Genomic DNA, 72,089 nt, shown 5'->3' on the forward strand with positions numbered 1-72,089 from the left:
TGTTTATTGTATGGTCGGAAAGGGGTGGTTCTATAAAACATGTAAGGATTGTGAAATCGAGCTCTCTTTTGTTCCGGACCGCCAGACAGTAACTACTGATGAGCTCCGCTCAGTCAGTGGCCTGTGGAAGCGTGTCCCGGGCTATTGAGCCACAGCTGTGAAGCTTTTGTAAAACCTACCGCTGCATCCTTTTATTAAACACTCCTTTTATAATTTTTAAGGGAGTTTTGCTTTCTTTATTTTAAACCGTCTCCTGGGCTTCAAATAAACGAACATTTCTTACAATAACTAATTATAAATATGCCCTACATTTTTCGGCGACAAATGAAACATGAAACATGAACAGCTTTGTACTCCAGCATGCAGCTACTTTGCAAAAATCTGATCAGTTTATTCCCCTCAAGAACTTTTAACGCCTCGCAAATTGTCTAAGCGCATCTGCACCCCATCGCATGACAAAAACTGTTATTTCCAGTTTCCCTCGCTGTTCTCTGAGTGCAACAGTATGATGCAGCCTTGTGAGTAAGTGACTTCATGAGCTTCACACCATTAAATCACATCTTCTGGCTTGCAGCTCACTCCACTCATCTCTTGGAGTTCAGCCATTTTAAATATGAAATCCTTATCTTGGTTAGTGGAGCCCATCAGGAAAAGCTGCCTGTTTTAGGCCATGGAGTCAAATGAACATTCCTTATTCACAAATCTAGAACATCTTAGCGCCAAAAAGTGTATTCTATATTATTTTTATTATTTTGAATGCTCTACAAAATACTTCTTCTCCAATGTGGGCCTTGTCCCTTCAGCTCTTTTTTCCCTCAGCTCTCATGAGTTCAGTAATAAGCTGTTCCAATATGGTGTCAGCATGTGTCCCCGCATTGCATGAAAGCCCAGAATTTGACTGACAAAAAAACTACTAGGAGAGAGATTCAATGCAGTGAAGCTACAGACTTTATATAATTTATAAATGGCAATGTCATAATTGTTTTACTTTAATAGAACGAAGCAAAATGCAGCAGGCTTTGCTTTCTCCCTGAGGGAACGTCAAATGGAAGGTTCTGTTGTCATCCCAGATATTAAAATGATTGTCCTCCTGCCATTGTGGGTGGTGCTGCATTTGCAGTGCGTTGGAAGGACAGACATTAATATCTTCATAAAGACTTTAAGACCACAAATCAAAATGTTACCTGTTACCCAGCAGAGAGTTGTATCTTCAAAGGTATTTTTTAATCCCACATCGTGTCTTTTGCCTGCCAAGGACGATAAGATGTCTGCCTTTGGGCAAAAATAACATTTAAATCCAATGTTTCCACAAACTGGGCCAGCTTCTGCCGCTGCTTGCGTAGACACTTTAATATATATAAGTATGCTGTCTGTGAATATGTAGACTTAAGATATTGGGTTCACCTCACAAATGGAACGAGAAAGAGTGTAATGAGTAACACTATTTTCAGAGCCACAACACAAGTTGAAACAATAAAAGAAAATATAATATTTGGAGTTTAAGTTTGTGTCTCTTTTAAAGTTTACTCTATGTAATTAATCATTCTGTAAATCCATTCCAAGCTGACGTTTTGTTGATGACCCCTGGAGGCTTTTAATGGCGAAGCATTAAGAAAGGAACATGGAGAAATTGGCACAGAATCACACAGCGTTTGTACAGAAGATATTCTGATGGCAGGAATGCCAGCATTACTGTAATTAGAGTGCCGCAGCACAGCAGGTATGTCTGTCTGTTTCAAACCACAGCTGCTCCTTCTGCTGGCCTGTAAATGTGTGTTAAATCACATATCCACTGCGTCTCATCTACTTGTGGGGCATTTGGAACTGTTAACACCAGATTAGTTTTTTTTTCTAAATCTGAAAGGACTCTAACCACAATTAGTGTTTATTGTGTTACCTCAAACATGTTTAATTAAAGAACAGATGGAAGTTTCAGCAATTAACATATATATGTATATATATATATATTTAATTGGGTTATCTCATTAAGATCAAGGTCTTCTTTGGAAGAAGGTACACAGTAGGAAACAAGCACAGAGAGAAAACATTCTGAAAAAAAACCAAACCCGGCTTACAGACATCTATAAATAAGTCAGTTTAGTCTAGTTCAGTATTTACCCAGTGTGTATTTAGAGTTAGACCAGTCTTGACGTTTAGTCTGCTGAATGGTAGCTATAAAAGATAAGGCTTGCAATGTACAGTGTTTCAGTTTCTTATTGCCAACAAATCACAAAATTCAGTAAAGCATATTCCTCTGTGCCGAAGACCTCCATTTATTATGAACGCATAAATGAGCACTGGATGACATTCTTCTTCATTATGAGTCTATGCTACTGTGCCATCCTGTTGCTCTAAATACAACACATGCAGTATTTACCCCTATACAGTTTGAGTAACATTTGCTAAAAGCTAAAGATCCCAGCTGTTATTTACATCATAAGTCGGAAAGAATGGGTGCTGATCCGTGCTGCACATAGAAACGTCTATAAGTATTGAGAGAGGGACTAACACAGTTTGTTTTAGACTTTTTAGTTCCTTTTGTTGACAAGAAGTGAAATATCCCCAGCCTACTTTACATTTATGACAAACAACCAGGCGCTATGAGACCTAAAAGTTAAATGATGTATTCTTTGTTTGTGACTTGTAGGGACCAGATTACATGTTATATGATACGATTAATGATTGTGACATTTACCTCAGGTGATAAGTTAAAATACATTGAGCAATATAATAACGGGATCACTTTATAGCCTTGGATTTGTTCAGAGAAATCTTACAACAGTAGAATTAAACGCTTTTCACATTTTGGACAAAGCTAATATCATTGATTCAAGTGCTTCTTTGATACTCAGATCAGATTTTTTTTGAATGTTGAATGTTTAGAATGGGTCCGGCAGATATGTAGATCCTATTAGGCTAAAGCATTTTATACATTACCAGGTCTGCATGTATGAGAGAGTCTGCTGTTAATGATGTCATGTGCCAGTGTCAGTCAGGATGTGCATGGCCCCTATGTGGAATATATCAAATGAGTGAGTGCATGGTCTGTACGCAAAGCAAGTGGGAGGACTGTGCACACCCCATGTAGTCTCTTGTTCTACACTCCAGTTGGTGGTTTATGCAGCTCTTGCTGATTTGCAAAGAAGAACATGACAATACAAAATGGATGCTTTATGTTTAACCGGTTGTGCTAGGAGGTTACAGGCCCTATTCTGCCCATATTAAGGTTTGATAATTACATTGTATACTCTACTGTAACATGTCTCCATGCTTCAATGTTCCAAAAGGTCTTTATTTCTCTCAGACTGTCTCTGCTGCAGCACCTATTTTCCCCCTCTGTCTGAAACCAGAGCTCAGTCTGCTCTGAATTAGCAAGCAGGCTCTGTTGTGATTGGTTAACCGCTTATAGATATCCCGCTCCTTAGCCTAATGTTGTGCACAACCTTATTTGCCACAAGAAAGCAGAGCTTAGAAGTAGCAGGACATCAAATTCTGAAAAGGCAGGAGGGATCATCCTGTTCAGTGCATAGTCATATGACTCCCTGCTTCAAACCCTGCTGAATTGCAGAATACAATTTATCAGACTTTATTTCTAGGTCTCGTAAAGAAAACTCCCTTCCTGGTTTTACCTTGAAGATCAAACCATGACAGGGAGTTTTAGTTAGAGCAGTGTGTGTGTGTGTGTGTGTGTGTGTGTGTGTGTGTGTGCTCACAGTAGTGTCCTCAATTTAGTTTTCACCTTCAGCTTGAGTCTAGCCTTGGGAGGACATTGTTCATCTCTAATAAGTAATGTATAATATTTCATCCTCTTCAAGGTGCCTGTTAAACAAATTGTTGGCACGCACCACTCGCTTTTGCATCTTTAATAAACAATCTTATTTAAAATTCTCCCCATTTCTGACTTTGTGCAAACACGGGCTGTTTTCTTTCCGAGAAAACCAGCTTATTAATCATTCCAAAGAAAGTTTCCCATTCACACTCTATGTTCCCATCCTCCTACGTAGATGTCAACATACGCAGCCTGTACTTCTGCTCAGGGAGTGAAGAACAGAGCAAGGGTGCGCAACTATGAAAATACATTTGCATTATTTGCTATCTTTAAATAAAGCACATAGTGTTGCTTCCATCATAGATTTCGGTTTTAAGTGCCTGATTTGTCATGCTTTTATTCTTCGTTTTTAATTGAAAGGCTGAAAATATATTAATTATGACTTTGTTTGCCTTTTTATGAGTTTCCAGAACAAGTTAAAAACAATCAGTCAAGATTTCCCCCACATGCTCTGACATGCTCTGAAGCTTTGTTTATTTTCAGTGGAGAGAGGAGTCACACTTTTCCATTCTCATAATGATGCACTGCAGTTTGCTCTCAGATTTGGCAGGAGCAGTAGGGGGAACCGGGCAGTTATAAAGGAGGTTGTGATTGATTGTATTATATTGGCCGTGTAGAATTACACTGCTGTAATATCCCTGAGGAGGGGGGGGGGGGGGGGGGCAAACTTCTGTAGGAGGAAAGTGCAATCTATCCACTGCAGGATCTTCCTTTTACCAGAGGTGATAGTTACACTTGAGGAGGAAGACATGTTATTGTGGAAATTCCACGCTCAATTCCAAGTTTCTATCTAACTTGTACCTATAACTGACTACTTTCCAATTACACTTGATCTGTATCATTGGTAAGTTGCAGGTGTGACAGATTTAAACTAGGGAATTGAATGCTGATACAATCCTGGCTTAAGATGAGTTTGATGCCCATGCTGATGGACTGCAAGGTCTGTTTCTCCCCCTCGATTCATTATATTTCCAGTGCAAGTCAGGCTGTTAAATGATAGAGATAAAGCTGTGAGGAGCACTTCTTTCTGGACATTGCATCATAAAACTGTTGACTATATCTACACATATTCATTGGGTGTCCTGCAAGTTAAGAAGGTAGTTAAAATGTTTTAAAACTTTTTTCTCTCATCATTATCTAACAGTGCAGGGAAAGCCAACTTCATTTATGTAGCTCGAGGATTCATAAATTAATCCAAAACAAGAAATTGAGAAAAAAAAAACACTTAAAGAAAACACAAATATGGCAAAAAAATAAATCTAAATATAATTTACAGATCTAATTTGAATAAGAATATCTTTTTTTGGCATTTTTACACTATTAATGTAATCATTGAACTTGTGATTTTGCATTTACTTTGTATGTCCACAGGTTATCAGACGATATGTTTCCAACTTTGATTAGAAAGTGATACATGTTTGATAAAAGGTAATATGTTTGTCCAGATGTGCACAGCACAGCTACACTCTGAAACCAATTGTTTTGCTGCAATTCTTTAAACAATCAGCCCCACGGTGGATTAAACTCAAGAACTCATGACTTTCAGCTTTGACATCACTCCACTGCACCAAGCGAGATGTGGTGCAGTTGAGGGCCACTTCAGCTTTGATATAATAAACAGTAAATACTGGCAAATGGCTATTGTCGCTTATAAACGAAAACCAAAATCATTTTGGACCTTATTTGAAATTCAAGCCTTACTACTGCTACTACTGCAATGACTAGAAACAGTAATATTCTACAACCTTTAAGAAGGAGAAAAGATTGTCTCTATTCTGAAACGCTTCACTGCGAAGCCTCTTTTCTCTTGTTCTATTTCGGCTTAATAGTCTGCATAACAGCATGCTAATGATCAGCTCAAGTACAGTCTGCACACGTGTTTGAAGTAGACTGTACTTGTTAGTGTCGTGCAGGTGTTGCCACTTGAGAAGTCCAGCTTAAATCAACAGGAGTCACCTTACTACACAAAGACAGCATCTTTTGTGAAACACCTGAAGGGGCGTGTATTTTTAATTGCTGTGTTCTGCATAAATCCAAGCTTGTGGAAGTACTTTTTTTAAAAAGCTTTTCATCACAAGGTTTGTTTAACTTTGTTGCCTTCCTTGTCGGATGTTAATTATGTTCCCGCTTCTGGCGTACATTGGCAGCTGCAGCATTTCCGAGTGAAAATCAGGGAACTGCAGGTGATGGAGACCTTTCCGGCCTCTCATGGCAATTGTCACAGATGTTGCTCCTGTTTCAGAGCAGGCTGCACATTCAGCAGCGTGTCAAGTGCAGTGAAGTGTTTGTTAACTGGTTGAAACTGGCTGTGTTATTTGCATATGGGTTCTTTGGGAAACTGCAACATGACATTTAATTAATTCTATAGAGAAATCTTTCATATCCTGCACTTCAAGCGTGTAACTTTCATATGCACGAGAAAAACAAAAAATTCAGTAATTCTGGAAACTAACTGGTCGCAAGCAGTATCGTGACTGAAAACATTGTTACTTTTGGATAGGATTTATTACATCGTGCAAGAAAATGGTGTCAAAATATGAAAGAAATGCATGACTTCCAACCACTTAACTGGTTTGGCTGCCATAAAATACAAAACATAATAATTATTGTCTTGATTTAAATCATCTCATTGCTTTGCACATCAGCAGTGAAAGCAGCGTGTCAGGTTGTTTTACTTTCACTCACTATGTGCCCCCCTGATGTGTTCTCCATGCACTGATAGTCAACAACTGGTGAAGGATAATTATCTCACCAGCAATGCTTCTCAACCCCAGGGTATAGAAATATAGTCAAAGTACTTTAGAAAAAAAAGCTGTAGGAGATGTCTCTCTCTGATACAGATATGGATAAGGGCTCAATCAAGAACTGCAGAAACTGACCTTTCAAAGCGTAGAGGAATTGTATATTCAGTCAGTTCTTACTGCATGCTACCCACCATGGCTTCTCAACGGCCACATTTCTCCTCTCTGCATGTCCGACAGATGATGAAAATTGGTTTTCACAAAGATCTGTAGCGGTTGGGGGTGGGGGGTGGTGGGCAGGCTCTAAAATCATTCTAGCAGTTTCAGAAAGTGATTGAGCATGTTCCCCCCATTTTCTTTGCTGCACTATATGTTTGATTAATAATTCCTTCATTGTGCTTTCTTATTATAATCCAGTGTTGTTGTTTTTTTTATCTGCATACAGTACAGTAAATACAGTAGCCTCATTAACAGCAAACATATAGTACCCCCCCAGTGGGAAAAATGATGAAAATAGCAATTGCTTTTAATTACAATGTTTTTTGTCTTCTCGTTTAATGCGAAAAAATAACACTCACACTTATTATGTAACGTGATCCTTGTCCACGTGTGTGTGACCCCATCTCCATCTGCGTGGACTCAGCTTTATTTAACGGTTTTACATCGTCCCAACAATAATTAACTGATGCATCCCAACCATTCATCATGGCCGAGCTCCACCCTTAAGAGGAAACGGGGAACACACAAACACTTACAAGCGCACACATTAACACACAGAAGCAGAGCAAAGGTCCCATAAATTAAAGCGCTCTTGTGTGTTTGGACCAGTGGAGATGAACAAGGCACGCCTTTCAATTATGCTTCCTCCCCCTTCCCCCACCCTGCACACAAACTTCCCCTGGATCAGCAAGACTGGTTACCAGGAGCTGAAGGATCCACACAGCCAGGACGAGATCTCTGCAGGCCACTCATCTTACTTCCCCTCAGTGCTGCATCAAATCAAAAGGTTGTTGTAGATGTTCTACAACCTGAATCAGAGAAATGGACATGGAATATGGTTATAATTCAACATATAAAAATGGGAAAATGGTATATACTGTATACCTCCAGAAAAAATGAAGAGACCACTCCAAATGTTACTTAAATCTTTATCTCTACATGTGTGGCAGCCATTCCAGTGTCTGTTGAATTAAAAATGTCAGTAGTTTATAGAATACAATACAATAATAATAATACTAATACTAATAATAATAATTATAATTTAACTCAAAAACTAGTAATAATAAAACAAGATAAAATGATAGAGTGGTCTCTTCATTTTTTCCGCTGCTGTATCTTGATACTTGTCTATTTGTGGGACTGCACAGGATGCACAAATCTGTCTAATTTGCCCACCCAATCATTTTACGAAACTGGGATGTCTTATAAAAAAACTCAAACTGATTATTGTCTTATTCAAATATTATCTGTGCCAAATGTTGTTAAAATTAGGCAATTTGTTGCAAAAATTGTGGAAGAGTTATTTCAAATTCACCCATTGTCTTGAACCAAGAAATACAAAACCTTGTTTTCTGCTTTGTTCAGGAGTTTTAGCATCATTTTAAGGGCTTTATTATGCCCCCCACCCCCACCCCACCACACACACACACACACACACACACACACACACACACACACACACACACACACACACACACACACACACACACACACACACACACACACACACACACACACACACACACACACACACACACAGTCCTCTTCCTTGGCCCATGGCCTACATTTCCAACCAATCTCATTAAGAATGTTTTGCAAACAAAACATTTGAAACTGAATGTTTTTGTGGGTAAGGGAAGTGATATCAGTACAGCTCTCTTCAAGGTGATCACTGGAGCTCTGCTCTGCATGTACACTTGGCAGGAACCAAAACCACTAAGAAAGAAAGGGAGATGTAATTTGTATGTATACAAATGTCAAAATGTCAAGGCATGTAATCCTTTCAAGAGGTGATAAGGTCCTTGGTTAGAGCTTGGCACCTCTCCAGACCTAAACACAAGAAAAAACTGCTTACTCCAAGTTCTGGAGGGGAACTATGAGTTCTGATCCCACTCTCCTCTCACTCCTCTGTGCACTCACTTCCCTCTCTGGCTTTAAAGGGATTATTTTGGTATCGGTACATATGGATTTACAGTAGCTATGCACAGTATATCCTGAGTGGCATGTTGCATTTTATTTAATGCCAGCATACTTGAAATGGTCTTTTTCAACGATGCATGTGGACTAAGGTTGGTGTATGGGAAAACTGGGTTGGTATTAAACCATTCAGTGAAAATCATATCACTCCAAATCCTTCCCCCATTTCCCAAACGATGCATTTCCTCCTCGATAAGAGCCACATCATTCACAGTGACAGTGTCAAAACATTTTAAAAGCGTGGAGCTGTCAGACAAAAACACATCAGGATAGATAACCCAGTTAAATAGGAGCTGAGTGTTTGCAATGTGAAACAGCGTATGTACAGTATACAGAGCACCTAACAATCAGTAACAATTAGTGTTATGATTGAACTATATTTCTCAATGAAGACACTCAAGTGAATTGTCAATTATGTGATTGACTTGAGGCTTTGAAAATACAAAGAAATAAAACTAACTGTTTCAATTAACCGAATAAGGCACAAGGGTAATGTCAAACAACATCAGATTGTATTTGTTTATGTATTCTTTAAAGTGCCTTTTCCAATGCCCAATTCTTAGTAGGCAGAATATGTATACAGATGAGTCAAAATGGCCCATTTTTATGTTTCCTGACATTTTCCTTGTGGTTCTGAAGCTGTTAAATCAGCTCTGAGTATTTTCCTTTGGGTTTTTAACCCCAGTTGGTCTCCCTTTGCAGAATATTCCTGATAAAAACTGCACACTTTATTTGATATTCTATGTATTCCTCCACTACTTTTTTAAAATTCTGTCCTGCGTCTGGCCTCCTACACTCGTCTGTCTTCTTCCACTTACAGCAGCTGTTGCTAGGCAACGGTTCATGGCTGCATTTGAATATTAATATTTACATAAAAACAATGTTCAATCGTTGGAGAACAGACTATAAAATGAACGTTGGATCATGGAGTAATTGAATTAAATTTCAACGTTTAGTGCAGGCGGGGACATCTCCACCAGTTCAGTTACTGTAATCTGATAAGCAGAATTTAAACTGTAATCTGGTACACTGCTTTAACCGGGTAAATGTTGTGTGTTTACACAGTAGTGTGGCACTCTGAGTACTGGTCATGCTAAAAATGATTACTATGCAGGGTTAGCCCTGGTTATTATTACAGGGAAATCTTAAACTTTATAACATATTATTCCCACTGCCACCACCATCATAAGCAAATCCCTGTTGAGTCGTGAGGTTGCCCCCACTCTCAAGCAGGCAGCCATCAGACCAGTCCTGAAGAAACACAACCTAGATCCTGAGGTACTCTCAAACTATCGTCCCATCTCAAACTTGCCTTTCTTGGCTAAGGTTCTGGAAAAAGTTGTGGCCCGCCAGCTTCATGAACATCTCCACTCTCACTATGAAACCTTCCAATCTGGTTTTAGACCATCTCACAGCACTGATGAGGGTCCTAAATGACCTGCTGATGGCGGCTGACTCTGGCTCCCCAAGCCTTCTCATCTTGCTGGATTTAAGTGCAGCATTTGACACTGTTCACATCACATCATGTGTCAGCGTCTCAAGGAGGTGGGAATCACTGGCAAGGCTCTGGACTTTTTCAGATCATACCTCTCAGGAAGACAGGAATATGTCCGTCTTGGAAAAAACACCTCCAACACACACTGTGTTACCTCTGGTGTCCCCCAAGGGTCAGTCCTGGGGCCACTTCTCTTTTTAATTTACATGCTGCCTCTGGGACAAATACTGAGGAGCCATAACATACTCTTCCACACATATGCTGATGACACACAAATGTACCTCCAAACTGCCCCCGATAAACATCTAGTACAATCTCAAGATGCCTGGAACACATACATCACTGGATGAGCAATAACTCCCTCCAACTAAATAGCAGCAAATCAGAGGCCATTCTCATTGGAACACCCCATCAATTGCTCAAAGCAGACATCCCTCAAATCATCATCAATGGCCAGTCCATTCCTCTCTCCCCTCTTGTGAAACTGGACTCATCCCTTTCTTTGCAAGCACACATCAAGACTGTCTGCAAAGCTTCCTACTACCACCTGAGGAACATCTCCAAAATGCGACAGTCACTCAGCAAACTGGATGCAGAAAAACTGGTCCATGCCTTTGTCACCTCCCGCATTGACTACTGCAATTCTCTGCTTACTGGCCTACCAACACAAACAACTCAGAGACTGCAATATGTACAAAACAATGCCGCCTGGATACTCACTAAAACACTCAAATCAGAACACATCACCCCCATCCTTCACTCACTCCACTGGCTACCTGTAACCCACCGGATCAACTACACTGTCCTCACCATGGTCTATAAAGCCATTAATCACACAGGCCCCACCTACCTACAGGACATGCTTAGTACTCAACACTCACAAACATCACACAGTCTCAGGTCATCCAGCACCAATCTCCTAGCTGTTCCCGGGAAAAACTTGCCAGCATGAGAGACCGTGCTTTCTCCTCCCTCGGCCCTCGTCTGTGGAATCAGCTACCAGAAGATTTAAGGACCTCTGCATCCCTCTCAGTCTTCAAGGAAAGCCTGAAGACCCACCTGTTTCTCACCACATTTCCCTGACTGTGTTTCATTTTATATTTAAACCTTTTATGCTCTTAACCTTTCTCTTTTTTCTTTTTTGACACTCAGCTCACTAGTTGAATTTATTTTATTTTTCTTTTATTTCATTTTAGTTTATTTCTTTCTCCCCATAGCTGTCATGATCCTTGTTTCGTGTCTGTCATGTCTTTGTGTTGTGTTTTTTATTTTGAAATGTTTTCCCTCTTGTTTCATGTTTAGCTTCACTTCCTGTCTGCGTTTCCCTCCTGTGCCTGATTGCATTATTGTGTTCACCTGTTGCCCCTGTGTTTCTCCTCCCCCTTCCAGCTGTCTCTCGTCTTGTGATTACCCTTGTGTATTTAGTCCCTGTTTCCCTTTTGTCTGTTGTTTGGTCGTCGTCATGCAGCCAAGCCTCCTGCAGCCAAGCCTTCTGCAGCCACACTTCCTGCTCAAGTTTTGGCCCTAGCAGCCACGTTTCCAGGCCAAGCCCTGGCCGCCATGCTCCCAGCTGCAGTCCGGCCCACTCCAGCCCCTGCTGTCCTGTCGGCGGCCCGGCAGACTCCAGCCCCGCCTGTCCAGTCGATTCCAGCACCGCCTGTCCTGTCGGCCCCCCTGGCGGACTCCAGCCCCTGCTGTCCTGTCGGCGGCCCAGCCGACTCCAGCTCCTGCTGTCCTGTCGGCGACCCGGCGGACACCAGCCTCGCCTTTCCTCTCGACTCCGGCCTCGCCTGTCCAGTCGACTCCAGCCTTGACTCCGGCCTCCATTCCAGCCTCGCCTGTCCAGTCGACTCCAGCCTCGCCTGTCCAGTCAACTCCAGCCTCGCCTGTCCAGTCGACTCCAGCCTCGCCTGTCCAGTCGACTCCAGCCTCGCCTGTCCAGTTGCCTGTCCAGTCGACCCCAGCCTTGACTCCGGCCTCCATTCCAGCCTCGCCTGTCCAGTCGACTCCAGCCTCGCCTGTCCAGTCGACTCCAGCCTCGCCTGTCCAGTCGACTCCAGCCTTGACTCCGGCCTCCATTCCAGCCTCGCCTGTCCAGTCGACTCCAGCCTCGCCTGTCCAGTCAACTCCAGCCTCGCCTGTCCAGTCGACTCCAGCCTCGCCTGTCCAGTCGACCCCAGCCTTGACTCCGGCCTTGACTCCGGCCTTGACTCCGGCCTTGACTCCGGCCTTGACTCCGGCCTCACCTGTCCAGTCGACTCCAGCCTCGCCTGTCCAGTCGACTGCAGTCTTGCCTGTCCAGTTGGGAGTCCCACCGACATCTATTCCGATGGGGGTCCTGCAAACACCTGCTCCGTTTGGGGTCCCGCCGTCACCTGTACCGCCGGGGGTCCTGCCAACTCTTCACCCCATCAAGTCGGTGGTCCCTCCAACACCTGTTCCGTTGGTAGTCCCACCAATCCATGTCCCCGTCGACTCAAGCTCATGTCCCGCTGACTCTATTTCATGTTCCGTCGGTGATGCTGTCAGCCCCTGCACCTGCCTCTTCGGGGATCCCGCCGACGCCAGTACCACCCGGGTTCTCGCCAAAGCCATCTCCTGCCTCTTCGGGGGTCCCGCAGACGTCAGTACCAACTGGGGTCCCGCCGACAACAGCTCATGTCCCGCCGACTGGTGCTCCTGTCTCCTCTGTGGCCCTGCCGCCTCCTGCTCCAGGTGCTCCTTACTTTCCTCCAGAGGCGTCTCTCCGTCTTCCAGCTCCAGCCCGTCGTCCGAGGCGTTTCGCTGTCCTCCAGCTCCAGCCCGTCGTCCAGAGGCGTCTCGCTGTCCTACAGCCCGTCGTCCAGAGGCGTCTCACCGTCCTCCAGCCTGTCCTACAGCCCGTCGTCCAGAAGCGTCTCGCCGTCCTCCAGCCCGTCCTCCAGAGCTTTCTTGTTGCCTTCCAGGCTGTCCTCCGCAGCTGTCTCGCTGCCTTCCAGGCCGTCCTCCGGAGGTTTCTCGCTGCCCTCCGGAGCTATTCCGCTGTCCTCCAGGCCGCCCTCCGGAGCTGTCTCGCCGCCCTCTGGAGCTGTCTCGCCACCTTCCAGGCCGTCCTCCAGAACTGTCTCGCCGCCCTCCGGAGCTATTCCACTGTCCTCCAGGTCGTCCTCCAGAGTTCCCTCGCCATGGTCTACGCCCTTGCCTCTGCCCCTGTCTCCGCCCATGTCTCCGGCCTCCGGAGTTCCCTTGCCACAAGCCCTGTCCATGCTCTGTCTCATGCTCTGCCTTGTTGTGGGCCGTCCGCCCGAGACACCCTCCTCGTCCTCTGTCTTGCCCTCGTCCTGTGTCTCGAGCTCCTCAACAACTCCACATTTTAGTGTTTTTATTGTTTTACTTTGTGCACCATGTATGTTGAGTTGTTGGAGGAGCACGCGACATAAGATTTTCATTGCCAACATATACGCTGTATCTGCTGTGCATATGACAAATAAAACCTTGAAACCTTGAAACCTTGAAACCTTGCCCCCGGGCCGCCTGCCCGAATCCCACCTCTGGACCCCCTCCACCCACCCTTTTGGCCTTGGTCATGCATTTCTTCCCTGATCTTGTCCAAGATACCTGCCTGTTCCTGTCGCCCTTCATGTCTGAAGCCAAGTGTTTTTCATGTCCCGTGTTCCCCTTGCTTCGTGTTTTTGTCAACAGCTTTTGAATAAAGCTCGCTTTTTGTTTGGACCCTTACCTGCTTCCCCTTGATTTACTGCACTTGGGTCCTGTTTCCCCAACCCTGACAATAGCATTGTGAAGTACCTCGAGAAAACGTTGTTTTTAAAGTTTGCTACACAAATATAATTTATTATTATTATTATTATTATTATTATTATTAATAATAATATATGTGCGTTTCTCCGCAGTTAACTATTTTATAAACATACAAGCAAAAACTCTTGAAAGTTCTCCTACTACCCTCCCCATCTTTGTCTTCGTTGCTAGAATGTCTTGGATGTGCTTGAACAGATGCAAACCTGCCCCTTAGGACCCACTTTCTGATGATGTTTGGCAGTGCGTACACTTGCAAGCCTAATCATGCATTGCAGCCTCAAAATTCAAATTGTCTAATATAACTGATATACACTGGTAAAGAGGTGAGCGTTCTTCCACATCACAGATGTTCCTATAAAAATAAAAACATTTTTAATGCCCTTTAATCAGTCAGTAAACCTCAATGTGAAGCCGGATTAACCTGCTAAAAAGCTGATCAGCCATGTTTCTTTTAACAACCCCGGATCATTGCAAAGACATTTTTTATCTGACATCCGATGTGGCTTTATGTCATCTTGTCTCAACGTGTATAATCCTCTGTTCTCCACCCTACCTGCTGATGCATAGCAGTAGATTATGCTGCGTTAGAGAATGTATTTTCATCCTTTTACTTTCCTTTGGGTCATTTCAGTTTAGTTGAACTATTCTGCATTTTTTATTTCAATCTGAATACTAATAAAGCATTTTCACAGTTTTATTTTGTATCCTGTGTATCTTTCATGTTTAAATGCCATCCTTGACCATTCATTTTAATATTTGGTCCATACAAATATAATTGTAATATTGAATATTCAACAAGTGCACTTCTGCCTGAAGGCTACTGCAGTCTACTCTTTTGGTCACGGAGAACTGATGTCAGTGTCTCTGTTCCTCTGTTGCTAACCCCACATGCAACCTATTGGTGGACAGTTTACTGAACCAATGTTCCTGGCATTTATCGAGGATGTAAGAGCAGGAGTGCTGATCGATAATTCATTTTGGCTTTGCCGTTATAACGACATAAACAGTTAAAGGGGGGGGGGGGGGGGGGGGGGTGTCTGGTGTCTGGTGGTCGTTTCTGTTAGATTAGACCTGTTAAACTCGAGGTGCCAGAGCGAAGCAGCAGCCTGTCATCTGAACAGCTGAACACTCCGGTAGGCTGCCAGCTCATCAAAGCATGGGAAAGGGCAGAGAATATTGTTATCACTGCCAAACGTGTCTGCCAACGCAGGTAACTGCATGTTTAGCATAAGACACTTATGGCGCATCACACAGTAGCCCGCCACTGCTGCTGCCTGTCACACTCCCCCACTTCACTGCATAACACTCTTACAACCACATCCATATAGAGTCCCAAGCATAGGCCCAAATACACAACTAAATATAATAATATTGCTTATTTGCTTATCAACTAGTATCCAAAATGTCTCTTACCTATGAAACAGAGAAATGATCAACACAAACAAGAGAATTTAGTTCTTAGTAGGATTTTGAGGTTCTTCTCAAATTATTTCCATTATGTCTGACTACAAAATGAATGCAAATGTATGTATAGTATTGTATTTTTAACTCCTCTCAAACATTAGTCGTAATTACTCTGCATGTCCATATCATATATTCGAAATAGAAATACACAAATGAATCATAATGTACTAATGTGGATTAAGTAATCTAAAAGCGTAAAATGCTATTCTTAGTAAGTAAGCTAGTTAGCAAGTTCATATTTTTAGGATTTGTGCTTTAAGGATCAGCCCCTCCCTACATCCAGGCCTTCCATACAATCCATAACATGCACTTTGCTCTGCGAGTGGGACCCAGGTACCCCTCAAAAACACGCCAATTTGCTGTCCTGCTCCTAAATGGTGGATCGAGCTCCCCATTGACATAAAGACAGCAGAAACTCTGCATATTCCGTCGTAAACGGAAATCGCATCGTTTTCGATTGCACCATAGCAATGAAATTCTTGCAAAACAAAAAAAGAGGCAGATTATAGATTTAGCTTAGGCCATGTAATAAATTAACCGGCACTTACAATGGTAGGACTTGCTTGAAGTGAATATATCTGCACTTTGCTTTTCGTTCGGAGTTTGATTCTCTGTGTTTTGCACTTATTGTGAGTCACTTTGGATAAAAGTGTCAGCCAAATGATACGTAATGTTATGTAAGCACATATTTGTGCTGACACTTTTGTATCTTTACTTACTTAACTTGCAGGACTTTTACTTGTAACACTTGTACTATGTGGTATTACAACTTCTTCCACCTCTGCAGATTATACACAACACCTACATATACAGTTGCTGTATTTGATCAGAACGCTCTCCTCCTCACAATCTTTATTCCCATGCGTCAACCTAAATGCTCAGTGCAGCTTTATGTCAACTCTGCTTGAAATGCGAGCGCTGCAACTCCAGCACAATCAAACCCACATTTTAAATGTATCCACTTCATGACGTGTTTATGTTTAACCTTCTACTTGACAGTCTGACATGTCTGCCCAGCATGTGAGGTCCTGTTACAGTTTGTCCTTTGCCCAATATGTCAATCTTGTGTTGTGTAACTCGCTTCCAATTTGTAAGCACAAATTAGACGAGCCGCATTCCTCGTGTTCCCTTGCACTCCGTCTAATAAAAGCAATTCTGGTTTTGATACAAGACGGAAATAATTGTCAAGACACGCTCTCTAGGCCATTTATGCATTGTTTCTGTTGAATATAAAATAAAGCTAAGGTGTAGCTCGGATATGGCGATAACATATGTAACAAAATATTTCTACTGTTATCTTTTTTCTCCATTCACTTTGTTTATTCCTTTAAAAAGCATTAAATACATAAAACACTTATTTTATTTATCAGATGTTCTCCCGGCTTGTCAGATCTTGATGGCTAGTTCTTTCTGTAGAGATAAGTAAACAGCCTACTCGAGATTAAGAAAAGCAGATGTCTCCTTCCACCCCAAAGGGCAACATTGGCTGACACCAGCATGTTGTTTTTAAGCTCTCTCTTGCAGGGAGAGCTAATTTCTGGAGCTGAAACACATATTTTGGATTTTCAGCCCACATGAGTCGAACAGGCACGTTGAGCGTGTATTACTTTCCGGCAGCAACCACATGCCTCTGCTGCGGCTGCCAGTTTCCTCATATCTACTTTTGGATCATTTGTTGCTCCACCAGATGTCTTGTACTTGGATTGGCTGCTGTCAAGGCAACATGCAGTCTTTTGTTGTGCCTGCATAATTGCAGTTCAATAGGGATGACTGCTTTATCCCTGTATATCTGCCATTATAGATCTAATACATTATGTTCCTAAATGGAGTTTTTTGTTGTTGTTTTTCTGTTATCGCAGTATCTGGGATATCAAAAACCATCTAGCTCCTCTTCAGCTGTTAATAATCAAAAGCTTAGCGGAGCATAAATACTGTATATCTCAAAATGTTGTGACATATTCCTTTAAAGTTAGTGATGTAACTATTGTTTTGTTTTTTGCAAACATTGTTTGCTACTGTCGGATATTCTAATGAATTAAACATTAAATATCATATTAATCAAACCAAATAAAAAAGCATCTGGTACCTCACACACTCAAACTGCAAACCAAACGCATAGTGAGCATTTGAAGACACATGAATGGGTTCCTTTTCTCTCTTCCATAAAATCATAATACACTTGGTGCCTTTTCTTATGCAGCCTGTGCAGACAAATGTCTGTTGCTACTTTGAGCATAAAAAGCTACCAAAACTGTGACGGAGGTCTAACTGTATTGAGAGGCAACTATTGGTGCCTGGAAATGAATTTAAGGCCTTGGCATACATCTGCTACACATTGACTCTTACTGATAGAAAACTGGATACGGAAATAGCTTTAAGGAGTTTATCAACTTATTACTCCGTTTTCTTTGGTTTCTTCTTTTTATTTATATGATTGTATATTAATCCCAGTTAAAGGTCATGTAACTTTTTTTCTCCAATAAAATGTGACGCACTTGCCTTGGTTAAATTAAAAATAAACCCAATACGCCCCCTGACTCCATAGTAGTTATTTCAAGCAAAATGTATTGAAATTTAAATTTTTTGGGATAATTTATTGTAAAAATCTGAACCCAACAGTACAAAAACTTGGTTTCAGAGGCACCTGGTTTCAGTTTGTAGTCCGTGCAGTTTTTACCAATCATATTTGAGCAGGTTCAGGTTCAGTGTTGGTAAACAGTCTGTGTGGGGAACTAAAGAGACACATTAGACTTGTTTTATGCTTTTTAATAGCTTAAAATGTACATGTAAACTGGCTTATTGTAAAACAACCCTTTTGTAGATGTAGTGACGCAACTTCAGCTCCACTCTCGCATACTCAAATTGGACTGTAAACAATGAACAGCTTAGAGAAAAAGGAAGTCTTCTACTACTAATGCTGGCCACACCAGAATCCTAGAAATATTGAGGCTTATTCTGAAATTGTGCCTTTGACATCTCAGCCACCAGAACAGACTCAGAGATTACATTTTTTTTCACTACGATGACCCAGCGCTGTAGAGCTAGGTCTCGCTATGAGGGCCTACCCTTTTTATAGGATTATTCCACCCTACACGTTAAGTCTCTTCAGGGCTGCTACCAGTTGGCTCTCTTTCTGTCCGACTGTCTTATGTTTAACAGGTTTTATTAGATTCTTGATTATAGTCAAGTGGGATACCATCTGTTTCACAGCTTGCTGTTGGTCCATTTAACTTGCCGGTCTTCTCTTAGAACTGAACTCCCTAAACAGACCTTTTCTTAAAGGGCACATTTGCACATAAAAGGCCTGAAAATGGCAGTAACTAGTTTGAGCATCATGTCTGTTTTTCTCACAATAGAATATATTTTAACTACAAGTAAATACGGGCAAATGTTGCATTTACATAATTTATCTGGTGAGGAACATCCTTGCCAATAATAGATTTTTTCTTTCTTTTTAATGGAACTTTTTAAAAGCATTGTTCAAACAATATAACCGTTTGCTGATTAGAAGGTCTCGACTTCCTCACAAGGTATTTTATGTACAAGTTCACAAAGAGAACCTAATAATTCCTTGTTGTGATTCACTTTCTAGAAATATAGACATTTTGTGATTCTTTAAATTTAGGACATCAGGATAATCCAGCTGGTAATCAACACTGTATGACTCAGATTTCATGCGTGACCTTAAACTACGAAGAGTAATTTACATGTCTTTGTATTTAATCATTCACAGCATTTGGTGTGATCACTTCATAACAATGAGACACATTTTAAAGAATAAAGCATTTCCTGGAAAAGAATACCCCCTCAACAGCACTAGTGTTCACCTTTTATATGCCCTTTTTGCAAACATTTTTTATTTATAATAATGTTCTGTTTTAGAGTAGCTCACTCTTCCTCAGGGACATTGATGACTGTTGTTATCTGTTAATCTGTGACAATTTGTACACAAGGTAGGACAGCTTTCACTGTGACTCTAGCAGAAAAGCCTGGCTCTCTTTCAGCGACAACTGCTGGTAATGTTGCTGATTGCTCTTCTTTCCCTGGCCGTTTCAAAAACAACCATGGAGTATCTTGGTATTTAATGGGCCTTAAATGGACTTGGCAACCTCATAGTTTGGATTATTTTGTTTATTTTGTTCCTGTAGCAACACGGTCACACTAACGCTGACTCTTTAGTTGTTTTTTCTTTGCCTGCTTGTTTTTTTTTCTGGTTGAAAAAAGGCTTTTTCAAAAAAGGCTTTTTTCAACCAGGCTGCAGACTTTTCTGGGTACAGAGCTGGATCCTTGTGTATCTAACGGTGAAAAATAAAGGGTAGAGAAATAGCCTTCACATAAGCCATCTGAATAAATGGTTGTAAAAATATATATAAATACAGTACATACTATAACTGCCTGGAAATGTATGAGATTACTGTTCAATTTCTGGATTGGATCCGGCATCATTTCATTGAGGCTGTGTGTGTCATTTCCTGAATAAATTGTAATCAGTGAGTGAATGAATTAATGAACCCTTTGTTTGAATAGACATATAGCATTTGCGAATGACCGTACATACCATTAAGTGGCTGAATGAGGCCTGCACGAATTGCCTCACAACATTTTGGTGGGCAGCCATCAAGTACTTTGGGGATGAAATGGAGCAAACCCAAAGGCCATTGTGACTGTACGCCATTTTGTGCTATTTGGATAATGGAGATGTCATGATGAAAAACTGTCTCTTTTCAGAGGTGTAGCATTTTGTTTACGCAAATAGAGATTGTCTCGAGCAGATATTTGGTTTAATTGATTGAATGATAATTTCATTTTGTAAATGCCAGTGAGGGTAGCATAGGCATTTATTTTGTTGTGATGTTCTCCAAGGTTCTTTGAGCTCCTTTGTTCCTCATATTGAGTCAGCAGAGAGAGCAGGAACAGCCTATTGTTCTATTGGTAATGAAATTCTCAGATTTGCCTGCATGAATCAAATGATTCTGTCAAACAGATGGAGTGATTCAAATTAGATAAAAGAATCCGTCTTTCCATGTATAATACAGAAAGATCACTTCCTTTCCCCCTAAGAGAGATCCACCTCCCCCCTCTGACCTCATAATATAAGCTACAGTACATTTTCTTCACAGCGCATATTTCTCAGTTCAGTATACTGGGAGCTGCTTAGTAATCCTTTTTGTTTGAATATTTCTATGCAAGTGTTAATGTGCAAATGAGACAAAGGCGGCAAAATTGCGACGACGTCTCTGAATAATACATTCCGTGAAATCTTTTGGAAAAAAAAGAATTGCAACTTTTATTTGTATTCATGTACAGTATGAACTACAATCTCAGGTATCAATAATTGAACATCATCCTCAGAGAAATGAGTTGGACTCCTTACAAGCACAGTCTCTTGTTTTTTTTTTCTTTTTGTTTTAGCTTTTTTGTCTTTTTTAAACAATTGAAGCACATGTAAAATTATGATCTGAAGATCTTTTTTTTTTTGCATTATGTTTTTGAAAATATTTTTTTTTTTGTAGAAATGTAACCTTTTGATGATTATTCTCTCCAAAAATGAGAGAGAATATTCCCACATACAGTAACCCTCTCTATACATAGACAGTAGGCAGAATAACACACAAGAATCGGATCACCTTGGCTTGGGGTTTTGCACAAAAATCAAGCTCACTCTGCTGGTATTTCAAGTCCAACATTCTGCAGGTCAGTCTAATTTCATTCTGGCATTCACATTGCTCTCCACATAAAGCCATCCTGCTCACACAAATACCAAAACAGAGATATTCCACTCATCCTGTATAACTCACAACCCTCATCCCCAAATATATATATAAAAAATCTCAACCTTTTTTTTCACTGTAGCCAGCGTCAACATTGAATCATTAAGCCACCAAAAGCATTGAAAAGGTATTGAGCATTGAAAAAGAAAACAGTGGAAAGGGAAAGAATGGTTTACTCTACATTGTTACCGTTAGCGGTATTATTCTCGTCTTTCATTACACACTGTGAAAGGCTGATGTTGCAATTGTTCCTCCTTCAGTTGTCTTTACTTCGCGAGGGATCACCAGTCATTAAACTGTATTTTGTATCATAAGAGTAGATTTAGGTGACTGACTGATAAGATGTATGATGTTGTGCATGTGACAGCGCTTTATGTGGATCATATTAAAGTACATGTGAGTTATCTTCACTAAGATGAAAATCAATGGATGAGTACGGCTGCTGGACATTTACATTTTCACTTCATTCAGTGATATATAATTCAAATAACTGAACCTGTTTGCTGCACTGCAAAGCAATGTCACAAAGCTCAAATCCCATCAGAATCATTTTTTAATTCACATTCAATTGTCAATTTTGTCGATAATTTGTCGCATTTCTGAAATATGCTTGTTGCACACAGACCAAAGTGAAAGGCATATCTACCTCTCCTTTCTTTCTGCACAAGGTCACTGTTTCCATGGCGACAGTCTGATGGCTAGTTTTGCCTCCTTGTTCCTTATCTTTTATTCCACTCCTCCTGCTTCATATCAGCAATATATCTGTTTGAAGACCCCTTATGACCATTGTGGGTCCGGCTCCCCTATTTCCACCCTCTGTTTATCACTTTTCATCCCTACCTCCCTTTTCCTTAAGCCTTCCTCTTTGAAAAACTAAATGAAAAATCAAAGCACAAACAGACTACAGGAGAGACAATGTTTTGATGGTCTATAAATCATGCAACATGAAAGTGTGTGTGTTTTTCTCTGACAAAAATGAGACTGAGCAGGGGTCGCTTCAATATCAAAGGCCTCTCCCCCCCTTAGATGTCAGGCGCAGGGAGAGTGGAAAAGTCTCATGCTGTTTTGTTATCAGCTTTCCCTCTGTTAGTCTGCAAATGAACTGCTGATACAGATTAATGAGCTACAACCCATCTTCCCTTATTTTCTTGCAGGTTCCTAGCTGCTTCACTGACTATGTTAGCCCCGTCTGCGTTAGTCTGACAGGGTCACACTACATTACAAAGCAGCCTCATTTGCCTCTTTATCTGTTTAACAGATGGACTATCAGCTCCCAAGCTTGTGTGACCCTGGGGTGATGGCCAGGTAACGCGACACTGAGTGGACGTAGATCATTACTAGGTTAACAGGGAGGCTACACACTGCAGCCTTATGCTCCCCTTCATTTTCCCAAGCAATATTCTGCCGTCGTGTGGCACATGCCGGCGGATAAAGCAGGACAAATGAGACATGGCGAAGGGTGAAGAACGTGCCTGGGCTAAGTGAAAGAGAGACAATGAAAGAACCAAGAGGACACGTAAGAAAGATGAGTGGGGTGGACAGGGAAAATGAAGCCCAGACTTATAAAAAGAAAGGAGGTGTAGAAGGTGAGAAATTTTAAAGGTTGAAATGGGAGTGGGAGCACAAAGTTAATATTAATTAAAATGAAGGATGCATGGTTGTTTTTTAGGAGCCACAGGGGAAATGCACAGTGACTAATTTGGCTGCCTTGCTCCTCAGGCATGCTGGCTTCACTGCGATATCATCCAGAGCTGTGTCATTAGGAGATCTCATTTGGTGTTGAGTGACAGTCAGCTAGAACATGACGGCATTAAAAATAAACCCATATTATCTTTATTTTTACTCTTCTAAAAATAAGGCTGAATTGGATATGGTGGCCTGAAACTCTAGCACATTTCAAGTTATACATTTTAAAACGGTGCCCTCTAACAAAACACATTATCAGGTAAAATCCAAATATTAATGAATGGCGTTGTATTAATTATAGGCCATTTTCTTCACATTAGCTGTATTTGTTTGTTTGTGTTCATTTGTTTTGTAAACCATTCTTTCCCTTGTGCAGTATTACACAGAAAGAGAGAGAAATAAAATGAGCTAAAAAGCTATCACAAATTGTTTTTCTTCATTTAGCCACTAGACATACTTTTAATAAATAATCTTTGTTTTTGTAAAGACACTTGTTAAAGTATCATATGTCGTCCCTTTGCCAAATGCTGATTTATCGTCATTACAGACATCACCTCTGTCAGGTTAATGTCATTTTGACTTATTTTTTATCTTCAGGTTTGGTCCATTGTACTCCAAGTATGAAACTGCTGACACAAGATGTTTAGTCAAATTCAAGATCAGATTTGGGTCTCTTGTACATTGTCTTTTGAGCAGGCTTGAATCAGTAAAGGTTCCTGTGTGGCTGAGCTGTGTATGCTACTGAGCATAGGAGCATGGTGGTAACTGCTCTTGTAGGTGTTGTAGTGGTTGTAGTGCTCCAGAGGAGGCATCGATAGGTGTCTCTCCATGGCAGCAACACCTGCAAGCTCTTCTTCAACTGTAATGACTTCCATGGAGGAGGCAGGGCCATCAGGATCCTGCTGGTTATGTTGCTTCCTCATCTTGTAGAAAATTACCAGTAGAACAGCAGCCATTAGCGTTATGGCCACGAAGCAGCCAATGATAATCTTGGTAGTTTTCATCACCTCATCCAGGCCATTTAGGGCTCCCTCTCCATCCGGATCAAGAACTGGAATGGTGTAAGTCCGCTCTGTGGTACTTGTGGAAACAGGAGTACCTTTTGTTGTAGATGATGACACCCAGCCAAATGGTGGAAGTGGCGTTTGGCTATCATCCCCCGGGGACTCAATGGTCTCCACAGTGACTGTGGTAAAATAGGTCACCCCACTGTTTTCCACAGAAGTGACATTAAGTACAGCAGAGGCAGAAATGTTGCCTGCTGTGTTGCTTACCATACAGGTGTAAGTCCCAGTGTCCTGCATGGTGACACTAGTAAAGTTCAGTGTCCCATCATTGAGAACAGACAAACGTACCTTGTAAGCCCCATGTGTCACCAGCGAGCCATTTGGTGTAAGCCAGCTGATGGATGTCAGCGAGCTTGTACGACATTTAAGCTCTGCCCCCATGCCTTCTGTCACATTCAAGTCACTGGGCGGCTCCACAATGACAGGAACATCACACTGGAAGTAGCTGTGGTCCAACTCACCAATGTAGCGACCTTTGTAGACTGCAGGCGAATGGCAACGGGCGCAGCAGCTAGTATTGGCAGGTACTGTCTCCTTCAGCCACCAGCTTAGCCACAGTATATCACAGTTGCAGTTCCAAGGGTTGTGATGGAGGTGGACCCGCTCTAGGCGATGCAACGGTGTGAAGAGGTCATGTGGTAGAAAGGTAAGGTTGTTGTGAGCTAAGTTGAGCTCCACCAGAGACTGAAGGTCATCAAAGGAATTCCTCTCTATAGTTTGTATCTGCGCATGCATCATCCACAGCTTCTGGAGGTTCACTAATCCTAAAAATGCGCTGGGCTTGACAACAGTGAGCTGGTTTCCTGACATTTCTAGCTCTTCAAGCCTGACCAAAGGTAAAATGTTTGGGATCTCCTTGAGGTTGCACATTCCCAGGTTTAGGTAGCGCAGGTTGCTCAAGTCCTTGAAGGCTCCATCAGAAATGTAAGAGAGACGTTTGAGCTCGCCTAGATCCAGCCTTCGAAGCGAGGGGACTCGGTTGAAGGCATAAGATGGTATACTTTCGATCGGGTTGTTGCGTAGCCACAATTCCTTCAGCTTGGACAGGTACTCAAATGCTCCATTGGGGATTGTCGTAAGCCGATTATCAAAGAGCTCCAAAGTGTTGAGACTGGCTAGTCCATTAAAGGCGCCAATTTCAATGTTGCGAATGTGGTTTTTGCTCAGCTGCAGGATCTCCAGGTGGCGCAGATGTTTGAAACTGTCTACCTTGATGACCTGGATGAGGTTGTCCTGGAGGTTCAGGTAGCGAGTGTTGGTGGAAATGCCATCTGGGACGTCCCGGAGACTTCGGCGGGTGCATATTACTTTGCTGAACTGGTTGCTGCATGAGCAGACAGAAGGACAGGTCTGAGCCCGAACCAGCCCAGCCACGACCAGGATCTGAAGGGCCAAAAGTAGCACAAAGAGGGGGTTGGACAGCGCCCCCTTCAGCCTACGACCTCTCATTGTCTGGCGCTGGAGGGAGGAGATCATTGTGTTCAGCATTCATAGTTCATCTGCTGTTTGAGTTCTCTGAAACAAGAAGAAAAAAGGGAGAGGAATATTTAGTAATTACATAAAGTAGCAAGAAGTACATTGTAGAGTTCATGCATTGAGCAGTAGTTATCATTGACAATTCCAAATATATTTTGGATTTAGATTGTTGGTTAGATGGAACAAACCATTTGAAAGATGCAACTTGGCGCTTGACGGGAACTGATGTTTTTGTACCATTTAATGACAGTTTATGGAACTACTCTTTAAAAATGTTCTTATACGGGGCAGTTTGTAGAAAATGTTGAAAGAACAAAAGTTACATGAATAAACAGCAAGTTCAGATATTACTGCCTGAAATAGTCTATAATTGATAAATGTTTTACTATCTTCACTATTTACTTTTATAAAAAATATATTTTATTTGATCATTGCTTTGTATTTCCGTGATTTATTTTCTCGGTTTTGAAAAACAGCAGCATTTATTGATTCATGAGAGATACGTTTTTCATTCAAAGCAATATTGCAGTGCTATTTACTTTTCATCTACATCTAATCCATTGTCACATTGTAAAAAAAATATATATATACATCACAAGGGCCTGATATAGCCCTTGTAAAAATATACAGTAACTTATTATCTTTCTCAAATCAAGTGACTAACAAGAAACTTGTTACTCTGTTATCATGTATTAGATTGAATCACATTAGATTAGTCCATTCAGCCAAAGTGTCTAAGTATATGCCCGAGTGTGCTCAAGATAAAAATAGACCAAGACATTTATACACATACAGCACAGCCTGCACCTCCCACTTCCACACAGCAGTGTTGATGTGTGGCTATCACACCTTATTTTATCATGCCCCCAATGATGGTAACCTACATATACCTATACATACAGTATTCTTAAGCTATAGTACATGCAGTGAAATTATATAATAGGACATCAGTTAAGTGATGCAGACACCATTCTTCAATGCAGTTAGTGCTTTTGCCAAGAACAAAGCACTCTTGCATTTTGCAAGAAATATTAACCTCGCCTACTGGGTCCTTAGATTTAAGTATTCTCTGTTTATTTCCAGCTCTCCCAACTCAAATGATCTGTTAATCATCTCTTTCCATCAACCCACACCACAAAGACATGAGCATATTATGACAGGTGGTTTCTAAACTGTAAAAATTGTTAACTGAGGTGGAAATGTTCTCTTTAAAGATGAGTGGCTGGCTTAATCAGTAGAAATGAGCCTACATGTGGCTTGGTTTTGCACCAGCCAAGCTGCCACACTAGCCGTGGTGTTGGGAGGCTGTGGAGAGACGAGCCTTTGCTGGAGATCAGATTGAATGAAGCCTCCTGCTGACAGGAGCTCATTTTGTCTGGCTGGAATTACAACAGCCCTGCGTTGCCACCCAAAAGAAGAAAATGTCAGACATGGCAAACACACTGATGGAGGATATTGACTCTCAATAAGACATCTCCATTCGCAATTCCATCAGAATGCTCTAAGAAAAAGAAAAAAAAGATCAGCAATGAGCATGTTGAGCTACCACTCATAGACTAACTATAGCTTTGTCCACATGCCTTCTTCATAAAACACTATTGTTTGAATACATTTCATCAGCACAGTATGCCTCATTACATAAAAGGATTGCAGAAGAAAAAGAATTTGGTTCAAACGTACTTCCTCCCTTTGTTGGTGCAACACTGAGTGTTAATTCCATCTAGGCACACTCAACATGTGTTCATGGCCACTGAAAGCAGTAGCTATTTACATCTAGAATCCTGCCAGCAACACAAAAACACACCCACCATTACTTTTCTGCCCCTGCACCAGCAGCAAATGCCATTAGGTCCGACACCTCTGTGATTTGCCAAATTTGTTTGTTCTAATGAGTTTGTTGGAAAAGTGCTAGGGTAACTTATGTTTTAATCAGGGCACGCATAGCAGTGCTATTATAATATAAAGCAGAGCACTTAAACTACAATGTCAGATAAGAGATTTGACAGTGTTGTGCACGGCAAGCACAACATTTCACTCCAACTGGCCAAATGTGTTTGCTTGGTCATTTCCACACAACAGGGAAGCAAGCTTGGCAGTTTGTACTGGAGATGACACAGTAATTGAGATAACGCATAAAAAAACAAGATGTCTTAGTCTGGTGGTATGAATAGGAGAAGAACAATGTTAACATTGCTCCACACAAGGAATATTCAGTAAAATAATACATCTGAGGAGGAAAAGTAACAAGAAACATTGCATTATTGAACATTTGCTTTGCAGTCACATTTTTGATTCGATGTTTGTCTAAACTTGTTGGCATTAACCCTTGTATTATGTTAAGGGTCAATTTGACCCATTTCAGTTTTTGTGTTGACCAAAGTACTGGTTATCCTTTCTTTTTCTTGATGAAATTTGGTGACTTTTCATCATCTAGGGTCATGAACTGGTGTGTAAAATCTGGACACTTTGATGTGTAGTGGAATGTCCGTGCAGAGTTTGTATACAAAGATGATGTTGCGGGTCATTTTGACCCAGACCCTTTAATGTGGGTAAATAGCTGTTCAGATCCAAAATAAACATGTCTCTTTGATGTACTTTTTACTTTGATGTACAATTGTTTGTATTTTGATTGCCTCTGAGACCCAGAGCCAGGTGTGTGAAGAGAGGGAACTTTCTCACACTTGTCCTTGTCACTGTTCTCATGTCATCTCTTTGACAAACTCACGAAAAATGAGCTCCAGAAGGACGGCAGCTGAGGAGGCTTTATCACAGATTTTGAACTGGGATAGTGATGTAGAGGAAGATATTTCAGAACCAGAGGATCTTTCAGAGACAGAGGACAATGTTATTGCTGATCCAGATTGTCAATTTTCCTTCGATGAGGAGGATTCAGAGGACGAGTCTGCCGTTGTTCGTCCAACAGATGAAAACCAAGGAATGCAGCAATCATCATCCACAGAGGGGACATGGGCATCTAAGGACGGTAATATAAAATGGTCAACATCACCACACCCAAGCCGAGGCAGACTGTCATCTTCCAATGTGATCAAAATGACTCCCGGTCCTACAAGATTTGCTGTCACACGAGTTGATGAGATTCAATCAGCATTTCAGCTCTTCATATCCTCACCAATAGAGAGGATTATACTGGAAATGACCAACTTGGAGGGGAGACGTGTGTTTCAAGAGAAATGGAAGCCACTGGATCAGACTGACTTGAATGCTTACATTGGAGTTCTGTTATTAGCTGGAGTGTACAGGTCAAAGGTAGAAGCAACTGCAAGTCTATGGAATGAAGAGAATGGAAGGCCAATCTTTCGTGCAACAATGTCTCTGGAGACATTCCACATGATATCTCGTGTGATCCGCTTTGACAACCGCGACACCAGAGCTGGTCGACGTGAAAGAGACAAACTAGCTGCGATCAGAGATGTGTGGGATAAATGGGTTGAAATGTTACCTTTGTTGTACAATCCTGGTCCCCATGTTACTGTAGATGAGCGCCTTGTTCCATTCAGGGGGCGCTGTCCTTTCCGACAGTACATGCCCAACAAGCCCGCCAAGTATGGCATCAAAATATGGGCAGCCTGTGATGCAAAATCCAGCTATGCATGGAATATGCAAGTATACACTGGAAAGCTACCTGGAGGAACATCTGAGAAGAATCAGGGGATGCGTGTGGTGCTGGAAATGAGTGAAGGGCTGCAAGGTCATAACATCACATGTGACAACTTCTTCACATCCTACCGCCTTGGAGATGAACTTCAGAAGAGAAAGCTGACCATGTTGGGAACAGTCAGAAGAAATAAGCCAGAACTTTCCACTGAAATTCTGAAGATGCAGGGCAGACCTCTGCATTCCTCAATATTTGCTTTCACTGAGAAAGCAACAGTTGTTTCATACTGCCCAAAGAGAAACAAGAATGTTCTTGCAATGAGTACAATGCACACAGATGCATCTCTGAGCACAAGAGAAGACATGAAGCCACAAATGATCCTGGATTATAACTCCACCAAAGGAGGAGTTGACAATCTGGACAAAGTCACAGCAACATACAGCTGCCAGCGCAAGAGGATTAGACTAAATAGTTCTTAAATATAGTATTGGAATTAAAAATGTATTGTATGTCACTTTTCTAAATGTTTATGTAATCTAAAATAAAGTTGTTATTGGTTTAACCTGTTTTCTTGACTGTTTTGAGTGCATTTACACAGTATGGGTCAAAATGACCCGCAACATAATCAATGTAATTTTTTTTCAACATAATACAAGGGTTAAACATTTCCCCTCTGAGTTCTAAGAGGGGTTTTGGGCTGTCTTGTGAACAACAACATAATTCCAACCAAACGCCAAAGTGACAAACATCTCAATTTGCACTTTCACTATCAGACAACAAAATTCACATGCTCAGCTGTAAGCATGCTCATGTGTGGCACACAATTATAATACTGATATCATTACAGTTAGTACCCGATGCTATTGACACTCCACAGTACAGAATTGCTATTACCACTCCGGCTTAGTACGCCCTTAAGAATCACACATCCTACCTCCTACAACCCAAAAAAGGAGGCATTTGTTCATATTCCTACATGGCATGTAATGAGTCACTAGGAGGAGTGTGACTTTGGTAAACTGGAAGAAGGTGTAGGGATTCTCTCAATATGATTGATAAAGAAGCCTTTGACCGCATGGAGGGCTTTTGAATGAATGTGTTCTTGCTAATTCAGTCAGCACACTAATGATTCATTACATTAGCATACGTTTGTCATGCGTCTTGTTTTAACCTCGTTAGTGCTGATGTTATAACCTCACGGGCCATCTGGGTTCAACAAGACCTGTGTACAGACCATGTGTCTAAGATACAGATGAATAACAATTATGACACCTTGAATGCTAATGAATATGTTGGTATACACAATAAGATACTTTTAAGACAGGACCTAAATGAACCAACAAACAGTACAACCTAAGAGAGAGGGGGTTTAGGCTGGTGATATTCTATAATTAAGTATTTTCAACCAATCCTAGGGAAGACCAAATCCAACGCTGGTGTTAGTTACTCGGTCAAATCCTTCTTTGTCCATGGCATTCAGCCCAAAGCCCATTTGTTAATGCTCTTAAATGTTAAGAAAACGGGTCACACATACAGGTTTCATTTTGTTGGAAAGGGGACACTACAATCCTAAACAGCTGGGAGCTGTAGTTATCTCAAACAGGAGTCAATTAATCATTTGCAGGGGACTATCTTTGGTTTCAGATTACACACATATGGTGACTAGTGGGTATGCAGAATTGACTCAAAATAAACTATCCCAGTTTGTTGTACTGAAGGAACATGTTAACTAGTGCAACATCGTGCTTCCTTTATTTTTCTGGGGTTATTGGACCCTTTTCAGGGGTTCTGTTGGCCAAAAGAAAAACAGTGCCAGCAGTATGCGTTCAAATGACTTGGATTGACAATTAATCAATCGATGGATTAGATGATTATCAGTGAGCACTATTTTTTCTTCTGTTCAAATTCTCTGTACAGCTTTATATCAGACATTGGGGGTTGGTGGCTTTCGAATCTAGCACTGAGGACAAACACAACCAGCCACTACCGCTGCTGCTGTCTCACTCTGACATGCAGACTTGGAGTGCTTCACTCTTCAGTTCTGCTTCAACCGACAAAAAAAAGGCAACTCCCCCACCTCCGAATCATGGCCTAAATATGCAGAGCTCTGATATTGGTACTTTTCAAATTTTTTTATCTCATCTGATCATTCCAATACTCAAACATTTGGAAAATTATGTGGCCATCTGGAATGAAGCAGCTGAGGACCAAAGCTGGCACCTCTAGTTTTTTGATGTCAATTTGGTGTATCAAGGTCTTTAGGGAATTAAATGTAGCATGCGGTTAGGGGCTGCTGACTTATCAGCCAAACTTTATTCTTTCAACAGGAACAGAAATGATGGCCCTTTTTTTTAACTTGACAAGTCTCAGAAAAGCAATAAGGTCCTTTTTCTTTAACATTTTGTATTCTCTAGGGATGTGTTATCCAACAAATATGGTTTTTAGCTTTGTCGCTGGTTTACATTTTATGTATTCAGGTTTAACTAGTTTAGGGTTGTCGCCCAAACCCCTTTCATACCAAAGAAAGATACATGTCTCTTTACAGTATTCAAGGGAACATATTCATCTACCTAGTGATATAACGTAATTATGGAGGCAATACTAACACTTTACATTTGAATTTTATGTTTTTATTTTGGAATTTCTTAGCACATTTGGATATTAAATTAACTAGCTTTGTGTATTACAACCACACTATATTATTTGATTCAATCTAACCTTTTGGCAGTACTTTTGAGGCCCACTACCTGGCATTGTGAGGCTCAGTCGGTCCTATGCTTAATAGTTATTGGTATATTGTCACGTTTGATGATTATGGTATATTCATATAAGTAATTTCCTTTAGCAGTTAATGCCGGATTGGTATTTAAAAATGTTCTTTATCATTTGCTTTGGTTGGGCCAGTTGGAGTAGGAGTGATGCTTTGAAACTAAAGGTTTTCAACACGTCACTTTAAGTCAGTGTTTTAAACAAGGTGTCTTGGCGATGCAGCACTCTATGTTCTGGTGAAAACAAATGCAGGCCGATGCTGCAGTGCAAAGTAAAGGTCATAGAAAAAGGATGATGTAAACCGTGTTTCCGTGTTCTTTAGCTACACCCTGTGTGGAATATTACTTTACTTAGTAGGATGCCTGAATAGGAATGGAGACTCTGAATGGAATGGACCCAAATTGAAACAATTTCCGTGCCTTCAATCTGATCATTCAAAGTACAGCTGACGGCAGCCACAACATTTCATTTTTTCCAGGTAATGAAAGTAACTTGTGCATCTCAAAGAAACCTGTCTGGAGCCACAATAATTCCTTCTCAGTGGATCCCGGGTAACATCATCCTGATAGCATGGGGGTGCATTCTATATGTCTTGTTGAAAGACAGCGGCAGACATAAAGTGGAAAATAACCTGACGTATAAGGAAGGTCATACTGCTAGGGTCGCTGAAGTGATTTTTTCCCCATCTATGTGGAAATAAAGTGACTCATGAATGGATTGCTGCCAAGGGGTCAGGGATAGGTGGAATGGGTCTCCAAGCTATAGGGAACAGGATGCTGTGATGACTTCAGGGACAGTCCAGATTTAATAAAGCTGACCAACCGAACGTGTTTACTCAGTTGCTTTCACTTGATCCTAGACCAAGAATGGCTTAGAATTCCACATGCTATTAAAAGCAGTTTACTAGCCATTTTGGAGAGTTCAATAAGAAGTTGCTGCTTTCGTATAAAAGCTCCAATTGCTCCTTTTTAGTTTTAAAGCTGCATTAATCGATTTTTTTTAGGGGAACAAAAACCTGAATATAAGTTGACTGATACTTTGACTCTACCTGACAGTAAATACTGTAAGAGACAATAACATTTCAACAAAGCTTTTCAGGTTTGACGACCACTACAACACAACATCTGCACTATAAGCAATCTCTTTCATTGTACACAGTCATTTTATTTAATGTGAATATAAAAAGTATTGATTAATCTTTAAGGTGACATACAGTTCATGCTCTGCAAGTTCAAAGCCCAAGAAAGGTGCATGGATCAGAAATATAATGTGCATATACAGTACTGTATATAGAAACCCTATCCATCAATCTATTCTTAAACTAATCCTCTGAAGATAACAGGGGACTGGAGTACAACCAGTTAATTGAAAGTATTCCTTCTAAATCGTTTCCAAAATGGTTGTCACTGTTCAACTAATAGTAAGATGGAGAGGGTCATCAAGTAGCCTGAAAATATTTGTTTTCCCTGACCGACCGAAGAGAGCAGCCTGTCATCCAGGTCTGTTCATCATGAACTATGAGAAATAAATGTGGTGCAGTTGACCCTCAGACCTGAGCTTAACCTCCACCATCCTCTCGGGGAGCACGATTCCAGATGGCATGATCGTTTTATTGAAAATCATCACCATTTTAAATGACCAGGCTCATTTTCTCCCGTCTGTGATGGAATGAAATTAAATTTAAAGAAAGCCAAAATTGAAGGCAATCAAATGGCCATCTGGAATTATGGTGGGACAGACAATCACTATGAGGACATAAACCTATAGACACATTTTAATTTGCTTTCAGGCAATATGCTATAGTTTTATGTCTGAAAAAGGGTAAAAAATACATTTGTTTAAATCAATCTTTTGTTTCAAATGAGAAGTGTAAAATCATCAGCCATCCAGCCACTTTGGTGATTGCAGGCTTGGCTATTGGATTATAACGGCTCTTTATTGTTGGCTTTTATTTATTAAGTGGCTTTGAAAAGGGCAAGGACACATACTTCAAACTTTGGATAAAAAATGAGAATAGCCAACAAGTGTGTGGAATTTATACAAAACTGTGACATAAATTCAGTTTTTTCCAGCAAAAATGCTTAACCAAATACAATCCTGCATCAATACTGAAGGTCAACCCTTGGAGAATCTACATCAGTTTACAATTTTCATCATAATAAGGTGGGGTTTTTTGCACCGGTCAATCCTTGAATTAAATACAGAGTATAATCAATCTCGAAAATGTTGTATTGAGTGATAGTAATGTGATGTTCCTTGCATTAACTACCAGTCTTTCTTCATGTTGCAATTGGAGTTGCTACGATGCAAGAACAATTTCAGACTTGATCTGACATAAAAGTATTATATAATACTGTATGAGAGGTTAAACATGATCACACTAATAGAGTTGACTAATGTCACAAAACGCAGCGTATTGGTTTGTCAAGGATAAGAGCAAGTGAACCACCTTTAATTCTGAACATTTCAGTTACATTTAACCATGTGGATGATACACAGCTGTCAAATGTGTATACCTGGACGCAGCTGTTTTCCAGGAAATTACTCTTGTATTACCGTTCTGTTTATGGAGTTAAACGATATTGCATGATAGAACATTCTGATTTCCTGTATGTACTTTCATGTGAGGCAAGTAGAGGAAGGTTGCTTATCTTGTGCCAAATAGTGGAAAGACAGAGAGCGAGAGGGTAAAGAGACACCTTTTCAAGTGATAATTCAATTCCTATTCACGCATCACCGTATGCTGCTTCCATTATGATAATTGCATGTGCTAAATAATCTGCAGGGACCTCCATGTTCAAATACACTCTGCCAAGGCTCTGGCTGGTCTCTGCAAAGGGATTAAGACAGGATGCCCTGGGTGGCAGACGGTCTGAATGCGAGGACGCTCTTAGTATTCGTGTCACTTGTCTAGCCCACCAATCCGCTTCCCATGACTGCGTTCCTAAAAAGAGATCTGCAAGATTGCCTGATAGGTTGAAGGGCATTGTGGCAGAAACCAGGCTGATTGGACTAAACAAAAATACGGCACAGTAAAATATGTTGGCTTGAGTCATGGCAGTTGGGACAACCTTAGTAATTGGTCACACAGACATATACTAAAGAACTCACAGCAAAGCGTTTTGGTTTGATCAGGATACAGTGGAAACAGATGCATAGCGAATAAGCAGGTAGCAGCCGGGGTTTAGGTAGGTGAGTACACACAGCCAGCAGCAGTGGCAGAATAATGAGCTGCACAGGCCCCATAAGCTGCCGTCGTACAGTAGTTAAACAGATCACTGCTCTAGCAGAGGATTTGTGTGATTGGTGAAGTAAGTGAGTTGTACGCACCCAAATGCTGTTCTGCCTGCAAAATCATTCTGAATGAACTTGTGACACTCATTTTGTTTGAAAGATGAATTAATAAATATTTAACAACAGTAGGTTCCACATCACAGTGATGCCCTTGATACATTTTATGCGTCATCATTTAAACTTGGCTCTCTCCAAATGTGTTAATAACATATTGAAATTGGGCCATGATAGGTGTGTTTTCACGACATAACACGCACATTTGTATGTCCACATATATGTGGACATACAATTAGTTTGCAATTTGTAGGAACCATTTAAATTTCTCCTATACCGTATTACTGGTGCAGCGGAAATACCTCTAAAAGAACTAAATACTGTCTACCATTGTTAGTGATGAGAAAGACAACAGTGTTGCATTAAAAATGACACAATAGCAATGCAGCGTCAATGGACATCTTGGCAGGTTGCCACTCCCTGCAAAAACGCAGAGTGCTCGAAGGGATTAGTTCACTGGAGTGTCCCCTGTTCAGTCACAGCTATTTGCCAATGAATTCCGGCCATTCTAGTTTGCAAATTGACTGAATAGAAGAAGTTGGAGGCAGGTCTCTCTGGAGCTTTTGTGTTCACATCAGGGTGACAGGATATTGACAATGGATGGAAACATACGTGGTGCAGTCTTTTGTTCTTTTGTTTAAGATTGCTGCCAACCAATGTGCCTCTGTCGCTCGTTGGAAATCCTTTCTGGGGTTTCTGCCCTGTAGCTATGAGTATGTGAAAAGTTATTCACACGTCACTAATGAGTGCGATGCTGAGACTATGTATACAGACTCATCGTTTGAATGTAGATTGGTGTCGACAAAGTCTCGCACCATTTCTGAAACACATTAGATGTTTGCATCTGAATACTATTAAGGTTAGTATAAGATGTATATTTACAGTTACATCAATACAGTTTTTTATGGTTAAACGGTAAGGGATGGTAAAACTGCTTTTGCTGTAGGTTGGCATATCATTAAGGTATTGTCAAGATGTGTAAAGAAATAGAAGTAGCTAAACACAAAGAGCTTTATTTGAGACTTTAATATCAATAAAGTGAAAGCAGAAGTTAACACACACCAATGTTAAACAAATACATCCAATGAGGTAAAGGCTGGAGCTTTTAAATAATACTTCTCTCCCAATCTAAAATGAAAGCTGTGTAAACTGCAAATGCCAATTTTAAGCAATGCTTGCCATAAGCCTTTGGCTTGACTGAGTTTTCACTTGACTTGACCAAATGTCAAAGCAAGCGATGTCAAGTAAGGATATCTTTTTTTTGGGGGGGGGGGGGTAAAATGTGGAAAGCACAGAAATGGAAATAAGATGCTTCTCCTGCTTTGCCTTAGCTGACACGGTACTCCTGACTCTAAGCATTAATATGTTATGGTGAGCGAGATCTCCGTCAAATTTTAAACGTGGATGTTTTTGTTCTGTTGCCACAGTGATGGATTGTGGGTGCTGAGCCGTCTAGTTGGGTTCAGATCTGTATCCGCTCCGAGGCCAGGCTTAAGCACTCAGTAATCATGCTTGGAGTCTTGCAAATATGCCAAAGATAAAAGCTGTGAGGAAACATAGCGTCTGTATAGCTAATGGACTTGCACCATATAAATTGGCCTATATAGTCTAAAAAGCACACAGTGTGCACCTGTGAGACTATAACTAGGCTGTTTACGCATAATTACCTTCGTGAAAAACAAAAGCATTAAATAATAGACAGAAAATTAAAACGCAGTGAGAAAAATGAATGCCATTACATCTTGTCGTAGAGCATAAGGATGTGGATTATTTAATGCTCTACAACTCTAAAAAGTATTATGGAGACAATGATGGAACTGAGTACTACCAACTTTTACTGTGAAATGAACCCTATGATCACATTTCATTCTGCAGCAGCTACACGCAGCCCAAGTATTTCACATAAAAAGAAGCTTTCATACTTTGGTCAAAGATTAAGTGCATGCTAAACCCTTCGGTCGCAAATTGCTTGAATGCAGTGATAAGGGTGTGATACTTCTATTGATCCCCGCAGTGCAACTCTCTTTTCACTTGGCTCCCTGAAGGGAGGTCAGAGTGTGGGGTCATCTTCACACAGAGCGCCCCTCGAGCTGGTGGTGAGTCAGTGGGGAATCACTGACATGCTCAAGGGCAGGACAAGAATGGCACATACATTACAAGCTCTTATTTGCTCTAAAGAAAGTCTCAACAAGACTAAAAGCTTCCGATGTAGATTCGTATTTGAGAGCGCCATGATTGTCCCACTTTGAATGCAATCTATTCACCTAATCCTCTATTAAGAACAAAATGGGACAATGGGTACCTCTCAACTACTCTTCATAAAGTACATCAGTGCCATGTTGTAATATATGGGTATCTTCTACAAGTCATGCTAATAATTATCCTAAAGTGGATCCTAGAGGAATGTTCTTTATTGCACAAAGGTTGAAATCTAACCGTCAAAATTGTAGGACAGGACACTATAAATCCTTTCATAAAGCAACTAGCCCATCCCATAGCAAGGATTCACAGCTTCGAAATTAAATTCCCTTCCACCAGATTACTATAATTATCTACATCACGGTAAAGGGTGAGTGGAGGATTAAGGTCTGTTTAAAAATAACCACCATCAAATATATTTGGACTCAATAAATGAAAGCTGTAGAGCAGACATTTTCTCAGTGGTGTGATTCAGATTTCTTCCTCTCTCTTTCTATCTCTATCTCCTCTTCTCCCTCCTCTCTTTTCTTTTCTCTCTGTTAATCTGCTTTGATAATTCCGCAGTCAATGCATGATGCTCAGTGGGACTCCGACTTAAAGTCAGTCAGAAATCAAAGCACGGGAAATGCAATTATTAAAGTGGCAGTCAACAATTTTGTAAAAGATGGATGTAGGCTGTAACAAACATTCTCTCATAAAGGCTCAGATCTACCAAGAGGATCGCAAATCACCACCAGCTGCATTATTATGGCCGTTCTTGTGCAAGGTCATTTAGTAGGCCTGGGACTTGTTGTATTGTTGCAACACAGACATTATGTCCTTCTTTTTTTTATTATTTGGACTGTACACTGATGGTGATGATCATTACCTCGCGTTATTATGTTTTATTATCTACCCAACCAGCTGCGGAACAGACTAGCTGTGGTTGTTCAGGTGGGATTGTGTTTTCTCTGCTGATGGCTGATTGATTGTGTTTAGCCAGTGTTGACAGCATACAGTAGGTAGTCTATCTTGTTTTCCCTTCATTGTTTGTTCATGGGGAGAACTCTCAGCTGGCATGCTAATAAACTACAATAGATTGGCGTTGTGCCAGAAATCGTATGACCCTCCCAAAAAACGGTGTCTCCACATTGGTTTGCATTGTTTGTCCTTTATGATAATAAAGCACATTAGAATACTTCTCAATTTGGCCATATTTGTCCATTCTTTTGAAATTGTTATTTCTGTTGATTATTTAAAATGTTGATGTGAATTTAAGCTGCACGGCTGTAAAACACAATGTGGATTATAGTGCACTGTAATGACTGCACCAAACACTAATTTTATGGGGTAAACAACTTTTACCACAATCCTTTAACAGCTTGTCAGACTCAATAAAATTCAATCATAATATTTTTCTGCTAACTCAGTATCAATGAAAAGTTAACAGACAAACTGAGTTCTGCTACTCAGTATGGTGGTGATTTTGGTGATTATATGTGAAATTAAGATACTAATTTTATCTTTTGAAATGAATATTTGTTAATCATGCTGCAGCAGTTAATCAGCATAACTCAAACGCTGAGTTCTGCACATCATGTAACGGTACATGTCTTTTAACCTGTAAACCTTGGGCTCTAATCCCAAGTTAACACTACCCTGGGTTCTCTTTACCCATTTGACACTGTTTATATTTAATCCCGGTTAGCCTGAGGCGTACATATCCAGCTGCTGTGCTGCTGATTATGTTCATCTGAGGTAGCCTGATTTTCTCCCCTTTCATGTATAGTTGTTCGAATCAAGCATGTAGCTTAACCCCAAGCCAAGATTTGCGTTTGTTCACGACTGTGCACTTTGTACTGTGAATTATTTATGATTTCAGAAAAGTATACTGTCAGGCTATATGCTAATGTCAGTCGGCCATATTGTTTACATTTACATGTGATGATATACGTCAAAATATGTAAAAGGAACGTTGGTTTTATTAATGGAGTTAGAAATGGCTTTAACTGATACTAAAGCAGAAAGTAACCTAAACATTTGTTTTAAAATCAGCACATTTATATTTATTTAAAAAGAATACCTAAAACAAACAGACACAGAGGCAATGAAACACCACTGACATTGTATCTCCTTTTACATTGGTATATGGAAAGAAAACAACTGCTTATAAATTCAGGAAATTTGTAGAAACATTAACAGTTAATGAAGTTGTGTTTTTGAACACCCTATGAATAATAATCCAGCATTTATGCTCCCTTTAGGTATTTCTGGTCTCCATCTACACCAAAAGCCTTCTGTTACCTCATGCCCGCACTTAAAAATATATATGAACTCTCCTTTCAAAAAGGTTTGCATTATATTAAGTTTCTGGGCAAAAAAAAAAGAAAAATCAGCAAAAAGCTACTAAAATGCCCTGTAGAGCAGAAAGGATCTTCAGAATTGAGGAATAATCTTCTTAAATCACAAATTTCACAAATTGCCATTTGAGTACTAGTTAATATATACATAGTGGCAGCTCTATTAATATTTAAAAATACAAAAAAATGCATAAATCATCATTGTGCTGTCAGCAAATCTATCCATCCGCGTTCTATATTACTTGTTGCGACCAGTGCCTTCGGGGGCTGCAGCCTCTCCCGTCATGCACTTGGTGAGAACCACCCTCGACAGGTCACCAGTTCTCACAGCGCTAACACATATAGACAGACACACACATTAACACCTACAGGCACTTTAGAGTCTCCACTTCTTCTAACCTGCCTGTCCTTGGACTGCAGGAGGAACTGGAGCACAAATTGATGGGGACATGGGGATTAACGTGAACAAATAAAAATCCACACAGTATGTGTCAGGACTTTGCATGTTTTCCCAGCTGCATGCTATACATTTACCTTCTATACTTCTAGGTTTATATATGTTTTTACCTTACGGAATATGGAATTTAAAAGTATGCACACATAAGGTTCGCCGTTTTTCTCTTTTTCTGCAGCTTCACTGATCCTTCATCCTCCAGTTTTCTCACTCTCTTTCCTCGAAGCCCCTATATCTCCTTCTTCCCCCACTCCCCTGAGAACCACTATCTGTCTCCCTCTATCCTGGAGCCGTTCTCTAACTTCGTCTCATTCTCTACTCTCATCTCTAAATAATTTCTTACAGAGGGAAATCTAATCAAATCTGAGTGAGAGCGAGAAAAAGCAGAGGTGGAAAGCGATTGTGTTTTAATCAGAATTGGTGAGGGCCCTAAAAAGAGACAGAATCAGAAATCGACATTGGCAGTGTGTGAGGGGGTAGTATAGTGAGAGAATTGCAAGTGCATTAGCAGTCAGAGCACTTAGTGTGAGGAATCCATTCATTATTCATTAGCTAATTCACCATGTATAGTAATTAAAATGAGAAACTGTTCCAAAATGGAAAGAGCTATGATGGACTGGTTTTCTATGTACACTATTTAAAAGTGCTTTCTTCAGTACTCATGCTCCAGGCCTTTATGTATGAAGTTTACCCTCTTTAAAGGGTGCAACTCTGGGTCAGAGTATGCCACCGGGTGACCCAAGAATGAATCCGAACAAGAAATATTGATGTTTGCAACATAAAAACCAACATGAACAGTTTATTATACAATATATGCAATTAAATGGCTTATAAAAACTCAAGATATGCATTTAATAATCAATGCTCATGTAACTCTTGCATATGTAGATCATTCGAGGAACATGTTTCTTTATGTTCGTAGAAATGTACCAAGGCACAGATATTTATGTCATGCCCCATTAAAAAAATCATACAGCCGTATTTATTTGATCCTGAAAACACTACAAGATCAAAATAATGTTATGTCAATTAAAAGAATACTAAAATAGGATCATCCCTCTGCTCAGTCGGTAGGGAAAAAAGAGGTGCTGCCTGTTTGAGCTATATTTGAACAACAAAGTTGCTTGTTTTGGTGTTGTTCTGACAGCAGTGGTAAAGGTTCAGAGTGGAAATAATCTTACAGTATGTGTGTGTGTGTGTGTGGGAGTGTGTGTTTCTGTGATGTTCCTGCTGACTCAAATTAGCAGACTAATTGTCTCTCTGGCAGGTGGTTCAGATCAATGGATATAACCTCAAGCTTCTTTTTTTAAATTATTGTCTGTTGACTAGAGTTTAAAATCATCCTTTGGGCGTGTGTGTGTGAGTGTGTGTGTGTGTGTGTGTGTGTGTGTGTGTGTGTGTGTGTATGAGTTATTATACAGGCTCCACATTCATGAAACAAGACTGGTGGTGTATGAGAATCAATCCTGAATCCTCACAGAATACAGATGTGCAGCAATCCCCATAAAGATACTCAAATCATCTGCACATATGTAGGTTAATCTTTAAATAAATCTCCTTCTAACCCAAAGTCATTTACCATTATGTCAATAACAGCCTCTGATTACCAATAAAAACATCGAAAACTAAAGTAACATCTATTCTCTATCCACAATTTATACCTGAGAGGAGCAATTCGACATATATCCAGGTCATGAAAACTGTAACTTCTGCTGTGCAAGCACTCAGTGTCTTGTACTGTAGGTCTTGGAGAAAAGAAAACTCTGGTTCAGCACAGAAAATGATGCTTCTGCTTTTCTTGGAGCAGCAACAGCAGCTTTTCTTGGAATAAACAGAGAGAGACTTGGACAGTTAGCATAAGCAGTGACGTGACTGAATAGGCACAAATAAGAATTCAACCTACAGAAAATCCAATTACATGCATTTAAATGACTATCTGTCGAGTGGAGAATAGCACTGGCCTCCAAAGATAAAAGCACTTAAGGAATAAGGGGACACTGATCAAACTGATTCTTTCCCTTTTTTTTTGAATGAAGCAATGATCATTTATCACTAAAGTTGCCGCCTTGATAAAATGAAGAAGAAATCTCATCACATTAAGACACAGCAAGTGTTTTCTAAACAGCTCCAAGTGACTGCTGTGTCATCAAAAAGCTGTATTCTATTAACAGCAATACTTTGTCTTTGTCTTTTGCCCATTTACCAATCCCCGGATACAGAAAGAAATACAGCAGTTTGTGTAGGCAGTATCATTATCGACCATTTACCACTGCAGAAATGTCAGGTGTAACATTTATCCCAAATCTTCTTGAGTCCTTGCCCTTGGGAAGTCTTGTTGAATTTTCTCTGTAGATCTGTACCAATTTGAACCATTGGATTTTAAATGTTTGGAAATAGTGATGTATGGAAATGGGCCTATATCAACATCACCAACCCGGAACTTGGTTTCAAATCTGCAGATTAATTGAATTGGTCTGTAAAGGGTCAGTTATTGTGTACATTACTTTTACTTTATATACTTTTCGTTCAGCCTACTATCACAAGACTATCAAACGCCTCACATTTGAATTGCTGGACCCAGAAAATAGTTGGCCTTTGTTTTGAAAAAAAGAGATTAAATCTACAGTGTGCACCTTCAATTCGAACATCCAATAAAAGAACTCATGCTTAAGATCCAATAATTAAACTCTTTTGTATATACTGTATCTATTCTGTATACTGGATTTGTTGTTGTGCGTTGCTCAATCCTTTAGAAGGATCTGGAGAAACAAGAGCATTTGTATCAAAAGCCAATCAATGTTCAAGTTTGTACCAGTTAACATTACGTTATGAACAAACGCTTTTATCCCTCACAGTCATTTCATTCGGAGTGAAATGTTGCTTCAATTAACATATCCGGTCTTGTGTCATGATTTTAAGTGGATGAAACGACTAGCTGATGACTGAATGGAAGAAAGGGGGAAAGCGACAGATGTTGGCTGAAGTCGCTGTTGCTCCTCTTTCTCTGCCCTGCTGTAAAAGTGGCTGTTCATCCCCTGAATACAGATGGCATTACACAAGCAATCCTCTAAACGGCTGAGACACGCTAACATGCTGCTGTCTGGAATGGCCTGCTTCTATCTCCAGCGCCTTTGAAAAGCCAAACACCTTTGTTAATCTCACGGCCAAGAGCCTCAGTTTAGGAAGAGGATCATTTTACCTTATACCCACACTTGCTTCCCTGGTAAATGTCTATTACGAATTTCTGTGATGTCGGCAAGAAGAGGGTACAAGCAGTAGTAAATTGGAATGACTCTCTTAGCCTGCCTGACGGTAGAGTCTCTGCTGAAGAATCAATGCTTAATGGAAAATATTGCTTGAATGCACAATTATCTTAATAAAATAGAATTTTGGCGTGGCGTCTCTCCTCTGGTCCCCTCCCCCGTGGCTTGGTGGGAGATTGGCCTGAACATTACAATTAACCTTGAACACCGTGGGGGACAGTAAGGGATGGAGCCCCTAAGATTTTCAATAATTAAATTATCCTTCCTGTTGAACAGATCCAACGTCTGGATTCTCTTTCTCCCCAGACTCCGATAGTTTTGCTTTATGTCGCACAGATCATTACTCATGTTTCTCACAGCATCATATATACAGAGTTACTCTAGGGAGAAGTACACGGGTATGCTACTTTATAATTTATAATATTCAACATGCTAAGTGAGGTGTTATACATTGTTACACCATACAGGTGTCATGATCCTTGTTTCGTGTCTGTCATGTCTGTGTAGTGTTTTTTATTTTGAAATGTTTTGCCCACTTGTGTCATGTTAAGCTTCACTTCCTGTCTGCGTTTCCCTCCTGTGCCTGATTGCGTTATTGTGTTCACCTGTTGCCCCTGTGTTTCTCCTCCCCCTTCCAGCTGTCTCTCGTTTTGTGATTACCCAAGTGTATTTAGTCCCTGTTTCCCTTTTGTCTGTTGTTCGGTCTTCGTCATTTCTTCCCTGATCTTGTCCATGTGACCTGCCTGTTCCTGTCGCCCTTCATGTCTGGAGCTAAGTGTTTTTCATGTCCTGTGTTCCCCTTGCTTCGTGTTTCATCAACAGCTTTTGAATAAAGCTCGCTTTTTGTTTTTGACCTTTACCTGCTTCCCCTGGATTTACTGCACTTGGGTCCTGTTTCCCCAACCCTGACAACAGGTTAAGTCAACTGCACACGTGGTTTACAAATTTCTAAGATTACAACTGTGTAACTCGACAAACTACATCAGGTGCAAATTGGTTTGAGACTCTTTGGATTAGTTGAAAACTATGACACCTGTAAAGGAAACGTTTGCTCACTACCTTTTTTTAACTTTTCCTTACATAAAAACTATTTAATTCAAATCTAAATTTAATTAAAAAATGCTCATGTTTTGCTCAGTAGGTGAAAGATTAAGCAGTCTGTAGCACATCAACAACACGCTACAAACTGAAGACATGTTGCAGGTGAGCCTTTGGAAGTGAGTGCCCAGCGCTGTTGACCAATAGTTTGTAGGTTTGCTTTGAGCTTTCAAAACAACAGCAAAAGAGGTGTGAAAGAAAAACATTTGAGCTTAATTTGCTTCTGCAATGCACAGTATAGTTTAGATTAAAACAAATATATATCGAGTGTAGCTGCGATTCATCTTGGAATTTTGATTTAAAGGTCACCTATTATGCTATATTCAACAATACCTTGTAGGGCCATATCTATTCAAAACTTGTCTGTGAAGTGTTGCTCAAAATACCAAACAGATCCCATTGTAGTATGCCTCATACCCCTCTAATTCAGCCCTGTTCCAAAAGTGCTGATTCTGTGACTGTAGCTTTAAATGGAAATGAGCTGCTGCATGCCACGCCCCCTTTGGAGCGTCATCATGGTACGGCAGAAACTCTGATAAACACTGCCATGATTAAATGCCATATTATGTTCCAAACTACATCAAGCATGGTTTCTGAAACAGTATGGAGCTCAAACATTTCTCTCTTGCAGGGTTTACCACAAGGACAGTACCTTTTTTATATTCGGCTTCTTTACACATATTCTCTGCAGTAGTACAGCGTTAGCTCTGAGTTTTAGCGATGCTTGCTAATGTAAACGCAGACCATATTACTTCCAAAACACGTTGTGCATTGTTTCTGATACACATAGGTTGACATGTTCGTTCTTCACTGTTTACAGCTAGAACTGTGCCATTATATGTATTAGATATTTAACTAATTTAAGTCCCTCCTGCAGAATATGCACATCCTGCTGAATACGCAGACAGAATAAAAAGCCAGCCCACATTTCGATAAGGAGGAAAAGAGAGAGGGTTGTATTTTCTGACACTTTTTGAGTCTCCTTACACACCGGGGACATATATTTATGTATAAAAGATGTCAAAAGTGCATTTTGTATAATAAATAACCTTAAAGCTTAAGGTCTGAAAAACACTTAATGAAACGAATCAAATAGAAAACAGAACATTAAAGGAGGGAACATAACTTTCAAAGTGACTTCAACGTCTTTCCATCAAAATATATACCAAGGCCATGATCAATTTATTTACACTCTGCTACTACTACAACATTGTAAGGCCATATGTTGATTTGTTTATATCTGTGGTTCAACAAGATCATCAGAGTTCTGACTCAGCCTGTGTCATGTCCATTTCTAGAGAATCACCAATTTAAAACATTTCTTAACATCACATCAACATTTTATGATTATTTAAGCTATGAAAGTGGAGTTTTAGTAGAATAAAGTGTACTGTAAATAAGCAAAATGCATGTGTCACCATCATTGAATACGTGTTGCTGCTCGACTTGAACTGTAGTTACAGGATGTGGTTTCAATAAGTGGATCAAACCTAAACGCTACTTTGAATGTTTAAGTTGACTTCAAAAAGTCTCAGTCCTTTTGATTTAACTATTAAAAAGCAGTGTCCAGTCAGGAAAAAGTACATGGGGCAACCTGCAGTTCAGATTAAGTGCCTTGGTTAGGGGCTGAATTCTGAGTCAACCATGGTTGGAGCTTGGATCCCAGGATTTTGGTGTCGTGAGATGACAGTGGGGCTATTTATCCACCTTAGTCTGACCCAGAAAGTGATTTGATTCATAATGTCAGCTCTCTAGAATAGCCTCAATGTTTTTCTTATATTTTTATTTGAAAAAACATAACCCTGATCCCAGCAAGTGGCATGATCACTGACTCAGGATGAGAAGTGTGTTGGCTCAGTCAGGTGTAGGAAGGTTTTCATGTTGATGTCTGAGTGGAGCAGAGAGCTGCCAATCATTCACTGAAACAACCCACTTGACAAAACACTTGTCTGAAGCTAATGCCTATTGATCACCATGAGCGAGGCAAAATTGTGGGCCATGCTGGCATGGATCCACTTTGAGGTAAACAAACCACTACAGTGCGACAACACAAAACACAAAAGCAATTGAGGTGGCTGACTGGAAGTCTGCATCAGGCAAAGAGTCGTGTCAGTAATTGCATTGGCGCAATTACTTCCTGTAGGGCTCGTTTGAAAAGGAGATTCTTGAACAATTGAAACGGAGGATGATTCGTTTGGTGAGAAGTAAAATTAGGACTTGAGGTATGAAATTATATTGAGTACTATCATGGAATCGTTTCACCATTACCAAATACAATTTATGACATTCAGCAGTAAGCCCACTAATTTGAACAGTAACCAAACCTGGTCTTTTTCAATTGCAGTCAGTTTCAGACAAAGCCTTTGTTGAAATGGGTTTAGGCGTACAAAGTCATTGGATTGTGACGGTGACCTTCAGATTAGGGATCAACTCTGGAATACACAATACCCGCTGTGGATCACCTGATGTGCTGTAAATCCACACCATTACGATAATTGACCAACCGCATTTTAATCACACAAAAAATATTAATTCGCATTTGGCTAATATAAATGAAGTGCTTTTAAATGTGATTGTTAACTGAAGTCAAAGGCAATTTATATCAGCACTGAGCAGCAGACTGTATTCATTATGTTCGACAGTGAGAGTATTCTGTTGTTGTTCTGTTTTGGGGGGAGTGTATCGAACTTAACAGTGATTTTTTTCTTTCTTTGGACCCCATAGGATATTTTTTCAGCTGTACATCTAATATGATTGTTATGGCTATCTCTCCCATGGCAGGTTTGAAGGTTAACACGGTTTTCCTACACTGTTTACACACACTATCTCACACTCACACACAGTCAGTAACACATGTCCAGGTGTCTCATGGGGCCTCCTTCCAGTGCCTCACTTTTCTCTGGATGTGCTCAAACAGAATATACGAGCTGGAGGGCTTGGAACAGGACCAGGCTCGTCTACTCGATTTTGGGTCATAAATGCGGCCCCTGCCCAAGGACTGCAGGGCCTTTTAAAACAAGACTCTGATTGGACACACTTCTGTTGCTCTGTCCCGACTGCAAGCATGCCAGCTGATCAGAGAGGCAGAACAAAGCCGATCTCTTACAAGCCGGTCGGCTCTCGACCTCGCATACAGTAACCAGAATGGAATCTATTTTCTATTTTTTAAAGAATGTCCTTGCTTCACCACTGCTTGTAGACAGTGGTAACTGCTGTAAGAACAGGCAGCTGGGAATTGTGTACCAAAATAAATATGGGATGCATTCAGCAGCTCATTTCAACAGGGACCAGATCATCAGCTTCAGTGATGGAAAGAAACAAGATTGAAATGTGTGCATTGGGGTAGGAAAAGTGTTGAAAGTTAGGTTTATGAGTCCCTATGCATTGTGCATACAGCCTTGCTCACGCTGGTGTTTTGAACGTCTAATTTGTTCATGAATAATACAACATGAACCATTTGGCTCATGAATATGAAATAGATGGAACCACAGGCTCTCCCCATAATCAACAGTCGACACACACAGTCCGTCGTCAGCTCTCTAGCTCTGCAGCAGCATTTATTCTAGTGCATTTAGCCAACCACAGCCGATCATAGCCATAGAGGAGCCTCAGTGTTGGTACAAACTGTCCGTGAATAATGTGTGAATACAGCGTCTTTCGCCGCCAAGGATATTTCAGTAGATCACAGGCGTTCTCTTTTTCCTTCTGTGTCTTTTTCCACTCTCTCTCATCTTCATGCACAGACAAACGGTATTTACTGTGTGACAGCCCTAATTCCCTAGAACTCCAACTTTGTCTCACATGGAGAAAAAAATATGACTGTAATGTTTTATTTACTGCTGTTGGATAAACAGCGTGCTCACTGTCGAAGCAACAGTGAAGCATGATGCGGAGCTAAACAGCTAATGCACCTAAAATCTATGCCCATCAGTTTACCCCGCCTTAAGCCACATGGCTCTGCTCCAACATTGCCATATGCCCCTTAGCCTAGCTGCTCCATGCTTTGGTGAATGACTCATGGTACAGAGTTCACATATCATCGCTACCGAGAATGAGAAAACACGACTGGGGGAGGATGGTGGACACAGGAGTGGATGTTGATGCATTTCTGGCTCAAGGCATTGTTTTATTGCAATAAGACGCCTGTTGACTATTGTTGTGATAGACTGGTCACTTTGTATACAAATATGCAACCCAAAACTGTGATTTTTGCAATCATATATGACAATACAAATGATAAGAATACTGTAATTGAAATCAGGCATTTGAAGCATTTTAGCAGGAAATACACACGTTAACTGTTTGTAGCCTATATGAATTCTTTGGGATTTCTGGTCAGTTAGTTGACAAAGCAAGCAATTTGAAGATGCCTATTGGGACTATAGAAAATGAGTTGTTGTTGTTGCGAATGCACTATAAAAACATGATGTTACATGCTTTACTTCATCGGAGGAGGCACACGATCCACTTTTAGTTGGGATAAACGTTTTCTTCTTCAAAAGCATTTATTTTAAAGCCATTATACTGACACAACAATACATGGCATGTGAATTGGAAAACCAAAGTTTTTTTTTCTATTCAGTCAAAGAAAAGTTTGAGGCAAAGCTCTTCAAAGGGCTTTCTTTCACCTATACTAGGTTTGAAATTGACACATCAAATAGCAGAATACATGTATAGCTCTCTTTGGTGTAGGTTGGACTCTGCTCTCCCTGTGTTGCAAATATAAGCTGCCTGCAGTCTTTGTTAAGATTTCATTGTCTTCCCTCTTTGGAACTCTAAAAGCAGTGTAAAACCAGAAGAACATAATCAGGGCCTCTTGTGTCATTTTGAGATTTATGTGGATTTGACCATTATTGAGATACATTTTCTCCTAAGGATGACTCATAATAGCCTGATCCTTTTTGCAACAACACATGTAATGTGTCCAACATTTGTGGTTTATGACTAAGTACCTTCATCTACCCATTAGCCTACTTTGTATTCTGGGCTAATTAGCAAATGTTGAGAGTAGTAAGCATTGTGCCTGCTAAAGATCTGCATGTGTATTGTCATAATGAGCATGTTAGAATGCCGACTGAAGCATTAAACACATTGCATCACTGTATCGATACCTATAGCTTCACAGAGTCTAATTCTTGTGTAACTTCAAATGCACAAAATGACGGCAGAGAATCTGTGAAAGCTTTTTGGGTTAAGATCAACTCTGTCAAACCCATTATCTCAACGCAACACTACATGGCTGTCAAGCTTAAACACAAGGTTCTTTCATTTCCAGTGTACGAAAAGATGACATTTAAGAGCTTTCACCCAAAAGCGAGGTCAGGCTCTATTCTATGTATCAGGTTGAAGTTAGTCAGCCAGCGCTACTGTCTCATTTTATTAACCGGCCCTTTTTTGTTAGTCCTTTTCATTACCAGGGTGTGAATGAGATAAAGACTGGGGACTGCCCCTCGGTTTGTGTCAGTATTCCCTGCCTGGATAATTAAAGTCCAAGCAGCAGGTGCTAGTTAGACAAGCTTGCAAAATTTTCACTTCAGCTTCGAACCATTACGTGCAAACGCTTACTGAGCTTCAGGTGTGACAAATAATTTAGTCAGAAGTTTGAAGATTGAAGAGCTTCAAAACGCTGCTGTAGCTAATGGTTATATTATTATTGAATCAGTTAATTAGTTTCTGGATGAATGATTACTTTTTGTGTTTAATGACAGACAATAGTGAAGAAGGTGACATCTCAAACATATTTAAGAAGCTATCAGACCTAGAAGTTACTTAAAGGACTAACAAATTATAATAATTATTTAAAGCCAAGCATAATGATTCATGCACGCAATGTTAGATGTATGTTATGTGCTTTGATCTGGAGATGTCTGTTTCTGAGATGTCTGCAAACACCCAGTACAATGGATGGAATTCCCTTTTTGGTAAAAAGAAAGACCTCAATTACAATGTGTATTTCCAGAAAGTGTATATAGCGTACACAGGTCACGTATAACTATTATGCAACATAATGCTATCTTACTGGCTAATTCTTGGCACATTTCAGTCCTAAAATGTGCATATTTTTGTTATTTTTGAGACATTGAAATATATTGAAAAGCATTTCTTTCTAGGTTTGTGAACTGATGAATACAATGTGATATGGGCAAAAACTCAATCGGAAGACTTTGATTAGAATTAGCTGCAAAAATGTGTATGGGACATCCCTTTCTCCGGTGACAAACAAACAACCTACAAGATGGGAATGAGTCAAATCTCAAATTGTGTTGCAAATGTCCTTAAAGAAATCCAGTTGCACTGGATGCTTAGCACCAGCTTAATGCATTTCACAACAAATAAAATGCACTTGGTATTATTACTGAGCATACAAGACGTGAAGAAAAAGCATGGAAAGAGCTTTTCATCTTTCTTTCCCTTTGAATTTGAAGTACAAAATACTTGTGCGGCAAACAATGAGGTTCAACAATAATGTATAATACATGGCAACAAGGGAACGAGATGTTCATACAGCCTTTTTCCATCCCAGAAAACACTGGTTGAATAAAAAGTGTTGTCATAAAAGGGGAAACATGTAGCAGAGGCGACTGTGAGCCACACACACGAAAGAGGAAATCTTGTCAGCCTTACAAGATTCCCTTCTCGGTTTAGTAGCGTTTGACATGGTGCCAGATACTGAGGTTTCATCTTTGCCAATTAAGCCAATCTAATGTATTCCAGCAACTACTCTAAGCTGTTTGCCAACGCATTAACACACTACATATTTTTTATTTCATTCAATCTAGTAACTCCCTTCATTGTATGAATCACGCTCTGTTCCTAGTGAGTTGCGACATGAAAGTCTGTGCATGCATGGATCTAAGTAATGTTAAGATACACTCATCAAAGACATCTGAGCCAAACGAACTGGCAACAGATAAAATGTATATTATTATGTGTGGAATTGGATAAATAGGGTAAAGTTAGAGAGATGAATACAGAAAGGGGTGAGGGAGGGGCCATTAAACATGAGAGAGATAGAGACACATCATGACAGTCATCACTTCAGCTATTATCCCTAATTCTCTAAGGGAATATCTCTGTAAGGCGGAGTAAATTTGAGGCTGATAAGCAGACAATGAGATTTGCCCGGGCTTTGAGGCAAAGCTCTTCCAAGGGCTTGATTTCACCTACACTAGGGTTGAACTTGACTCACCAGATGGCAGAGAACTTCTTTCTATGGTGTAGGTAAAAACTTTGCTGTGTTTTAAAGGAACATAATTAAATGCTGTGCAAATTTGTTGGTGGGTGGCTAATATAAATTCATCGTGTTGTACATATCGGCTGTGCAGTGTAAAGGTGTCATTCTCTTTTCTCAGCTTGCCTCCAATTATCACTATGATTCTAACATCCACGTCCAAGTTAAGTAAGGAATAACGTTAGGATATTTGTTACATTAACGCAGCTTTTAAAAAATGTCTCTGTACATTGCATATATTTCTCTATGCTTTAATGTCTCCTACTATGAACCGTTACCCATTCCTCTGACAATTAAGGAGATTTCAAATCAAAACTTCTACTTCTGAGGAACTAAACACCTATATCATATTAACATGGAAATATTGTAAATATGTTTGCGTTTACGTTTTTGTAAAGCCTTCTTTTATTCATACTTGATTAATGGTTTGAACCAAAAAACTGAAGAAAAAAAATTCCTTGTATGTGAAAACCTGCTGGGCAATAAACAGGATTCTGGTTCTGATACTGGTACCTTGCCAAAGAACTAGATTGGTAAGCATCCTCATGTGGTTTGTGATTGCATGCAGCAGGTCTGCATGTTAACTTTAGTATTTAGCACACAGCAACACTGTGCTTTTAGGAACAGCCTCACAGAGCTGCTGGCACGGCTGAAAACCTTTAATCTTCTTTGTGTTCAAATGCACAAAATGACTTCTATTATCTGAACATTAATGTTTCCCCGTGAAAAAGATTGTTTCGGTTTATTTCATAACATAGGAAGTGAAAGAATATATAATATGGAACAAATTGACTTTACAGATGGACAGATGAGAAACTGGTTATGCTGCTGGGTTTTTAAGTTCCTATTTATGTTATGTTACTTTTCTCACTCTGTGATTCTGATTATTTGAATTCATTATAACAGCCGTGAAACTGATCTGCGGTACTTCATGAAGCAACCAGAAATTTCATTATGTCTTAGATTAAATTGACCTATTCTTGAGTTTTTGCTCTCCACTGGCCATGGACATTTCAATAAAAAAGTGTGACAATTGCATGTCATGTTATCTGTATCGTAATGCTTTGTTCATTGTATTGCAGAATTTTGTTCATGTTTTTTCAGTCACCACATTTATGTACCAGAGCTGTTTAACTAACCCTTTTTTAAGAGATATCTAAAGGTCACTTCATTCAAGTGTTGATTTGGTAATTTACGGGTCAATATACATAAAAACTAGGCAAATGTTTGGTCAATTAGGTCATATTTTATTAGATGTCTGGGTCAATCAGCCCTTGTTTCCACTGCATTTCAGTGACTATACATTGGATCTGCTTGACACTAAAATACAAAAAAAGTAGCCCAACTTTATAACCTGGAGGATATTTTGACTTGCATTTCAAAACATTGCTTAAGTATATTTCTCTATCTAAGTGAAGTGTTACCTGAAAGGGTAATTACCTTTCCCTTAAATATCTTATTGCTAATGAAATAGAATGGATAAATAGGTATTTGTTGAACCATTAACCTGACTAATAGGACTATTTAATAAACTTGGGATCAGATTCAACATGAAACACAGCCCTACACATTCCCAGAAGTGTTTCCCATGCAGCACAGCTTTCTGTGCTTTCCAACTGCTGTGATGTGTCTTTATTATATGAATATGCATTGAAATGGCACAGAAATGAACTAAAATGGTTGTATAAAAGCCACAATTGCCTTAAGGACATTGTTTACTGTGATTATGCATTCTTTAGATCAATGGGTATTGCCTCACATCACAGCATCGCCATACCTATAATCACTGAAAAGAAATGTTGACTCAAGCATTATTGTTAAACTCTATATGTGTAGGTTGTTGGGAATCTATGAAGGGCATGATGGCATTTTCAGAAAGTGGCTGGCTGCTGAAGAGCCAGAAACATGGTAGTCTGAGCATACTCTTTCTCTCAGAGGCTCTCACTGGAGTTGATGGCTGGTTGCTGCTGCAGGCCACAGCAGACACATAGTACACAGCACAGATGGTGAAATAAGGCACCAACGGCTACAGTCAAAACAGTGAATGTGTCATAATGACATTTGTGCCATAAGTTGTGATTTTTTTCTAGGCATCAGGCTGTCTCTCCACATAAGACACTCTTAGTGTTATAGTGGGTCCATATAGGCGAACACAAAGCAGATACAGCCGCTTCATACATCAGCACGTTAATATTTGTTGATTTAGAAATGCAGACTGGTGAATGACACAGAGCAGGATTCTCAGAATAATCCCTTTTCTGGTGCACAAAGGCATAACTTAAGCTGCTACAGTGAATACTAAGTCTCTCCAGCCTGGCATGCGTTGGACTCTTTCACACCCGAGCAGTTCAACTCGCTCACATCGGCCTGTCTCTTGACTCGACACAAACACATGTTTTGTGGAGGTAGATACAGAGTGCTATCTATCAAAATGGAGCTGGTTGGAGTCAGTCTTATCTCAAGTTGCATCCCACTCGCTTATTTATGTCACGTAGATGCACGACTGTACACGTGTATCAAGAATGTACACAATCATTCAGTATTAGGTAAGATAAAAAAGCACAGGCCTGGAGGCACGGCGCTGTTTTCAACTTAATCAACACAGAAACTCAGCCATAATTTATCGCCTCTCTCCTAACACCAATCCTCATATCACAAAGAGAAGTATGCAGAAGGCCAAGAAGACAATATAAATTGATTAAACAACACAGCAGTGGCCCTGTATAGTCAAGCATATCCCTCAAAAACACTGAGTGGCCCTATCAATCGCCTAAATAATAAGTTCAATGGGAAAGATATTCATTCAAAATGAATCAGCCTTTTTGCTGTTGACAGATCCAAAACCAGGGCTTTCAAACAAGGGAGTTTATTTTCCCCAGTTCATAGTTTTCATGAAAGAAAGGTCTATTGCATTTTAAAAAGACACCATAATTATACTAAGATGGGTTTAAGCCAGTCAGAAGGTTACTCAGTCACAGATAAAAGGAAAAAGTAAAAAAAAAAACAAACATAAACATATTTTCAGCTTCACAATCAATCTGTTCAAACCGGATAGTATTTGGTATTTTGCTTGATAAACGACTTGTGCATTATGTTTTTTTTTTCTCCATTAACTATTAATTGACAAATTCTAATGAATTGTAATGGGTTTTGGAAATCAATTATGAATCCTACTTTGATTGACAGGTCATTCGGCATCTTAAATATGCCACTTATTCCACGCAGGTGTCAGCCTGGTCCTGAAATGACTGATTAACATCCCATCACGCTTGGGGTTGTGTGTAAAAACCCTAGGCAGACCCAGATGCTCATTATGTTTGGCTCCTGTGGCTAAAATGAAAAGCCTGACTGTTGACACTCAGTTAGCTGGATCTTCTGTGATGTGCATTGTTTGATTTAATGATGTTTCACAATTGTAAGATATGGCTAAGGTGACAATGGCATGACATTGAAACGACATAACCACCTGGGAAGAACATACACACATAGTCCTCAACTGTGATGTTTGTGCATCATTGATGGATGAAAAAGACTATGAATCAACTTTCCCGCAAATGTCAGTCCGAGGTGAAAGCAGACAGATTGTGACATGAAATTTAGGTAGCAATCATATCATGAAACTGCATCATGTAAAAGCTTATTATGCATAAATTACCTCTTTTACACAGCAGGTAGTGCAACAACAAAAGCAGTGGTTCACTGAGAAGGAAAAAAAAGCATCGGATGGGTAGATGAGTCACGGTACACCCTGTTCTAAACCAGTGGTTGCTTACATGTGTGTTACACATGAAAATATAAATCTATTCGCCCAAGTGCTTATTTCCCACCGTGAAGGCTTCTGTCTGAGTGAGTGTTCTGATGTTCTGGTGAGTGGTCCTGGCAAGGTTTACATCCATTTGGTAGCAGGAAGGTAAACACCAAAACAACCCCGCCTTTCAGGCTGATAGAATTTCTTACGCTTTGCTGCCCTGATTCATGAGGAATATTTCAAGGTGACAAACCCGAATCCACAGGCTATGACGCGTCCCAGAGTTGTTTGATGAGAATGGAAATTGTGTTCACCACTGTGCCAGTAATGGTCACCAGTTCTCAACCAAGCAGAGCACACTTATTCTACAAAGAATATTCCTGACCACCTTTAAAACTCAAAAGGTGGAAAATTGCTTCAGGTTGTTTGTCTTAGAATCTCAAAGCTCAGTGTAGCAGCTCAGATGGCTCATTTTGACCCAATGCCCCATTGAGACACTTCTGTGTGTGTGTGTGTGTGTGTGTGTGTGTGTGTGTGTGTGTGTGTGTGTGTGTGTGTGTGTGTGTGTGTGTGTGTGTGTGTGTGTGTGTGTGACCTTAATTTTAGCAGTTAGTAGCATATTGGTGAACTGAAACAGTGGAGATATTGAACTGAAGGAAATGAAACAGTGTAAGTTTAAATCTAAATGTTAGAGAACAGAACAAGTGTTTTCTCTTCTACATAACACTAATACTAGTGAGATCATCCGGAATAACATGATTTAAGACATGTCCTACTTCAAATGACCATTTTCTAAGACATTTCTAGAGCCCACATATGATTTTATATGTAACAGGCTCTAATCTACCTACTATAAACCCTCATGTACCCTATATGTAGTATGATTAAATCCCCCATTCCATCGTCAAACTCCTAAACCAATCAAGCAGCATGAAGGTGAAACATAATGTGTAGGCTATATATCCATGCAAATATTGTGGTAACCAACCCTAAATGACAGCCCGGCTCTTAAACACTCTGACTGTGTCCTTCATTTTTACTGGCAGGTTGTAAAATCTCCAGATGTGCATATGAAAGCGTACACTTGAGAACAAACCAGCTCAGGTTGAAGTGGAAGGCTTTTGGCTGCAGCAGCTCTAGCAATTTCAGATGTGATGTCTGCTCCAAATGCAGCTCCCTCTACTCATTTCAGCCAACACACAAGTATTTTCAGCATCAAGGCTTTTCAGCACCTCCCACTGATGGATAGCTCCTATTCACGTTTTCAACCAGAAAAGGGCTGTATTGCCAAAGCAACAATTCTATTTAAAATGCACCCTGTACTTCTGGTAAACCTGCTCAGGCTGTGGTAGGAAAAAATGACAACCTAATTTTTAAATATCACCCATGGGTGGCTTTGCTTCGATTTTACAGACATACTAGGTCAACAGGCAGAACCACACAGAGAGGAAATGTGCACGACGTGTGTGCATGAGCAAATTCTGTAAAATAAAGCATGACCTGAAGCTTTTGCTCTGCCACATTCCCACTCAAAGCACCCCTCCAGCCTGCCCACCTGGCCAATCCGGCGCTCTTTCTGCTGCAAACGTGTATGCTGAGAATACCTGAACTGAATTTGAATTACCATATGACGTAGGCCTTTTTCTAGCAGTAATGTCCTGCTGGCAACAGGGGCTACCACAGACCCACACAGTCTCAAACAAGCGCTCAAACACACAATTTGTTGCACCAGCGACCCCCCCCCCCCCTCCCACCACATACCTCCTAACCCCCCCTTTCTGTCCCTATCAATCTTTAACTCCATCTATATCTCTCACACACACCGTCAGAAACACACACATCACTCACAAACCAAAGGGGATGCGACAGCGACCACAACCTACCTATAGGGATGAAAAAAGCACACATCAAAAGAAAAAAAGTATGTTTTTTTCTCATTGAAGTCAGTGACCACAAAACACAGGTTAAATGGCGATGAATCGGTCTGCATTGAGACATACTATAGCTGCACGTCGCACTGAATGGGCTCAATTGGACTGCATAATGTATAAAAAATACTTACGCATTTTCTCGAATAAATGAAACCGATGCTGAAGAAAAAATCAGCAGGGCCCAGGTCCCCGTTTTCAAGATGTGCGGTGCGAGCGAGGCACAAATCTCCATGTGAAAGGATCGGAGGCTGCTGCAGTCCGCGTCTCTCTCGATCACAAGTCAAGATGCTCGCCTGCACAACATGCCAAACATTCAGAAAGAGTTGCGTGGATCTGCGGTGCGGACACCATTCCCTCGGATGTAATGAGCGCCGATGAAAGCCCCCCCAGAGGACCAGCAGCAACCCTCCTGGACTTGAAGATATTCCTCTGGACTGAGGAGGAGGAAACCCTGCAGAGTTTTTGATGGGGGATCAAGTCAGTATAGGCCCTTCTCTCCCCCCCACCCCCCCACAAAAAAAAAAAAAAAACAGTCACTGTCCAAAATTGACTCCGACCGGTGGTTTCTTCTACTAAAGATCACTAAATCAAATCCCACAACATAAATGAAAAATACAACCAATGTGGACTAATTTCGGGGATTTAGCAGTCAAATTGATATTGTACGTGGATCAGTTACTCAAAAGAAAATCCATGGGCTGACAAGACGATTAATTACCTATTTAAAGCACTGTTAAGGTCAGCGTAGAAAGGGGTGCAGAAGCGTCCTACAAAAAAAACCCTGAGAACCGCTATTGGATAAAATTAAGGATATCCGTCCCACTGCAACCATCACACGCGTCGCATCAGGACAAATGGGCTGCCATGGGGTGCTCTAGAAATCGCAAAGCATATGGCATACAGTCTTTTCTATCAACGTGAAGCAATTTCCCCTTAAAGCAATCCGATGTATTGATTACATAAGCGCAGCTATTAGTAATTATTCCGCCTGGCTGGGAGAATGTGTCCGATCCGGGTGGTGTAGCAGCAGCATCATCCGTGTGTTGCAAATAAAGCGGCTTTTTTTTTTTTGCCACCGGCTCCTAATGGTTCCCCCGCTCTCTGCAGTCCATGACTTGAATAGCGAGCACGTTGAAATCACGGTCTCCAGGCACAGATCTGCCGCGCGCGTGAGTCACGTGTGTGTGTGTGTGTGTGTGTGTGTGTGTGTGTGTGTGTGTGTGTGTGTGTGTGTGTGTGTGTGTGTGTGTGTGTGTGTGTGTGTGGTTTAAAGTGTAGGAAGGTGGTGCGCGTGTGTTGGCGTGAGCGTGTTCGTGGTGTGGCCAGGGACAACTTTAACTTTGACCACTTTGCCTGCTCGTCCATCGGCCCATTGAAATCACCCTGTGGTTGTTAATCAACAGGGATCAATCGCATTAACGCATAAAGTCCAGTCTGCTGTCTCTTCTGTGTGTTTGTGTGTGTGTGTGAGAGTGTGTGTGTGTGTGTGTGCGCGCGTGCGCGCGTGCGCGTGCATGGATCATTCAATTGTTGATGAGGTATGGTTGCCATCTACAGGCATGAGACTCTATCCAGTCATCCAAAACGGACCATTTCCACAGTCTGCATGCACACATAAATTCACATTCAACATGTGGAAGCAGTGCTACTCCACATGCAAAGCACAGATACAATATGTGCAGTTTCCCACAAATCAGCTACAAAAAAAGTCATGATTAATCAGAACATTACTGTACATTATTTTACTACCTGCTGTTTTGAATTAGGATGTTTACCTGCAACCAGTTTATTCCTTTACAAATGCAGACAAAAGTAACCTAGGCAACCCCTGTGTGGCTGAAAACTGCCTTCTGATTCTCTGTGGTCACATTAAGGGACATTTTCTTTCTCTGCAGAGACCAGTGTGACAGACATGATGGCACTCATAGGTAAGGGGCTTTAGTGACTTACACACCAGAGACAGATAAGTGAGTATGCATTCATTTCAGCTGAGATGAACATCATGTCTCATTAGACCACATAATGGAACAGAAGTCGCCTTCGTGACCAAGTGGCTGCTGGTTACTGAGGCCACGCTGCTTTATGAGATCGACAAAGACAGAGAGGGAGAATAAAAGATGAATCCTGTGCGTGAGGGGTCACTGAATAATCTGATTAGTATGGAGATCATCTGAATCATATGCTATGGACTTAGCAATCACTAGATCTTAAACCAGTTGGTCACCTAAATATTTGGAGTGATGCTAGGAAGTGCTTCCCATGGTGGTGGAATGTAAAGGTACAATTAAATGCAAATTTGAAACACTTGTACTTACCTTTACCCTTCTATGCCATGTTATACATTTGCCTTACAACATCATACAAGCAAATATGGTCCTTTTTACTCCACTGCAAGAAAACAACAATTCTTATAACTGTTATGAAAAGTTGGCTACTTAAAAGAAAAAATAATAAGATTTAAAGAAAAAGAAAAAGGTCCAATGTGCTCTGAAATTCAAACATTTGTAACTAAGGTGTTTTTGGGAGGGAACGCAAAAAGTAAAATAGTAAAAAACAAAAAAAAGGTCCAAGGCAGTCTTTTGTCAAAATGTATAAGCCTTTAATCAAATTGGTGTTTCAAGACATGGAAAATCCCTGTGTACGATAAAATGGAGCTGAAAATGTACAAGCTTTGGCTGTTTTTCAGAATTCTCCAAAGCCATCTGATGAAAGGCTTTTTTAAACATTTGTGTGAAGAGTTTTTTTTATTATTGAATATTTTAAAACCCTCTTGGTTCAGCTGGAAAATGCACCGTCGCTTCAAACAGTGCTGTGTTTCTGAGCTCATTAAAAAGTTTGAGATATACAGTAGTACATGGTTTTTACAGAACAGCGATGCTACAAACATGTGATGATGCAATGCTGTAAACAACAAAACAGTATAGAAATAAGAGCAACCTTTAACATCTGGTAGCAAAATATGAAAAACACAGTAATGCAGAAAAAAACCTCAAAATATATCTTAGTGAAACACTGATGGGAAGCATGTTACTGCAAAAGGGGAACTTAAGAACGTTACAAACTTCTTGCATTACTTTGTTCTCTTTACAGCTTACTTTTAGAATAGTATTAAGGTCTTCATTTTACACTAAACAAATTCTTAGCAGTTATCCAATCTATTAGGTATATTAAACTGAATGCATTTCCAACATCTGAAAGTCAAAACTGTACCCCATAAAGCAAGTGAAAGGGTTGCTTGTCAAAACAAAAGCCAATTCCACATTAAACATAACCCTGCTCTCAGAATCTAAATCAGTGCATATCTTAATGTTGTTATACGTCCTTGGATAAAGTCCAGCTACACAGGTTTCAAATAAGCTATATTGAGGCATAATTTGACTTTTTCGTACGCTGCACTTATATTTATGTGGTAACGGTTACATAACTGAGGAATAGTTTCAAAGCCTCCCTTACAAACACTGGAGTTACATTTGATATATTTTCTGTTATCAGCATTTTAGTCATGCTTTGATGAAATCTGAATTTTAATTCCTCGAGATCTCCTGAGCAAAAAAATTAAAAATAAAAGCGCGGAGAACAAGGGGGAGGGACGCACACCCTGTGTTTCTGTAAATGAAAGCCTCAGCAGATATGCACAATCAAATCAATGTCAAACACATGCTGCTTCCCCGTGTACTCCCTAATTACATTGTTTTTCAAGCCAGGACAATATAAACTTCCTGTATTTCTTATTTAGCCCTAATTGAATACATACAACAACAGTATTCTGTGTCAATGTCAGAGATTTGCCAGCCCACAAATGATTTTTGGGCGGTAAATTATCACATGGAGTTGGAAGCATGACAGCTTGACAGCTTGTATTTATTCTATTTTCTATGCAAAAGGCAAATGTTTAAATGGTTTTGACCAGGCTTATATTCAGATACATTTTTCTAAAGATAGACTGTAGGGATGCGCTGCATACACACTTTTGGGCAAATAATGGTAAATTCATACTTTCATGTATCATTCCAAAAATGAAATTACAGGTTATGATACAAAGTCAAATTGCTCTCCTTTCATTTACCCATCACAGCATCTAACTATATTTACAAAATAAACAGGAATAACAAGCGCAATACGCTGTCAAAGACCATACTTGTCTTTGCTTGACTTGAAATTAAAAACTGTTTTTGTTGATGTCTCAGAAATAGTGATTCAGTTCAATAGCAAAGAATTTCATTTCCGTTTTTTATTATTACATTATTATTATTATTATTATTATTATTATTATTATTATTATTATTATTATTATTATTATTACATCTTAGCCTTTCTTAAGAAAGTCTACACACAGCTGAGTTTAAACTCAGCTGTGTGTAGACCTCAGGTTATAATGTTCTTTTTAAAAGAAATGTGAATCTTTGTTTATCTTTTTGGTATCGACCATGGAAAACCTAAACGTACCAGCTTGAAAAAAAATCCATATTGTGATACAGAATATTTACAGATATTTAATCTAAACATCTATTAAGCCAGATTAATGAGCCTACAGCTTAAATACTTGCTCAAAGTACTCTCAAATACATCAAGCTCTGTCCATCAACTCGCTTTGGTATTCTAAATGCAAATGCACCAAGATGGATGTTTTTTATAAACTTGATAGCAGTCTAAACAAAGGGCCCTAACATGATTAGCAAAACGCTCAGTATGTATCGCGTTTCATCGTTTTCACTGAACTTTTCACATAACTGCTTGAGATGAAAATGAGAAGAATGCTGGAGATGTAAAACTGCTTCATGCTTCATCCGGCCTTTAGGGAAGTAGATGGTTTCTTCTTGCTGACTTATTCAGACATGCTGACTTTATAGTCTGTCAAGCAAATTGAAAGACACACAAGGGAAAAGCTATGCAAAAGTGTTTAACAAATTATGGGCGGAGCTGGCTTCACTTGATTCTTTTCATCCCACATTTTGGTCCATAGCCACTTTCCTTTCGAAATAGATTTGGCCACTTCATTTTTTTCCTTCTGTGAGACGTCTTTTTTTCGTCTTCCATCTCTTCTATCTTCTCCCATCAGTCTTTTGGGATAGTTGGATCCGTGCTGTTGTAGCACATGTCCCAAACTGCTTTCTGGGACAAACTTCAAGAAATCGGCTGGAAAAAAAATAAGGAAGGAAAAAAATATGGTGGATAGAGAGAGAAGGAGAGAGAGGATAGCACTATGGAGACTCTTCAATTATTCAAATGGCCGCTGTCCCTCTGCACTTGTTCTCGCAGCTTGGTTTGAATATTAAAATGGCCGCCCCCAAAGAGACAGATATCCAGAAGATGAAGCCCACGCAGAGAGCAAAGGCTGAGTGCGCTTGACTCCTCGCTTCCCCGCCGCAGCAGTCGATGAACGGGAGACTTTCTATGCAACTGACTGCATGACTTTGAAGAGTGAAGTATTCCTGTCACGTTTGGCCTAAATTCCATTAAAGACAGGCTGAGGGACTACTATTAGCATCAAGTAGAGTATGCTACCTGTACCTGAACAGACAGGAAATGTTCACCCCTCTCAGACGTGCACAGTGAAGTTGAAACAAAGGTTCCTGCTGGGCCTGGTCACCTCAGTCAGATAAGATTTGGTTACATGATCTTCATCTAGGAAAATGATGAGACATTCTGATCTTCATCACTGCCATCCCCTTTAGTCAAAGTTATTACAATATTTGATTCAAGTTCCTGTCATGGTTGAATGAATGGACTCCAGATAATCAGGCTGCAGTCCAGAGTGGCTGTAGTTTAGGTGGTAAAGCCATTTGGCCTTCATGTTGGGGAAGTGCAGTGATAGTGGAGATCTTTTTCTAAAATATTGATAGATGTGGATGTATTGTCCCAAGGGGAGAGTTGTTTTCACAGCCAATGCAACACTAAACATAGGCAATTCATAAAATATGTATGAATATATTCATGCTGTTACACTATCCTAACACTAGACTTAGAACGTTATCCGCAATGTACTTTGTTTAGCGCTACAATGGCAGCCATACAACAACGTTAAAAAAAACATATATATATATATATTGTTTTTATTAAGATATTAGATGGCATTAAGTGCCAACAAGTTGTTAACTTTTGTAATGATTTTAAAGGGGAGGTTTGATATGGGCCAATAGTGAGGCATCTAGATGTTGTCATTTTTTAAACAGTGGGTTGATGACTGCAGTTTTCAGTGCCTATGGAAATACACCTGAGTGAAGAGATGTCTTTACAATTTTTAAAAGGTCTGAGGCCATGCAATATGTAGCGTTTTTGAAAAAAAGGTTTCACATTGGTAGAATATGAAGGCAGCAGGAGGAGGTTTCAGATGTTGAACGGTCCTCCAGGTCTTTATTGTTTATCGTAATAAGGTATCTGGCCACCACCACCTTAAAAGTTTCAGTGCAACCTAGCATAGACTCTGGAAGTCTACTGGAGGGATGAACAGCTTTCGTCACAAAAACATATTCCTTTAATTGTGTTGTATTTGGTTGCGGTGGTGTAGGACCCTTCTGTAGCTGGAGAGAAACTAAATGTCTGTCTGATCAGCTGACATGTGACATGCAGTGTGAAGAAGGTCACAATGACTTATGAATTACCTGAATGATTATTATATGAACCAGGTATTGGGTTGTACATCTATGTCAAATGACCAATGTCAAAAGGTATGTTACAAACTGCAGCATGCTGGTTTGAATTTCACCAAACTTGTATTTGATTTGATTAATAGTTTTGATTGAGATTGATTCAACATAAAACTGGTATTCACTGAAGAAAAGAGAGACCAGTATGCACCCAGCAATCTGCGGCTTTATTTTATTATTTTTCCTGAAAGCTTTCTGGTTACAGAAGAATTGCACAAAGTAAAGCTGCCTTAGCTCTATATCAACATTGTAGAGGGAACAGACATATTGTTTGAACTAACTTTATTGGAATTGTCAATGGGCCCACCAGGGTTTCCAGACTTTCATTCAGTGTGAGCACCACGCTGTGGCCGATCGATTGATCTGTACAGCAAGAGCATGACAAGCTCAAGCCCAGGCCATGAAGAAATGCTGATTAACATTTGTGTGGTGTGATTAATAAAGAACAACATATTTGCTCAGCTCAACACATATGGTTCACACTCTTTTCATATTGAGTCTCCCCTCATCCCTTTTATTCCCCTCTCCCCGCATTTTAAAAAATATTTCTACCCTCATTTAGTCACCTCACCTGTATACTAGGGCTACAGTTAGACAACTGGAAAGCAACAAATAACTGTATACTTAACCACCTTTAATTTATTAGTGCATGTGACACAATTGGGACTCGCCCCCGGAGAGACCCCCTGGCATTTTATTTTATGTTTGTATTCATTTCATTTTATTTGTTAGTATTCAGTGATCACAGTAAGCAGCGTAGGAGGATGAACCTTAATGGAGCGTGTTTCCTCTCATTACCGCAGTTCCAGATAACTGAAGTGGCATTTCTGTGTACGCATATTATACTAAAGCCCCTTTGTGGATTAAGGAAAAAATAACTCAGCTGGTGAAATGGCTTTGAAGGTTGTACATGTTTCCAGTGAATGGAAAAGTGCCAGAATGAGATGTTCCTTAACCCTTCCTGTTTCAATGGAGTTAGTTTGCAGTCTACAATAGCATGATAATTGTGTGCAGTATGTCACTGCAGCACCCCAAGTCTTCAAAACTAGCTGGCATAGTTTTCTTTTTCTGGCTTATACAGGCTCAAAACAATCTTTATGTAGGTCGAAGATATTTATATATTTTATTTGTTGCCGTTAAAGAAGGACATGGCATATATTTAAATGGGCTTGACCACAAAAGCATCATTTTCTTAAAGGCCGACTGATCCTTTATTTACATACTGAATTCATTTGAAGCAGAGCTGAATGGAAGCCACAGTGAAAACTCAAATCAGTATATCAGGACTTTACAGCTCACGTCTGTTTGTCATTTGCTTACACAGCATCTATGAGCTCCAAATTAATGACATTACCAGTTAGGACTATTTTTCACCATAGACATTTCTATGTATGATAAATGAAGCAATATCTACAGTAATATTTAGACATTGACTGTTGCTGCTTTCCAATGAGGTTTTATGCAACATTTTGTGACACATTTTGCAAAAGAATGCACAAAAATGAAAACAATGCTGCAAGCCTTTTCATTTCCTAGGCCAGATTGTTTTAGGTGCAGAGGAACAATGAAAAGTTATGCAAAGCTGCTTCCACTCCTATGCCATGCCAATATGGATACGTTGGCACATAGTCAAATGTTCCCGTCGTTGTTGAACACTGCTGTCCAACAGGCCTTGTTTTCTCCTGGATGCATTATTTTGATTAATTACACCCGGTCCCCATTGAATTTGAATGACCTCCAAAAGACTGTCCTCATCATGTGACTTGCTGTGCGGGCACCCGATTTCTATAAAGCATCGTAATGACGCTTATTAGCATAAACATGAAGACAGAGGGATGCTTCAAAAATGGGCCAGGGTGTTATATCTCTTATCAGCTAACTTTCTTGACAGTTTTACCGCCTCACATGAACCTCTACAGTACAGCTCCGAAAAACGAAATGCAGGCGGATGGTGATTAATGCAAATGCCTGATGTACTGAGCAGTGCAAAGGGACGCCATTGAGGGAAATTTAGTGTGACCTGTTATTTTCTCATAAACGCTGTTGCATGTCACGATAAAGCAAACCAGAATGCACTGAGTTATGGCGCTTCCCTGTGTGCTCAGCCTCACAGCGGTGAGAAATGACAAAATCAGCTCATTACATGCACACTGTCATATTTGATCTGAGGGATGCTTTCCTGAGCGTGACACATGAAACATGTAGATACTTAGAAATATGAGATATGTATAGCATTTTAGGACGGTTAAGAGAATTCTAATATCCCATATCACCAAAAAAATCCCACATCATCAATTGAGTGAAAGAATCGTTCGACATTATAGAGGACATTTGTATTTATCACAACTGCAGCTTAAGATGCTGATGGTGCTCCTGCAGTGGCAGTTCAATGTAATTTTTGATCACAATGGATCATAAAGGGCCAAAGCAGCGACCTTCCATTTTTAGGATTGCCTCTTACAACTGTCTTCTGGAACATTGATCTCTCAGGACTCACATACTGAATTAAAATCTGATCTTTCAATAAAATAAATGTCTGAATTACAGACAAATTGTGTACAAAAATCAATGTTTGGATTAGAAACAATCTAGGACTAGCGATGACTCTTTAGTGTGCTTGACGATAAAACTTTCACCTTAACAAGACCATTTTCTCTCCTCTGAAACCCAATAAAATGGCTGATGGATGACAGATCTGTTCTTGGGGATGTATAAATCGATACACAGAATCTGGTGTTACAGCCTTTTGTGCCATAATACAAGCTGAGCAGCCATACAGGGGTGATATCAGAAAAAGAATATACTCCCCTACAAATGGTGACTGAGGCATACTGTACATCTATGTGACAATCAGACAGGTAGCACAATTTATTATATAACCAACTAATCTAACTTCCCCATTCAGCAGCCGACTAATTTAATTAATAGAGGTTATTTCTCCTGGGTTTCTCGATTCCTTCTAAATCAGTGTTTTTCTGTGTCGGCAGGTAGCTGAGGTTTGTGGAATGACTAAAGACCACCTGGAGGCCTCTTCACAAATCAATAGCAACCTCATGGTCGACGTTATCTCCTAAGGAGGGGGGGGTTAAGATTGATTGTCGTTAAGCACTTTACAGGATGGAAAGAGGATGAGAACGGATCATAAAAACGCCCACACACCACCTACCAATCCTTCTCAGCTGCAATAGAGTGCAGCCAATCGATAGGAGTCAGATCAGCAAAAATACGGTAAAGAAATAAATACCTAAATAAACAAAGGACCAATAGTTTAAAAAAAAATATATATAGATTAAATATTTGACAAGTAAATTAGGAATTACCATGTTTTAGAATCCATTTTTAAAACATGTGGTCGTTTCACTTATCCCTCTAAGGAGGATTTTACATATTTATTAGTGGATCCAACCTCAGTGGAGTCTTGTTTTTTTTGCGATACCAAAGGTTAGAACCCAGGATCTCTTTATAAAGCTTACCTTTATAAAAGGGGCCCAGGTAGGTCCACATTCATAGAGCCATAGTGGTAGTATAACTCACTCTGCAGGTAACAAATATAAGTGCAAATGATTATATACAAAAGAGTGATGAATATAATATCATATTCAATGTGGCGGTGTAGTTTTTATTTTAAGCAGTGGTGTAAAGTAACTAAGTAGATTTAATCTGTACTTGAGTACAATTTTGAGGTACTTGTGATTTACTTGAATATTTCAATTGTATGCTACTTTGTACTTTTACTACACTACCATCCAGAGGTAAATTGTGTACTTTTACTCCACTATATTTAATTTTTATATTAAGTTACTTTATAAATTTGGATTAATAATGTTAAATATAATCAACCCTTAAATCAGACTTTAGTTCCTCCTGGAGTAAATTCAGCAGCTACCCTGCAGTATACAAAGTCATTAAAACTAGATGCACCTTTACCAGCTCTTTAATGAACACTTTAATGACCATTAATTATAATCAAAACAAATCATATATATTATTCTCAAATACACCAATCTGCAGTACTTTAACTTTTGGTACTTTAAGTATATTTGGATGCCAATACTTTTGCACTTTTACTTGAGTAACATTTGATTGCAGGACATTTACTTGTAACAAAGTATTCCTACACTCTGGTACTTCTACTTTGACTCAAGTACACAATCTGAGTGGTTTTTCCACCTCTGATTCTTAGAAGGACAAGCGGTCAGCTGCTGACATATTTCATCATATAATGCTAACATTTTGAGGTACTCATACTTTCAGATAAATAAAACTGACTGCCTGACATTCCCTATTTACGTCACAGTATATTGCACTTGCTGTGCACATATCTGTATAAATACTTTAGGGCTATCAAGTTCTTAATCATAAACTCTATTTAATATGTGGATGCTGTCTTGGATAGGGTCCAACTATGTTTTGACTCAGCCTTACGAATGGCTACAGTATGGATCAGTAATTTATTTACACACAGATTTTAATTCCCTAACACTGATATATTCATTAGGAAATTGCATGTTGTAATTATGCTTCGACATTTGTATTTATTACATTCAAACTTTTGGTTCTAAATCTGTTTGCCCCCATGAAAGATCAAGTGATATTGATGTACAACCATGTCACTGCTGCCTTGCTTATGCAACATTTCCACCAACAAATCATTCTCTGTCTCCTTCTAGATTTCCCTGTCGGTTTCACAGCAAAACAAAGCACTTCTGTGGGCTAGGAATACAATCATTTAAAATATGAATGGCCAAGTTGTCCCAGTTCTAACCCGCTGTGATGAAAAAGATATGACTTCCAGTGGTGCTGACATGGACAGGGACGAATGTGTCTGCAAGGCTGAGTTGAGATGAGTTTTTTTTTGTCTTGTTGTCTTTTATGCTGTTTCCATGGTAGAGCATGCTGCAGATGACATACCGCCTCTGTCCAACAGTCTTTAATATGCTTCTGCATGAGTACACCCACTGATTTGACAGCACATTTATTATCTCAGGATATGACAATACTTAAAAGGCAAAATGTGGAAAGTTGTCATCTTGTTTCCCTTGTACATATAAAGTGATTAGTCTCGATATATAGATCCATAGTTGAGTCTGTGGTCAGTGGATGTATTGATATTCAGATATCATATCTACCAGCAAAGTGACAGCATTGGTCCAACTCCCAAAACATCCTGCCTAACGACCTTTACGCTTCTCTGAAGAACTACCACTTGTCCTAAGAGAGCAGTTGTCTGCTGTTCATTTCCCATCTCAAACCTGCAGTCAACTCTGCTTTCTTTGCACCATAACGGTAGGTGCTTTGTCATTTCTCTATTATCGTTTCATTATCTTAGCCATGTCCTTATGGCACTGATGGCAGTTAAGAAATCCAGCCGTGGCGCAACTGGCTGGGGCACCTGCACCGTAAGCCGGCGACCCGGGTTCGATTCCCGACCCGTGGTCCTTTCTGGATCCCACCCCGACTCTCTCTCCCACTTTCCTGTCACTCTCCACTGTCCTATCCAATTAAAGGCAAAAAGCCCCCCAAAAAATATCTTGAGAAAAAGAGGACTCATAATGTTCATTTTTATAGGTTTCATACTTGTATTCTGGATTTCTGCAAGAATACGATTTAATGCTTAAAACACAACTCAACAAACTGTTGAGTTAATGAAAGGGATGCAAATTATTTAAAACTTTATTTTACTCAACAAATTAAACTGCATAAAAGCGCATTTAAAAATTTGGTAACTTGGCATGTTTTTCTATACCCAAAAGCATTTCCTGTTTCCCAAATGTACGCATTGATATATCTCCTCTAAAGGCTCACCATGCTGCAGTGATTAATAAGTGCACTCCAGTGTGTCAGTACACAGTGTCATCACAGTTGTTGTGGTTACAGGTGCTACAGGGCACGCCTTTGACCACACTCATTAGTGATGCTGCATGTGGATAGAGGTGAAACAAACTTGCAAGACAGGTCTTTTAAAGCATTGGTTTTCAGTCTAGTTTTAAGTTGCTAATAAGGAAAAATTTGAAAAATCAAACATGTACCGAAAATATATAATACTTTTGTATATAATATTGCTGCTTCACTTACTCCTGTAGTGGTGATGTATGTTTTCAAAAAGCACTGCTTTGCTATTGAAGAATCCTTTCTGATTTTATTGCTTTAAAAAAAAAGTGCATTTTCACAAAGCATATTAGTAATAGTAATAATGGTAGTAAATCATCAGTCTACACCTTATTAATACTTGCAGTGATCTTTTACAGTATAAGGAAGTGCTGTACGAGTGAAATCAGCTAGTTTCAGAAAAAAGGAGTAAAGCAAACTTAAACATGAAACATGCTTTGACAAGTGTGCCACCCGAAAAATAACTTTGTAATTTCCCTAAAAGCAAATCCGAACAAGGTGACTTGCTGTATAAAAGTGAAAACACATGGCTTCTGAAGAGAGAGAAATCATAACAGCTGTCAGCTGCAGAAAAAATAAAAATAATTTAGGTTTTCTAAAAGCAGAGAATGATTCATGAATCCTGACATATTTTCTCATAAAAGTCTGAGTTTGAAACTGCCGAGGACATTAAAGTAAAGTTGCTTTAAATACTAAAAAGTACCAAAGTACAGGCTGTTATGACTTTTGTGCTTCAAAGACAAAACGATCCAAAACATTTCTGACAGTCATTGGCTCAAACTCAATTTATTTAAACTGTGGAACACTTAGTCCAGGCTACATAGCTCCAAAAATAATTTCATGACAGATTACACTCATATAATCTAGAGATCTCACTGTGACCTTATGCCGGAAGGGACATTTAAAAATACTTGTGTTTTCTTTCTAATGGTTGCATCAACTTTAAGAGCAGCTATAAGATAAAAGTCACACAACAAGAGTGGAAATGGAGCCAAATGTGCCCTACATCTATCTGCATTTCATCATAAAACTGGACAGGATAAGGACAACATCCCTGGGATCCACCAGCCAGCCAGTGGTAATGTTGTAGGTGTAAATGGAGTCATGCTCTGTTGAAAGAGTACGGCTTGTGTGCACGCTCCCCTCATCCATCATATTTGAGGCTGTATGCTTCTTTATATGTGGGCAAAGAGAGATGGAGGATGCTCTCCAGCCGGGCCCAGGAGATGGGCTGAAGGCAGGATGACAGATGACAGATGAGGTGCCGTCACTGTTTCCTAAGAGCTCAGTAAGATCTGTCTTTTTGTGGCATGTCTAAATTATTACCTCAGCTTCACAGAGGGTTGTACCCTCAGCCCTTGTGTTATTCCATGGAGGCTGCAGACCTCTGGGTTTGTGAGCTCTTGAATTTGTTTTTATTATTCACCTTCTGTTCCAAGTAAGATAATCATCTGCATACATCTTGCTGTTTAAATTACTAAGCGGCTGCTGGTTTCTAGACCCCTTGGTGATAGTAATACATCTTGAGAGAATAATATCTGGTGGAGATGTTAATTCAAAACACTGACGTCAAAACAGAGCTGGTCTGACCCATCTTTGGGGAGCCGGATGTTTACTTTTCACCAGAAAGGTGTGCCGAAGTCTCAGATCTGACAGTGATCTATTTTTTATTCCCACTCTGACTCTTGTACTGAGCCTGAGTGTTACATGATTCAACAATCACTTGGCAAGCAATACGCACTTAATATCTGAAGAATTAAGAACTTCCTGGAACCTGGTCTCGAGCCATCGCTGCTATTAAAAAATAATTGACACAAACTATCCCCTTTTGATGAATCTTGCCGCCTGCTTATTCATTTCAGAGTCAGAAAACATGTGGGCAGGGAGCAAATCGCACTCCAGATCTCGCTGTGAGCTTGTATGGCGAGGGCCCCGTCCTTCTGTGTTCAACAGTGGCCCTAAAAAGCGAAACTGGCACGGAGGCCGACAGAAGCGTGCACTAAACACCCGTCTCTGCCAGACACTGTGGGCTAC

The 72,089-nt window shown here is 40.1% G+C and overlaps 2 protein-coding genes across 2 annotated transcripts; one reads left to right on the top strand and one right to left on the bottom strand.

Annotated features, from left to right (window-relative positions):
• Positions 1–20,856: 20,856 nt before the first annotated feature.
• lrrc4cb (leucine rich repeat containing 4C, genome duplicate b) lies at positions 20,857–57,954 on the bottom strand. The gene is made up of 2 exons (XM_063881897.1): positions 57,651–57,954; positions 20,857–25,562 (listed from the first exon to the last, which is right to left on the bottom strand). The coding sequence occupies exon 2, from the start codon at positions 25,533–25,535 to the stop codon at positions 23,640–23,642; it is 1,896 nt and encodes a 631-aa protein (XP_063737967.1). The 5' UTR covers positions 25,536–25,562; positions 57,651–57,954; the 3' UTR covers positions 20,857–23,639.
• On the top strand, positions 28,417–29,791 carry LOC134863497 (piggyBac transposable element-derived protein 4-like). The gene has a single exon (XM_063882047.1). The coding sequence runs from the start codon at positions 28,461–28,463 to the stop codon at positions 29,616–29,618; it is 1,158 nt and encodes a 385-aa protein (XP_063738117.1). The 5' UTR covers positions 28,417–28,460; the 3' UTR covers positions 29,619–29,791.
• Positions 57,955–72,089: the final 14,135 nt, after the last annotated feature.

The sequence above is a fragment of the Eleginops maclovinus genome, chromosome 4 (assembly GCF_036324505.1).
Source record: "Eleginops maclovinus isolate JMC-PN-2008 ecotype Puerto Natales chromosome 4, JC_Emac_rtc_rv5, whole genome shotgun sequence".
Classification (NCBI taxonomy): Eukaryota; Metazoa; Chordata; class Actinopteri; order Perciformes; family Eleginopidae; genus Eleginops; species Eleginops maclovinus.

Excerpts from the sequence above, each read along its gene's own strand:
- LOC134863497 (XM_063882047.1), top strand. The coding sequence starts at position 28,461 with ATGCAGCAATCATCATCCACAGAGGGGACATGGGCATCTAAGGACGGT.
- lrrc4cb (XM_063881897.1), bottom strand. The coding sequence starts at position 25,535 with ATGCTGAACACAATGATCTCCTCCCTCCAGCGCCAGACAATGAGAGGT.